The sequence below is a fragment of the Sander lucioperca genome, chromosome 11, assembly GCF_008315115.2.
Source record: "Sander lucioperca isolate FBNREF2018 chromosome 11, SLUC_FBN_1.2, whole genome shotgun sequence".
NCBI classification, from domain to species: Eukaryota; Metazoa; Chordata; class Actinopteri; order Perciformes; family Percidae; genus Sander; species Sander lucioperca.
The window spans coordinates 13,677,770-13,735,269 of record NC_050183.1 but is presented as its reverse complement, the minus strand read 5'-3'; the positions used below and the strand labels follow the sequence as shown (position 1 = coordinate 13,735,269).

The following is a 57,500-nucleotide window of genomic DNA, read 5'->3' as shown; positions in this document are numbered from 1 at the left end:
CTTACCAGAAGATGTCTTTGTCATGACAACTTGACATTACATTTCTTTGGAGTATCCTTATTAAGACAACTTGACATTAAACAGGATGACATTATGTTACGAAGACATCCCAAACAAATGTAATGTCAACTTGTCATGACCAAGACGACTTCTGGTAATGTCACTTTGATTAATGTCAAGTTGTCATAACCAAGACAACCCAAACAATGTCAACTTGTCATGACAAAAACCGAATGACACTAATGACAGAAGTCATTAAACGTTCATGACTTGTTTATAACATTAATGACACGTTCGTGACAGTTTCATGTCATAGTTATGACAGTGTCATGTCACGATTATGTCGATACCTTCAAGTAAAGTGTTACCAACAAACGAACGCTACGATCCTTTTAAAAGTAAAAAAAATATTTAGACTCAAATCCGAGGGAGGGAAAATACTGGCTTACAAAAAGCTCTAAAAAGCAGAAAGTAAAGAACCTTTAACACATTTGTTTTTCTCTCTCTGTCTGCGTCAGGTTGTTGGTTTCGGGGTGGAGGAGAACGATCCACCAGAGCCGAGCGCCGGCTGCGGCCCAGAAAGCCCCGACAACCCTCCCTCCTCATCCTACGGGGAAGTGAGCGAGCTGACCTTCCTGCCGTCCGCCTCGCAGGACGCCACGCTCATCACCGACATCAGAGCGTTCACCTCGTCCCTCCCGCTCCACCCGTACCACAAAATCCTCAGCTAGGCCGCTCTCGCTCGCTGCAGGCCGACAGGACGGAGCTGAAGACCGCCTCGTAGTTAAAATTATAATAAAGTAACCATGACAACAGCTAGCATTGACGTTTGATCGGAGAGGACACTGTCAGGGCGGGCGGACATTTCACGGTGTTTGGTGTTGTTAGCCCCCAACGCCGCCTTCCAGGCAGCGCGGCAATGGTTATTTTTAGGGTTAAGGTGAGGGTTAGCTGCCTGGAAGGCGACGTTGAGGGCTTAAAACACCATCGAGCACCTTTCACATTTTTTTTAGTTCTTTTGTTTAATGTGAGTTGGTTGTAAAAATGCTGCATTCACTTCCCGTGGGGAAAAAAAATCTAAATCTGGGCCTGTATCTTAGAAGCAGCTAAAACAAAATATAAAATAACCACTTTTTTATGTAGCATAAAAGCATGACAAGGACGGGCACATAAGTAACCGAGCTATCTACTGTACTTCAGCTAAAAGTATTCAATACAGCTCACATATTAACTTTATAACCCATTGCAATCAGCTGTAAGTAAACACAGAATACATAAAAAAACTTATAAACTTTTAGGCTTAATTTAATAAATATCTGTCCAATCACATCGCTTAACACTGCCTATCTCATCGCTGCTAAAACATTTAATTCATCTCCTCTTTCAAGTACACCTCATGTTAACTTGTGAGCTGCGAGCAATGATATATTTCTGTTTATTAATTGAATGCGTTATGTATAAAATATAGCTCCTTCAACAAGTTAAGCCAGTTGCATGAAAAAGCAGGTTTTCTTCCATAACTTCCTGTGAATTAATCTGCGTTTATTTGAGAAGCTGTAAACCCATAGTCTGCAGAGTCGCACAGCAGAAGCAGCCGTCCTGATGCGTTCAGGGACAGTACTGAGTGTAGGTTCGCAGATCCCAAGCACAGTATTTACTTGTGTAAAAACGGAAGAAAATAGAACGTGAGATCGAACGTAGATTGAAATTGATTGATTAAACCTCCTGTTGTCCTCGGGTCAAATTTGACCCGTTTACAACAACTTTCTATATCAGAACTATGACAAAAGATTTTTTTTTTTTTACGCTGAAAAAAAAAAACTTACCCAAAAAAACATCGCCAAAGGTGACAAAAAAAAGTGAAAAACAACATCGGAAAAAGCGACCAAAAACTTGTTTAAAAATTGACAAACACATAATTAAAAAAACGCCAAAAAAATGACAAATAAATTGGAATAAAATCGACAAAAACGTCGAGAAAAGTGTAGAAAAAGAACAACAAAATGTTGAAATTTCGACCCAGAAAAACACAAAGTTGCAGGTCGACGGGAAGACAACACAACAACACAAAGGGTTAAGATAAGAGCTGAAAAACACATCTTGTTAACCCATGAGAAGTCAGTCGAAGTTTGATTTATTACTGCAGACAGACGGTTGTAATTATCGTATCCAAGCTACATTTTACTTTTTGTTTTGTGAGGTTGCAAGAACGGCATGAAAACAGAAAAATTATTAAGATATTGCCAAAAAAAAGGTCTTTTGAAAACAGCATCTTTCTGCCTGAATGCCATCTGTAGCGCTCCTAAATATCAGCACAGATAGAAGTCATTTCACAAGTTTAGAAAAGTTGATTAAAATTATATAACTTAATTTTTCAGAGTCCTAAAATTAGGGCCATGTTTCCCTCAGTTTGTGGCTGATTTATTACCCTTAAATGCTCGATAAACGGCCCAGAGCTTCTTACTGATACAGCAGCGTGATTAGCTCAGATTTCAGGTGGAATATTATTCTCTGCAATCGTAGTTTGTCAGTCTGGAAATACAAAAAATCTGTTCATTATTTCTGTGGAAAAGCTAACTACCATCATTGCATTTTGATGGATTTAAATACTTGTTTACTAACTGTACTACTGTGAACTAATAAGTATGATTATTCCCGGGTGAAGTGAATGCAGCATGATGACTCAGGGCTCTGGTTTAAAATACAGTCAGACAAAAAAAGAAGGGCATCACTGATTAACAGCTGCGTATGTTAACATATACGTGTTCATACTGTAATAATAATAATGGATGATGTATTTAAAATGTAGTGACTGAATGTATCTGGTGGCCAGTGATAAAAAAAACAACTGATGTAAGAATGTACTGCAGTAGTTTGTGGAGGCCGGACAGTGCCACTGAAATAATTTTAAATTAATTGCAATTGAATTTCCATGACAATTAAAACTATCTTAATTAAGTGTTTCAGTTTCCAGCTTTGTTTCATGTTTGTCTATGAACTATTTTTAAGGAGTTGTGATGATTTCAATAATTAATCCAATTTTCTCCTGAAGAGGAAAGTTCCCTTTATAACCTCTAATCTAAAATAGTATGTCGGGGGGGGGGGGATGGACGGGACATAAAAAAGTCATAGTATAGTATGTTAAAACAAGAAAAAGTCATAGTATAGTATGTTAAAACAAGAAAAAAGTCTTAGTATAGTATGTTGAAAAAAAGTTTTAAAAAAAACTCATGTAAGTCGAAAAAAAAATCTGAAAAGTCATAGTATAGTATGTTAAAACAAGAAAAAGTCATAGTATAGTATGTTAAAACAAGAAAAAGTCATAGTATAGTATGTTAAAACAAGAAAAAGTCATAGTATAGTATGTTAAAACAAGAAAAAGTCATAGTATAGTATGTTAAAACAAGAAAAAAGTCATAGTATAGTATGTTAAAACAAGAAAAAGTCATAGTATAGTATGTTAAAACAAGAAAAAGTCATAGTATAGAATGTTAAAACAAGAAAAAGTCATAGTATAGTATGTCGAAAAAAGTCATTTGTCAAATACAAGCCCCAAATTTATGTCGAAAAAAAGTCATAGTAGAATACGTTCAAATTCACAAAGAAGTCAAAGTATAGTATGTCGAAAAAAGTTAAAATTTGCCTGACTGTACACTCTGTTTTATACTACACATGGGAGAGCAATAACAACTTGTAACTCATTTATATATATTATATTGGAACTGTGGCTGAATTTAGTATCATAAACGTTGGTCCAAAGTGCCTTTACTACGTTTGTTGGTGTTCTTAGGTTTTTATAGACACACCTTTATCTGACTTTAGTTTCATTTGTTGCAAAAATTGGCTACTGTTACATTCATGAGTGACGATTTAATTGGGGTTATCTCTTTCTAAATTAAAATAGTTTTAGGGGTTGACGACGTGATGTATTGTGTGTGGATGTAAATAATCAACAAGAAAAAGTTGTAAAGACTTGTAAAAACTTCTAAAAGTCTTTCTGTTTCTGTATGAGCAATTCTTTTATCACAGCTGAAGCTTGAATATCAAATCATTTTGCTGCATCACTGATGAAGTTCGGGTAAGGGGAGCCTGGCCTGAAGGTGAGCAATGTTTCCACTACTTCTTACTTTGTATTGAACTGTTGGCACGTTAGCTGAATAACCTGATGTTATTATTCTGGTTGTTTGTTAAAACGTACTGCAGTGTATCTTTCTACCAAGTTGCTTCACTCCTGGAAGAAAAAATTGGGATGATTCTCTGAAAAAGGAAGTGACTTGAACCTGAATATTTATTCTTCCGATTTAAGCTCGATTTTTTTTCCTGGATTCAAGTTCAAGTTACTTTATTTGTCCCCCAATGGGGCAGTTTGTTGTGCAGCAGATAGTATAGTACAAATCACACACAATCTCACACACACAATACAGAGATTGCCTACCTTGCAGGCATAGTTAAAAACAATAAAAAACAATCAACAATCAATAAATAGTAAGTAAATAAGTTATCTATGGTTATTTATAGAATTAAGAAGTAGAGTGGCTGCAGGTACAAAAGAGTGTTCGGTTGGTTCTGAGTTTTGAGAGTTTAAAGCGTGATCCAGATGGCAACATCTGAAATTCAGCCTGTAAGGGATGAGAACTGACAGGATAGATTCAACCCTTCTTAGCATCTGCTTCTGATAAAGTTCCTCCAGGCCTTTCTGCTTAGAACCTGTGATGCAGCTGCTCACCTTAATTAACCTGGAAAGGGAGTTTTTTGTTTTACAGTAATGGACCCATACCAGCAGATTAAGGAGAAGGTGACAACTGATTCAACAAAGGAGTCAGTTGATGTTTGTCAGTCTGTAAGAATGACAACTGCCTTAGCATTAGTGTCTTCAGCATCGGTTTAAAAGGCAGCAATAGCAGCAACCCTCTATCATCCTACTCAATCACAGCACTGCTGTCTTCACTGCATTGTTTGTTATCATTATCAGGGCTGTTCATTTCATCCAGCTGGTTTTATTTAATCTTCTCCCGCTGTTGTGTCATTAACATATTATTCAGTGACTCTAATTTGGACATATTTACACACAGTGTGACGTGATAGGTTAAAATTGCAGTGTGTTCCAACGAGGAGGATGATCAAAATATTTTATCATACATTTTCATCACCATCCATTCAGTGCATGGACTTTGCAGCAAATCTATGATTGGACTTTATGATTTGAAGATTTGACTTGATACGTTCAAGTCAAGTGAAGTCAACTTTATTGTCAATTTTGCAATACATGCCAGACATACTTTCTCTCTGACCCACGGTGCAATAAGGACACGTACAACAAGTATAATATAAAAAATACAACGTTGTATGACAATAAACTTGGCCCTAATGATTGGTGTGAAACGCATGCTGGAATACTAGTCTATCCCAAGTTCACACAAGTCAACTTCCAAAGCATCCATTATAAAATGGAAGGAGTAGGAACACATTTGGCTCGTTCTTGGCTTTTTTCTTACCAATGAAAATGACAGAATTGGTCACTTCAGCAAATGTACGTTTAAATGACCAAGCCCTGGCCCCTCCTTTGTTAGAAGCAATAGAGGAAATATTGTCAGTTAGGTTGTTATAAAGCCATAAAGTCCACAGATGGGGGGGTGGGCAGTTGAATTATGTCGACCCGTAAATGACGAAAAGAAAAAACAATGCAAAAGCAACAGGAGTGATTGTATTCTGAATGGGTTGTGGGTCCAAGATGACTATTTTGACGTTGGAAGTTAAAAACATCAGGGTTCAATGTTACGTTTTTTTTTCACTTTCCCGGTCGGGCCTGTGGATGAAAAAACACTGTACTTGCCCGAAGTCAATTTTTACTGAAAAATTTGAAAAGTTAAATTTACTGAAGTAATTGTTTTTATATTTTATCTGTATTTACAATGTATGAACACATCATGGAGAGTGGCATGGAGGAGTTAAAGTTTAGACTGAAAGTAGAGGCTATTATTTATAAAAAATAATATCATGGCCAACGGCACATTCAGATCATTCAATAAGCATTCTCCAACGTGGGCAAGAGAACGATAACGTCATTTATGATACGGTGATGCATCTTGGACACTACTTTGCACTATTACTTTTTGCACTTTACATCCCACTCCATGTGTACTTGTCTTGATATTATGTCTTATTTGTATATTTGTATTTTTGTATATTATGTTGATATGTGCCTATATGTATATTGTTTTCTCTATTGTACAGTATGTGTCAATATTATTATTTGTCTATGTATAGCGAGTTAACACCTACCGAAGTCAAATTCCTTGTGGATGTAAGTATACTTGGCCAATAAAACTGATTCTGATGATCGGGGAAAAATGAAAATTAATGAAAAAAAAAATTAACCACGTCCCCGAGCTTCCAATGTATTGAGCAGCAATGAATGGACATCACTGCCCACAACCAAAAGATTCAAGAAAATAGAGAATTTCCAGCTCCTCATCAAATGTGTGGCATTCCAGAGCAAGCAGGAGATGATTAATATTATTTTGCCATATTGCAGTATATGCGACTTCAGCCATGTTGTCCCATCAGCCCGTCTTTCATGCTTTTCTGTTTCTTTGTTTAATTTTTAGTTGATGCAAAATGAGCCAGTCAACAACTGAGCCACCAGCTGAGATCAAAACATGGACTAAAGAAGAAGTCGTCATTGAAACATCAACAAAAGACGAAGATGACATTGAAACACGCATCGAAGTGGACATCCACAACAGGCTGATGACAGAGGTCAAAGTTCCAAATTTATTCATAGAGCACATTTAAAAACAACAACAGTTGAACAAAGTGCTGTACAATCAGAAAAACAAAAACAGAACAAAATGAACACAAAAAAAAACAAAAAGACAACAGTTTAACAGCAAAATGATGATAATATTGAAAGGCAACTATTGATCATTAGAGTAGAGCAGAAAGGTTCATTAAAGTAAAGAGAGGAGAAGTTGTAATTTCCTGCAAAAAAGATATATTAGACTTAAGGCTGATTTATGCTTCTGCGTCGCATCAACGGCGTACCACCGCAGACCCCTCTGTGTCGCCGCGAACCCCTCTCCGAGCCCTCCGCCGTAGCTCGACATGCACCTCCAATAATTTGTAACTTCGTGTCGAGGTGGCGCAGACCGCAAGGACTGTAATTGGTCAACTGGTCCTGTGTATTGACAGTCGGTGTTTGAAGCAGCCTACTGTGGGGAGTAGCAACATGCTAGTTCACTGACATAAGCTTTGCAAATAAACTCAGACATATTTTGGTTACAATGACGGGGTTATCCGTTTGTAAAGTGTGTACGTATATGTCAGTAAGTTTTGAAATTAGCACTTCGCCAGCAAGCAGTACTTTGTGGGCAGTTGTGCTAAAGTTAGCTTGCTAACATAACACAAACTGGCTGGCAGACACCTCGCAAATAACCTCACACTTATTTTCTGGTAACAGCAACTAAGTCAATGGATTTTACTGTGCCTATTTCTTGATACTTTTTACAAAATCTAAGCAAGAAAAGGCCAAACAAATAAGATTAATATTTTAGCATGAAGGTCTATGGGGTTTACCATTCTGAGAACCGTTTCGGTGGTGAGTGACACAGACATAGGCGACACCCCTCTAGCGTTATGGCGGTGAAATGCACCGCGATGCAAAGCAACCCCGACGCAGAACTCCGAAAGGGTCACGACGCCGTAGGAGCGACACCGTAGCTACGGCGTGGAGTTGACGCAGAAGCATAAAACAGCCTTTAGGAATACAACATACTGCCTGCTGATGTGTCTTTTGAGTATAACAAAAGCACACATGAAGTCACGAAACCCTAAATATTGCTGTCATTGTATTTCTAGTTTAATTAAAAGCATGTAAACTAAGTAATATGTGCCAAGCAGAAGCAATTCAATAGCTAAAATGCATAAACAGATATGAAAGGAACCTGTCCAACTAATTTCTCCTGTTCTGTTTCTGCAGAACCCAACTGTGGTAATTAAAACCACCCTGGATAGACTTGGGGAAAAACAACTAAAATCTTTTAAATTCCGCCTCAATAATCACAAGGCGAAAGGCCTTGAACCCATTCCTCGGAGCAAACTGGAGGATAAGGACGCCAAGGACATCGCTACATTAATGGCCGAATACTATGGACGTGAAAATGCGTTATCAGTCACACGGGATATTCTCCAAAAGATTGATCAGCGTGATCTTGCTTCTCAGCTTGACAGTGACGATGGTAAGAAACGTGCAACTTATCCTTTAGCTGTTCAAAATCAAATATTCCTAAATACGGAACACTTCGGACACTTCGCTGCAACACAAATCTATAGACTATTTCCAATTTATATTATATTACACTGACTCACTTACCGTTTTAATGTTTCCAGATGTTTGACATCAGGACGATGAGCTGACAGAACTGACAAGTTGAACGTTGTCCAATTAGACTTGGAAGAAAGCGAACGTTTTGACAATAAACTCCATCAACACAACAGTATGTGGAGTTAAACTGGACGGGCCCAATAACCTCTGAATAGTTCTACTTGTTGTTAAATTGCAATGGGAGCGGTGCATTATGTCGGCAGGATCATTTAAAAGGCGACTGCGACTACATTGTGCGTCTGCCCTATTTCTGATACTGTGGCAGCAGAAATTTTGCCATGGCGGGCCGCCACTACAAAATCAACATAGATGAAATGTTATGATTATATTTTCAGAAACGTTTTTTGCCTGGCTATAACTATTGGTTTGCTTTCTTATCATTACAGTAACTTAAACATTAATGTATTCATTATTTTGTTTACACAGGAACGAAGCAGAGTGACACAAGTTCTGCTGAAAGTGAGGAGAACACGGAGAACTCAGGGTCACCGTCCAAAACAAAGCGTAAAAAAAAGAAACGATGCTGTCTTTGTTTCGTAAATGTCAAAATACATTTACCATCCTGCTTTGACTAGTTATCCTAATACTGCAGTGGCAGACAAACAGAATGAGACTCATTGATTGATTTTAACTGTACAAACTTTCACACTACAATCCATCTCATAGATATTTCGGCCTGGACCAAAATGTTGGACCAACAATACCCGTACAGACACGCAGCTGGCATGGCCAAAGTTCTTTCACAAAGCAATGCAATAACAACTGGCAGCTGACTGTGATGACTAATCAAATACATGCCAAGGCACATTCCTGGAAGATTACTTTATAACCTGTAGCTAATGTTTACCTTGTGATTGTCACGACGGAAAATAAAATGATTTCTGCAGTTATAACTTCCCAGAGTTGTAAAAGTCTGTCATTATAAACCGCTGTGCTGTATTTTGGTTTCTGATCAACATGCATCACGGATGTTTTTCTCAAACTGGACTTCCTAGATCATATTTCATCCTCTCACCTGGAGCAAATCCCCAACACAGCCACTAGTGCTATTTTCTAACAGGTAGCATTCATAAGGTGGTTCAAACTCTATTTCATACAGGTTCAGTTGTTTTTATAGCAACAGAAAACATATATAATTAATGACTTAATGGTAAGTTCAGTTCTATTGAAACAATATGCAGTATATACACTACCGGTCAAAAGTTTGGGGTCACTTAGAAATTTCCATTCCACTCCATTATAGACAGAATACCAGCTGAGATCAGTTGCATTGCTTTTTTAACCAGGGCAGCAGTTTTCAGATTACATTATGTGCTTTCATAATTGCAAAAGAGTTCTCCAATGTTTTATGTGCTTTTAAAATGATATCAGATTAGTAAACAGAATGTGCCTTTGGAACATTGGATGAATGGTTGCTGATAATGGGCAATGTAGATATTGCATTAAAGATCTGCCACTTCTTTCTTCAACAGGTGAGAACCCTTTTGCAAATATGTAAGCACATAATGTAATCTGAAAACTGCTGCCCTGATTAAAAAAACAATGCAACTGATCTCAGCTGGTATTCTGTCTGTAATGGAGTGGAATTAAAATTTCTAAGTGACCCCAAACTTTTGACCGGTAGTGCACATATATACAATGCCTTGACTGCTGCATTAACCAGATGGTCAAAACATTATTCTCCACTTGTGTTCAGCCACATTGATGTTTGCAGGCACCAAAAACTAAGTTTGTCCCATTGATGTCCACAGGGTGGCTGTCTTGTACCATTCAGTTGTTTGGTGAACCAAAGAGCAATAGAAAGATTAGATTCTGCCTTTATCCTGTTTGTTTAGTGTTATAAGAGAGGGTGGAAACATGTTGGTCTATTACATTCTTCCTTGTCATGGAAATGGTGCAACGGGGAAGTAGCTGAAGTTTCAGGGATAGCTGTTGACGATCACTCAGGTAAAGACAGCACGGGTATAACTTATAGTGCGTGGTGCAGTATTTATCTCAGCAAAGATTTTAGTAAATAGATGACTGGTCAGTTCGTGTTCAGAATAACATCACACCTCTCCAGGAGAACCAGCAGCCAAAATCAAGTCTGATAAGACATACAGGAACATCAAAAGGTGAGAAATTCACTGGCTGCTCATTCTTGAAATAAGCTTTTGCACTGCTATTGGTTATTAATTTTGAAGATTCTGGCAGGAAATGGCTCAATGTATCAGTCGGTGAAGTAAAGGTAGAGGTAGAGTAAAACACAGTATTCTGACACTATTCAGATGTAGACATGACTGTACATTACCACAAAAATGTAAGTGTAGTGTCCAAACCCCTCGCTATCTATCAGAATGGGTGGTGGCTGACAAGCACAGACTACAGGAAAAAGAAAAGCATGCAATTAAACTGTTTAAGTAATCCCCTTGTTTACACTTTTATAATACACTTTCTTGTTTTGTTTCTTTTCTTTTTAAGATTTCATCAGGTTTTGTGGCAGTCGTGTTCTTAGTTGTATTGTAATAAACTCATGTTATAAAGATGCCGGTTTGAATTTTTGTATTCAATAGAGTACAAGAACAAAGGACGGTGCAGGCATGTTGGTCTATTACATTCTCACTTGTCACGAAAGTGGTGTGACAGGGATGGGCCAAACTTTCAGGGATAGGTGTGTTGGCGATCACTGACGTAAAGACATCACAGGACTCAGGAGGTGTAACTCTTAGTGCGTAGTGCAGTATTCATCTCAGCAACATTTCAGTAAGTAGATGACTGGTCAGTTAAATTTCTGTTCACAATAATATCACACCTCTCATCTTCCAGGAGAGAAGACCAGCAGCCAAAATCAAGTCTGATGAGGTGTACAGGAACATCAAAAGGTGAGAAATTCACTGTCTGCTCATTCTTTGTATGTTTGAAAGAGAATTTTTGTATGTAAAAACTGAACAATGACTTCCTCGTAATCTCACATTTTGAATTTTAACCAGGATACTATGCCAGCTGCTGGGTAGGCATTTGTATAAACAAATAGGATATGTTGTTACCTGGATAGGTATCCTGGTAACAACCTGCAAACAAACAAGACATAATTTTACATTTTATTTTCCGCCTACGTACTGAATAAATTGTGAACATATTTACAAGAAAATAGCCAGTACTTATGAAGATTTTCTATCTTGACTACTAAGACATAAACTGTCCACCCAGTGGGTGTTACCAGGTAAGTAACTGATGTAATGTTTCATATTTTCTAAGGTAAATCAAATAAAGCTCATATAGCCATGAATGATAACTTTACAAAACTAAGTAATTAATTGGAAAGTACTTTCTAAATTCAAAGAAAGTACTCACCCAAACTTGGTCTGTTACAAAATAAACCCCAGATAACTAAATTCGTAATAAAGCTGGGTAATTGAGGGGGTATTAAGGAACTTAGAATTAGTTGCCTATTTTCAAAGGAAGTACACAATTTTATCTGAATTATTACCAAGCTAAACCTGTCAGAACTACATGGTACTTTGGTGAATTGACGAGTAATACTTGCGGTTTTACCTCGTACTTCAGCTGTAGTTTTTTCTATAATTACCTACTTATTACCAGTGGTAGTTACCTAATAATGTAATATTATTACCAGGTAATTACCAGGTTAATACTTGGTAATAAAGGGAGGGTTACCTGATCTGCTTAGTCAGCAACTTAGTTAGCCACTTAACATTGATACAGAAAATAGACAATCAAACAATTCAATTCAATTTCAATTCAATTCAATTTTATTTATAGTATCAAATCATAACAAGAGTTATCTCGAGACACTTTACAGATAGAGTAGGTCTAGACCAAACTCTGTAGTTTACGAAGCCCCAACTATTACAGTGGTTGCCTCAAGAGCAAGCATTAGCAGTAGCTATTGCGACAGTGGCAAGGAAAAACTCCCTTTGTTGTTAGGAAGAAACCTCGGACAGACCCAGACTCTTGGTAGGCGGTGTCTGATGGCACCAGTTGGGGGAGTGGTGAATGGTGGCAATAATAGTCATAATAAAGATAGTGGAACAGTGATCACAATGGTAGTCGTAGTAGTTCATGTCATAGTAGGGCACAGCAGGGCGTTACGGGGTGTAGTGTGGCACAGCAGCCTGGGTGGACGCGGCAGGACGCAGTTGGACACTGCGGGGAATCGCAGAGCGTAGCAGGGTGTAGTAAGTCCATAGCGTCAGCTGCACCCAGGACCCCGGTGTAGGTGCCACCCAATTCCAAGGCGATGTTCTGGGTGAAGAAGAAGCATAGGGACTCCGGGGAGAAAACTCCCCAGAGCTAGGTTAGTAACAGGCATTTCTGGGACTAAGATGCACACAAAAGGAGACAAGTGAAAAGAGAGAGGAGGGAGCAGCTCATTGTGTCCTTGGAAGGAGCTTCCGACAGCAGTCTAGAGTTATAATAGCATAACTAAGAGAGGCAGGCTAAAGAGAGGGGCCCTGGACCGGGCTCGTACTCTCCCCTGCCGGAACGGGCTTGTACTTCCTGCCTCCCTCTACTCTACTATGCTGCAACTCCTCACTCCCTAACTATAAGCTTTATCAAAGATGATGGTTTTCAGTTTATTCTTAAATGTGGCGACGGTGTCAGCCCCCCGAACCCAAGTTGGGAGCTGGTTCCACAGGAGAGGAGCCTGGTAGCTGAAGGCTCTGGCTCCCATTCTACTTTTAGAGACTCTAGGAACCACAAGTAGCTCTGAGTTCTGGGAGCGCAGTGCTCTAGTGGGACAATAAGGTACTAAGAGCTCTTCTATGTATGATGGTGCTTGACCATTTAGTGCTTTGTAGATCAGGAGAAGGATTTTAAATTCAATCCTGGATTTTACAGGAAGCCAATGCAGAGAAGCTAATACAGGAGAAATGTGATCTCTTTTGTTAGTTCTTGTCAGAACACGTGCTGCAGCATTCTGGATCAGCTGGAGGGTCTTGAGGGACTTATTTGAGCAGCCTGATAGTAAAGAATTACAGTAGTCCAGCCTGGAAGTAACGAATGCATGGACTAGTTTTTCAGCATCGTTTTGCGAGAGGATGTTCCTGATTTTGGCAATGTTGCGAAGATGGAAAAAGGCTGTTCTAGAGGTTTGTTTTAAGTGGGCGTTAAAGGATAGATCCTGGTCAAAAATGACTCCTAGATTTCTGACGGTAGTGCTGGAGGCCAGGGCAATACCATCTAGGGTAGCTATATCTTTAGATAATGAAGTTCGGTGGTGCTTGGGTCCCAGCACAATAACTTCCGTTTTGTTTGAGTTTAACATCAGAAAATTGTGGGTCATCCAGGATTTTATATCTTTAATGCACGCTTGAAATTTAGCTAATTGACCGCTTTCGTCTGGCTTAATTGACAGATATAATTGGGTGTCGTCTGCGTAACAGTGAAAGTTAATTGAGTGTTTCCTAACAATATTGCCTAGAGGAAGCATATATAAAGAGAATAGAATTGGTCCAAGCACTGAGCCTTGAGGAACGCCATGGCTAACTTTAGCGTATTTGGATGGTTTATCGTTAATATTAACAAATTGGGATCGCTCAGAAAAATAGGACTTAAACCAGCTTAGTGCGATTCCTTTAATGCCAACTAAATGTTCCAGTCTCTGTAAGAGGATGGTATGGTCAATAGTGTCGAATGCAGCACTAAGGTCCAATAAGACAAGTATGGAGACAAGTCCTTTGTCAGCAGCAGTTAGAAGGTCGTTAGTGATTTTCACCAGTGCCGTCTCTGTGCTATGATGCTTTCTAAATCCTGACTGAAAGTCTTCAAAAAGACTATTTCTATGCAGAAAGTCACACAATTGATTAGCGACTACCTTCTCAAGGATTTTGGAGAGAAAGGGGAGGTTAGATATAGGTCTATAGTTGGCTAAGACCTCAGGGTCGAGGGCGGGTTTTTTCAGAATAGGTTTCATAACAGCTACTTTAAAAGACTGCGGTACGTGACCCGTTAATAAGGACATATTGATCGTATCTAGTAATGTGGTATTGACCACGGGTAGTGCTTCTTTAAGTAGCCTCGTTGGAATGGGGTCTAAGAGACAGGTAGTTGGCTTAGCTGAAGAGACCCTTAACATTAATTGTTGGAGGTCTAAAGGATAAAAGCCGTCTAAATAAGTATTAGGTCTTATTGTTCTCTCTAGCCCTCCTGCGCCCAATGGTGAGCCGTTAAAAGCTGTGGGCAGAAGGTGATGAATTTTTTCTCTAATTGTTATAATTTTATCATTAAAAAAGGTCATGAAGTCATCACTGCTCAGAGCTATAGGAATAGATGGCTCAACAGAGCTATGACTCTTTGACAGCCTGGCTACAGTGCTGAAAAGAAACCTTGGGTTGTTCTGATTTTCTTCTATTAGTATTGAGTAGTAGTCTGATCTGGCATTTCTGAGGGCCCTCCTATAATTTTTTAATTTTAATTTTTTATCTTGCCAATCTACGCGAGATTCTTCCAGTTTGGTGGAACGCCATTTACTTTCAAGTTTTCGTGAGATTTGTTTTAATTTGCAAGTTTGGGAGTTATACCAAGGTGCTAGTTTCCTTTCCTTCATCATCTTCTTTTTGATAGGAGCAACCAAGTCTAAAGTAGTCCGTAGGCAGGCCGTAGCAGCGTCTACAAAGTTATCAAGTTGGGAGGGACTAAAGTTAACATAACGGTCCTCTGTTATATTAAGGCATGACATTGAGTTAAGTGCTGTTGGAATATCTTCCTTAAATTTAGCTACAGCACTGTCAGATAAGCATCTAGTGTAGAAACTTTTATTTAATTTCGTATAGTCTGGTAGTAGGAATTCGAAAGTTATTAAAAAATGGTCTGATAATAAAGGATTCTGCGGAAATACTATTAAATCGTCAATTTTGATGCCATATTCTAGCACAAGGTCGAGGGTGTGGTTAAAACAGTGCGTGGCCTTATGCACCCTCTGACTGAAACCAATAGAATCTAGCAGTGAATTGAAAGCAGTACTAAGGCTATTGCTGTCATCTTTGTCTGATTGAAGGACTACGCATGATAAAAACTCTGAGAATTCAGATAAAAACTCAGAATATGGACCTGGTGCTCGGTAAACAACAACGAATATAATTGGCTGTACTGTTTTCCATGTTGGGTGTTGAAGATTAAGAACAAGGCTTTCAAACGAGTTATAATTTAGTTTAGGTTTAGGATTAATTAACAGGCTCGAGTCAAATATGGCTGCAACTCCCCCTCCTCGGCCTGAGCCTCGTGGAATTTGGGTATTATTATGACTGGGAGGAGTGGCTTCGTTTAAACTAACATATTCGTCATGGCCCAGCCAGGTTTCGGTGAGGCAGAATAAATCAATGTGGTTATCTGATATCAATTTGTTTACCAATAATGCTTTCGATGACAGAGATCTAATATTTAATAGTCCACATTTGATTTTCCTATTCTGTTCTATCGTTGCAGTGGTTGTTTTAATTCCAATTAGGTTGTTTAGTATAGCACCTCTTTTGTTAGTGTTTTGTTTAATCGGTCTCAGTCGGGGGACAGACACGGTGGTTATGGGATTATGAATGGGTGATTGCTCTGAAGGGAGCACAGAGGGGCGTGTAGCGCTGTATCTCTGATTATTAACTTTGGGAGAGTGTGTCTGGTCAGTGTGCTTGTGGGAGTGTTTACGGGATGTAAACAGTCAATCAGAGGTCTGGGTATGCAGGGCGTGGTGCAAATTTCCACGTAGCATCTGGCTTCCGCGTGTATTGGGATGAATCCCATCTCTGCTGAACAGGGAGCCACGTTCCCAAAACAGATTGAAGTTGTCAATAAAACCTATCTTGTGAATGCTGCATGTGAGCTGGAGCCAGGTGTTAAGGGAGAGTAGTCTACTAAAGAGGCATGATCCGCGACCTAGAGATGGAAGTGGGCCCGAAATAAAAACCGACTTCCCAGTGCTTTTTAAAGCCTCAATGAGAGTGGTAAAGTCTCGCCTTGTGCGCTCACACTCCTGAATCCGAGTGGACATGTCGTTATGTCCACAATGGACCACGATGCGTTTGATAGAGGTCGGAAATGAGGGTATCAGGTCCATAACTTTAGCCAGGATGTCTGCAACTTTGGCTCCAGGAAAACAGTGTGTGACAGCATTATGAAACCGTAGGTCTCTAGTGATGGAGTCCCCAATAATTACTGTGGTTAGGGGGAAGAGCGGACGAGGAGTGGGGGGGTGTGGATAGCCGGTGACGGGAGCAAAACAGTCAGTGTCGGTTTCAGATGGGCAGGGAAAAGAAGAGGAAGATTGCTTACCGTTCGGTTGTGGGGATTGTTTTTGAGGAACGTTGTCATCTGGCCGATCCAGGCAGTGTAGGCCACTGAACCGTCTGACTACCGCATCCCTCAGAAGCTTTCGCCGCGCGGTAGCAATCGTCTTCCGTGACGACGGCTGGTCAGTCTGCTTTGAAGCGGGGCGAGCCCGGTGAGCCGCACTGGCCGCCACCGGCTCCGACTCCGACAAGACATTGAAGCGGTTGGAGAGGCTGAGGGCAGGAGGCGATGGACCCCTACCCGAGGCTCTCTTTCGGCCGCAAACCACCTCAGTCCAGGGTGGCTTGATAACCGGTGTCGAGCAGGACGATGGGCGTGGGCAGGCAGCTGGGTCCCATGGCGCGGTATCCTGGAAGGCCGCCGAGAGAGATGAGATCCGGAGCGACTGATTATGAGCCACGTCCAAGCAGGCGGTTAACAAAGCATCTTTGGTTTTTAAGTCCTCGGAAAGCCGACGAACATCTTCCCTGAGGTCAGCAATTTCTTTGTTTGTATTATTAAACAACGAGGAAATCCTGAGGGGGAGTGGGGACTCGCCAGGTGTAGAGGTTGCCATGAAGCTAGCGTTAGTTTAGCCGGTAGGCCTAGTCTTGATAAATTAGCGTGAGGCTAATACTTACTTACACGTAAAAATGTATCTTTGGTTTTTTTAAAAACACTTTATTAGTATAATAAAAACTAGGCTATAGAGCCGACTGTTAGGTAGGAGGTTGAAGGCAGCTGCCGGCTGCCTCGTCCCCGCCGACTGCTGTCGCTTGTGGATGACGTAGATTTTCCCCAAAGACAGTGTTGTAGGATTGTGTGCTCATCCCAATTTACCCTGCCTAATCAGTGTGGGGCTGGCTCTGTGGGCAAAGAATGAAGAGACAATGAAGAGACGCTGGCAAAAAAAAAAAACTCTGTGGATGATTCAGAGAGTAATTGTAAATCATACAATGTCAAAGAATTTATAAGAATAATTTACATTATAAAAGGATAGACAGAACCACTGAAGTTATATCAAAGTTAATTTTTACTTGTGAACACAAGGAGGCAGTTACAGTACTCGCAGCATGAGCACAGAAGTGACCTAACGAAAAGCTCTCTACAGCCGCTTTTTATAATAACAAGTGAAATGTAATACAATCATGATACAGAGTTTGATGTCGTCAGTTGTTATCTTGTCAGAGTCGATGACATCTCCCTTATCTAGTCAGGGAACGCCTGTTCTTTCCTCAGCATCACACCGTGCTCGGACAAGGACAAAACAGTGGCTCCCATGTGATCTTGTGAGTTCAAGCAGTGTTTTGTTTTTTTTAACAATATCCACACACATCCACAACTTAATTTAATTTAACAGAGAGAAAAAATAGTAATCAGTATAATATTATTCTATGCAATCAGTTTAATAAATAACAAGAGAAAAAGTATGTATCATAATTTTTCTAACAGAATTATACTCAATAACTCTAATACAGAATTTCTTTCTGCCACGTCATTTTTTCATAAATTACATGCTATTTTTCAATAGTAATACAGAAGAGACCTAATTATTTACATATTTTAATAGTGATCCAGCTTATGTGCAAGGTTGACAAGTGGCTCATGCTTGGTGGCTAAACCATACATGTTACAACAATATTCAACACGCTCATAAAGTTATTTTAAGTATGATTGATTTGACTATGGATAACAGCGCTTGGCTTACCCACAATTAAATTAGCCACTTAACGTATGTGTACGCTGTATGGGTAGTCGACTAATCTAATGTTATGTTGGCCAGCTAGCACACACCGCTACCCCCCCGGGGACACAGCCACAGCTATCCCCCAGCCAGCGACTACAGCAACCTGAACCCACCCAGCACAAATCATAGTGCGGGTGCGAACGGCGGTAGTATCAGACCCCGCCGCTGGCATCTGCACCTGGCTGTAATCGAGCAACCACAGCGACCAATCAATCCGAATAAATCAGAAAGAATCAGAATAAATCCCCCTGAAATGCAGTTTAATTGGAATAGTAAATCTGTGTTGACATAATTGTTTATGAACAATATTAATAAGAAATGAAATACATAAGTTATTATAAAGTAATATAACTTATTATAAAACATGATCTTCAGGTACCAGTAGAATTATAAATTACTTGCAAGTGCTCTTTGTTAATTTTCTACTGAAAGGCCAATGATTTGATATCACTGACATTTCTTTTAACATCTTTTTTAAGACTTTATACTTTATAACTGCCTTTCGTTATCTTAATGTTTTACTCGACTGTTTCATTTTTAGTTGATCCAAAATGACAACAACAAAGACACTCTCTCAGCCTTTTGAAAAATGGACCGAGAAAGATGTCCGCCTGTGGCTGATGACAGAGGTCAAAGTTCATGAGACTTGTGCAGACAGATTCTGTGAAGAAGAAGTGTCCGGAGAGAGTTTAGTAGAATTTAAAAAGACAGACATATTGGATATGGGTATAAAACACGGTCCTGCTGTAAAAATCACATCTTATCTAGAAAGTCTGAAAAAAGGATCACAACATGAGTCACAGTTCCCAGCATATGTGAAAAACTGGACAAAGGAGCAAGTGACCCAGTGGTTACTGCAGCATGTGAAGGTCTATAGCAAATATGCAGAACGTCTCGAAGAAGAAGATGTGTCCGGAGATTGCCTTGTTTGCTTCAAGAAGCAGGATTTTCTGGACCTGGAAGTGAAAAATGGTCCTGCTGTAAAGATTTTGGCAGAACTCCATCATTTGAACGAGAAGCCAGAACCGACACTGCAACCCATCGTTCACACCAGCACGGATCAAACAGAAGCTCCAAACCCCACTCAACCTGAACTGAGTCTGGCTCAGGCCATAGAAACCAAACAACCAGAATCAAAAACAGACCAAATGGTGGGAAAAGAATTTGAAAAGTCTCAGCTGCCATTTAAAGAAGCTTCAGAGAAGAAGGAAATGCAGCTGCCAAAGCCAAAGGACTTGGGGGCCAGGAGAAAAGAAACTGTTGTGGTTAAGTATATATGTTCTTCTATATGTCTAAGTATTTAAAATATTGCATCCAGCCTGGTAATAAAGCAATTTAATTAGTACACTCACAACAACAAACTAAGTTGTTGGTGCATTACATTTTTAACACAAAGGCATAACAAACCCTCATGATTTCAACAAATGTAGACAGTGATTACTGTTTGAACTTTACACTAAATTTACATCCGTTTCTTCCTGCAGACCACAGTTCTACCAGACATACCCAAGATCACTGTGGAGATCCAGAAAACCCTTGACAACCTTTTAAAAGACGACCTAAAAAGATTTCATTTCCATGAATACACTAAATCCACAAATACATCAATTCCGAAAGGTAAACTGGAGGGCAAGGACACTATGGACACCGCTAAATTAATGACTGAACACTATGGAGAGAAGGAGGCTTTACGAGTCACACTAGACATTTTACGAAATATCGATCGTGAACTTGCTCTTCAGCTGGAAAACAGGATGGGTAAGTCAACGTAAAAATATATTCAAATAGTCTAGTTGCAACAACATGGCCTAAACATTATATTTTTTAGTTAGTATTTTGCTTATAATCTGCATTATTTTAAGTTTTCTGTCACATGCTGACTCACATTTTATTAAATGTTTGAAATTACTGTCAACTAATCCCAAAACCAGTGAATGAATTGATTCAACAAACAAGAATTACCTAAGTAATCAAAGCCTATAACTTCTACCTGTGTAAATTACCATGAACACTGTAGTATATTTTGAGTCAATCCCACACACACCTTCCTGCTGCCCAAATACTCACAAGAGCACCAAGATGGTAGATTAAACGGCCGCTGAAAACAGTCCCAAACAAATTTCTCCTGTTTGTTTAATAAAAACTACAGCGACCAGCTGTTCTACGATATTACTAAACATAAAAAAAAATACCAACTTTTTAATAGGATTTGCCACCAGCCTTAACCTAAAATGTGTTTTGTGTGTTTTCTTTTAATAAAGCATTTATTTTACTGTTCATACAGGTCAACTGAACCAGCCGTGTCTCTCAAAAGACATTTTGAAGAAAGAAGCAAACCAGGGAGACAAACTAAATAATTTGTTAACTTGTGGTGGGAACTCACTGGACAACTATGGCAGATTTGTTGTTGTTGTGAACAAGAGCAGTCCAGAACAATTGCAGTATCTCCAGTTTCTGAATAAGCTGAAACTGTTCTGTGTGTTAGACTTTGACCCCAGCTCTGTTGCGCCAGGTGGACTGTGTCATTCCTACAGTGAATCAAGGGTGGCCAATAAGCACATCCCATCACAATATCAAGGACAGACTGACTCAGTGATTAAGAACCTTAACCTCTACAAACAGACCAGCTGGGTTTTCTGCAATGGCAGAAATGACCTTGACAGTGACTCAAACAAGGAGTTAGATTACAAGAACTGGTTGAGGAAAACTTGCAGAGATGTAGAGCAGTTGGTTTCCTTCATTTGCAACCCTGAAGTTCTTCTCCATGGAAAATGTCTAATCATATTCCTTCTACTTTCACCTGTGGACACTGAGAAAGACCCAATCTTTGACATCTACAAGGCCTTCATAAAACACACTGAAGAGGAAAGCATCATCACTATTTGTGGATCTCGGAGCACGTATGAAAAATGGAGGGAGCTGATACAAGAAAAGTGTGAGTCTGACATCGACCCACGATCTATATATGAGCTGACCCTCAGCGAGGTCAATGGAACAGTAATGGCACTGGGACCATTCAATCAGTCATCTGGAAGGCTGCTCCCCTCTTCTGACTCCAGTTTTGTTGTTCTAAAGCAGAAGGACGAAGACTTATTGACAGCTCTAGATATATTATGTCTGAATCAGTGTGAAAACATTTACGATGAAAACAGTCCAGAGTTTCATGACTTCAGAATCAAAGTTGAGGAAGAATTCTACAGAGGAGGCAAAGTCAAATGGTGGAACTTCTACTTCTGTGACAAAGACAAAGACAAGCCATTTGTCAAGCGGGATAAATATAAAACTGTCAAGAGGATGATTAGGTCTCAGTTAAGAGATTCAAAAGACATGTGTGTTCTGCTCAATCTGTTTCACCACCCAGGCTGTGGTGGTAGCACCTTAGCAATGCATCTGATGTGGGATCTACGTCATGAGTTTAGGTGTGCTGTGCTGAAAGACAACACACTGCCAAAAACAGAAGTTGCCATGCAAGTCAGAAAGCTCATGAAACTTGAAAGTGAGAAACCATCTCGAGTTTTGCTGTTAGTCGATGATTTAAAAGAAACCGAGAATCCTCAAGATCTTGTGAGCTGCATACATAAAGCTGCAATAGAAGATAGCTTAAAAATAAATGTGGATAATGAACCAAACTGCAAAGTCATCATCCTTAACTGTGTTCGTGTCCATAGCCCAAAGAAGCAATACAGACAGCATGACCCAACACAGAGTCAATACATAACTTCTTCATTGACACCAGAAGAACGGAAAGAGTTTGAAAAGAAACTCAAAGAGCTCAAAGAAACTCATGAAAAACCTGAAAACTTTTACAGCTTCATGATCATGAAGAGCAACTTTGACAAAAAGTACATTGATGATCTTGCCCGTTACACATTGGAGAACTTTGATGTAAGCTCAAAGAAGGCCCAACTCTTTGCCTTTCTAGCGTTACTGAACACCTATGTGGCAGCATCTGAAATCTCTCTCTCACTCTGTGAAGATTTTTTTGGGATTAAAAGGATTCAATGGCTAGGTGACAGTGTTATGGACAGAATGGAGCCATATTCAAACTTTCTTGTTGAAGAAAGAGTTGAAGAATGGGGAGGATACAAAGGAATCCGAATCCTTCATCACCGCATAGCATCGGCATGCCTGGAAGAGTTGGAGAGAAGGTACAGCTGGAAAGTAAGTGATATAACAATGGATATTCTTCACTGTGATCTGTTCTTCAGTGTTGGATTTCTAAAAGAAAGGCTCTCAATTAAGCAAATGTTGATTGAAAGGCAGCGCATAAAAAATGGAGGTGATAGAGAGCCATTTTCTCCTCTCATAGACAAAATCCACAAACAGCGAGGGAGACAAACTGTCAAAGACATCTTTGAGAAAGCATCATCAAGGTTTGAGACAAGTGCATCTATTCCTCAGGCACTGGCAAGATATTTGTACATCAATGAGCGTGACTTTTCAGAGGCTGTGAAATGGGCTGAAAAAGCCAAGATGATAAACGAAAATCCATTCACATTGGACACAATTGGGCAGATTCACAGAAGCAATTTAACATCTAACAACAAAAGAGAAAAGCAGGAGACATCACGCAATCCAGAAGACTTAAACACAAACATTAAAACAGCAGATAACGCTATCAGAGCGTTTAAAAGGGCTCAAGAGCTGGCAAATACAGAGGATGAACCAGAGAAGGAAACTGCTGATAATCAATCAGAAGACTACCAAAGAAAGTCATATAATGTGTCTGGCTATGTGGGTGTGCTGGAAATTGCTTTCCTGGTCTTTGAGATATTGAGCAGATTGCCGTTCTTTGAGAAAAGTGATCCGATGAGGAAGAAGTACTTCCAGAGTTTCCTGCAAAACGCAATCCCAATCACCAGCGTGCATAAAGAAGAGAATGAGATCAACAACAGATATGTTGAGATCATCAAAGAGCATGAACCGTTCCTCCTCAGTCTGAAAACTGAAGTAAAAGAGACATTTGAACTTCTTGACTGTTACTTCACATACATAAAAGCGAACAAATCAGAATATGATTCAAAGGATCGTTGGACCGTCTGTGGTCTTTTTAAACAGTATGTAACTCATTTTTGCACGGCACCTGCAGAAATAAAAAAAGAACGGCAAAACAATCCTAATCTTAATTTGAAAATCGATATTGAAGACCGAAGATTGTTTCTTGAAGAGAAGCAAGCAGATACATTTGCAGGGATTCTTCAGCATTTGGACAGACCTGCCGAAGAGATTGAGAGGATCACAGAATGCTATGCATTCTTACAACAACAACAACAATTTATCAACCAAAAACAAAAGACAAAGGAAACAATCAATCACATTGTGTCAAACATAGTTCTTTACCTTTTAAAACCAAAATCTAAACATGTACAGAGCCAAAGCCACCTGTCTGCCCTACTTTTGAAAACTCTGCAAGATGTAGGACTTAGGTATCCCTTCCCAGACCCATACTACCTGGCTCTGCTGTTATTCTGGCCAAGTCCTAGGCAGGAAAACACAGAAATTGTGTCATATGTGAGAGCAATCCGAAACTCATGTAGCAAGCGCTTGACTTCATTGTTTCGAAATAGGAGCACTGTTGCCCACCTCTTCTTGGGAAAAGAAGAGGGACTCAAGAGGCTTGTCTCTAAACTCAAGCTAGATGTGAGTTTTAAAGATATTCGCCGTGATACCTTGGCACAACGTTGGCGGAATGGAGATATATTTAAAGACAAGGCAATTATCAACAGTCTTCATCGAGTCAGCGGAACCATTGAGCAAGGAGAGGTGTTTGCCAATTATGGAAAACTGAAAATCCCTGTGCGTCCAGCTCTCATTGCTGGCATTAGAAGTGGTTTCAGCACAGAAAAGGTTTCTTTCTACCTTGGTTTTGCTATCAATGGACCCCTTGCTTATGACATCCAGTATGAAAACTAGTTACCTTGCAAGGTAAGCTAGATTCTCACGATATCACCATAGCACGCAAAATCGCAGGATCACATATCATGTGAAAATCCATCTTGTCAGACTTTAAGTAAGGCGTTTGTGTCAGAACAACCAGCTGTTCAAACAATCAGCGTCACGTGAGGGGCCACTGGCAGCTACGGGCATGGTTTAGGTAGACATGACCTTTTCCAGACAGTTTCCAAGGATGGCTTCAGAGATGGTTCTGTGTTAATAAAACGTCTGGCGTGTCAGGTTAAAAACCTAGGGTAGTTGATTGCACACAAGAGAATCACAAGAGCTAAGACATGAACTGTACAGTGTGAAAAAATAGGTGTGGTATCTAGTGATTCACTATGATGGAATTTCAAAACACACCTCCTAAAAGCACATTGCGCAAATAATAAGACTGATTGCAGGGTTAAATTCCAATCCTGTAGGTCTAGCTGCATTGGTATGTTATTATATGTTATATTCTTTTTATGCCATTACATTTTTAATTTAAAAAAGTCATCACTTTTTCAGTTTTTGTTTTTGTTGTCTGATGCAGATACGGCACATTCGCCAAACAGACTTCTATTCATTTATCTCCAAGTGCATATATAATATAGTAGGGCTGGATCTGAATATTCGTTCTTCAGTTTTCAATTTTGGTGTTATGGTGTTTTGTCAGGATTAAGCTGCTAGCTAAATGTCCACTAACCGCTGGAGAATTTATGCAGCGCTATGTCGCCCATCTCAGCCAAGAACTGAGAAATTTTGAGTTACAAGCAAGCAGTCTGATGTTTGTAGAGTTCTGTATGGTTATACTGTGGAAGCCTAGTGTCATTTCCAGGCAATTTGATAAAGGTAAAGATAGTATAGCTGTGCACAACACCAATATAGTGAGGCACTGGCTGGCTGAGCATTCATTCACAAACACAGACAGACCGGCAAAACACTGCAAGATGTAGGACTGGGGTATCCCTTCCTAGACCCGTACTACCTGGCTCTGCTGTTATTCTGGCCAAGTCCAATTGAGAACAACACTGATATTGGGACCTATGTGACTGCAATTCGAAACTCATCCCGCAAACATCTGTCATTTTTTTTTAGAAAGCGAAGCACTATTGCCCACTTCTACTTAGGAAAAGGAGAAGGACTTGATAGGGTTATTTCTAAACGTAAATTGGATGGGACATTTAAAATTCCTTGTGATATCTTGGCACAACTTTGGTGGAATGGCGACAACAGCAAATCACAAGCCGCCTTCATCGAGTCAGTGGATTTATCGAGGAAGGACAGGTGTTTGCCAATTGTGGCACTCTGAAAATCCCTGTTCATCCTGTACTTATTGGTGGAATACGACATGGTTTCAGTAGAGAAAAGGTTTCTTTCTAACTTGGTTTTGCGATTAATGGACTCCTGGCATATAACGTCCAATATGAAAACTACGGTAGTTGATTAGACACAAAAGTACAACACAAGCACTGAGACATGAAATGTACAGCGTGAAAATAGGTGTGGTATCCAGTGACTCACTGTGATGGAATTTCAAACACACCTCATAAAAACATGATCAAACGATAAGTGAGACAGACTGCAGTGTCAAATTCCAATGCTGTAGGTCTAGCTGTATTTGTTTTTATATTATTTTATGCCATTTAATCTTTTGTAAACATTTGTCATCCACTTTAAGGAGTTTTTGTTTTTTGATTTTGTTGTTGGATGTGGTAACTTGCCAAACCTTCTCCTATTCATTTATCTGCAAGTGCAAATATAATATATTAGTTAAGTGTATAAACAAGCAGTGACTCATGAAGTGTACAAAGTGAAAAAATAGGGTGGCAGCCACTGTGATGGAAAAAACACACCTCATAAAAACAAATGACATGTAAGACAGACTGCAGGGTCAAAGTCCAATGCTGTAGGTCTAGCTGTATGTTTGTTTTTATATTCTTTTTATGCAATATAATCTTTTTTAACATTTGTTATCCACTTTTGTTGGTTTGTTTTTGTTAACCTAACTGTCTGCTATAAATGTATCTACAAGTACAAATCACAGTGAAACTATTGCTCATTTAAATTAAGAAAAAGAAATCAAGGAGGCCTGGATCTCCCAGATCCCAGTTAAGAACCGTTAATCTAGCATTCAACTATTATTTTTTGTTATTACTTCACATTAACATTATTAAACACACATTGTTAAATATTATTGACTAGATAAGGGTAATGTTGAAAAATGGAATTTATATCTTCTGTTCTCGTGTGAGAAATGTGATTGATTGTGGACACAAGTTCTCCATAAGGACATGGTTTTGCCGTAGTAAATTGTTTGCCAGCTTAAAATGTATCAGGGAGTGGTCATCTGAATTGTTGTATCATGTGTAGATTTTAAGTATTGTACCTTTTTGTCATTATGGTATTTTGTCTTCACAGGCTTATTTATTTTCATTTTGTTTGTACTTTATATTGTGATTGTATTTTGAATGTGCATTGTTTTATTGTGCAAGAAGCCTACCTTTAGAGCAACAATTTTTTTTAAAGACTTAACCTGTTGATAACCAATAATGTAGCACTCAATAATTTTGATTTTTTCTTTTTTTGACTTTACATTAACATTATTAAACATGTCTTGTGATTGGTAGGTCTATTTATCTTCCCTGTCAGAAGTGGGACTTTAGTTCATATTTTTTTTGTATTGAAGATTTTAATTTTGGCACAATGTTTTTCCACACGATTTTGTTCACACAGACTTATTTTACTTGTGTTAATACTTAATACTGTGTTTGTGTTTTGGAATGTGCATTGTTTTCTTTTGTATGTGGCTGACTTTTGGAGCTACACTTTCTTTTTGACGACTTAATTGGTTGAAGACCATTAATCTAGCACTTTTTATATTTTTTGTTTAACTTGACAAAACATACTTTAACATTTGTTGATTTGTATTTGTTGATTGGTAGGTCTGTTAACCCATCTGCCTGGTCAGCGCCAGAACCTTACTTTATATTTTGTTGTTTTATTGTATGTAGATTGATTGGTAGTTCTATTTAACAATCTGCCTGGTCAGAGCCAGAACCTTACTTTATATTATGTTGTATTGTATGTAGATTTTAAGTTTGGCATAATATTTTGTCCACACAGGTTTTGTTATTTTTATTTTGTTGGTAATTCATACTGTGATTGTTTTTTGAACATGCATTGTTTTATTATGTATGTGGCCTACTGTTGGAGCTACACTTTCTTTGTTAAGGAAGCTTTATATTATTTGTGTGTTCCCACTGTGTTGTGATTGGTAGGTCTATTATCTGTTAATTGTTTGTGTGTGCCCAATCATACTTGGGCCACCCCAGTAATAAAAAGTCTGGACATGCCACTGAAATGTATGTATTCATAAAGAACATAACTACGCAATAAACAAAAATCCCATCATGGGATCTGTCTTAATTGTTGTATTTTATCAATGTAACTTTGACTCTGTAGAAATTTGAGGCTTTTATACTACTGGTTTAGTGTGATATGACATTTTGACTTCATTATAGTAGGAAAAGCCTGTTACTTATACCACTAATGAAGGTGCTGTTGTGTTCAAGTGTTCCAGTGAGAGTGACAGTAAGCCAGCATGCACAATACCAGGACCCTGAAATCAAAGCAGAGGAATGCAATGCAGCCATCATTAATTACATTATTTAGACCTGTTCTTTCCTACGGTGACAAGTCAAAATGTCTTCGGTGAAAAAGGTCTTTTACAAGTATAAAGGGCTAATTTGCTGTGGTTGCATGTTTAAACCAGGGTGCTGCTTAATGTGGGTGTTTTCCTGCAAATAGCTCTCAGGTAGAGGGGAATACTTGAAATTATTTTTTAGGGATGTAAACATGTTGTCTTGCCCGAACCTCATTGATTTTAATTTCTTGTATACTGGGTTTATGGGGATAGCCACGACTAAATAATATTCACAATCTTATAAAGCTAAACATAAGAGATATTCCTACTTAAAGCAAGGGGGGGGGGGGGGTTGTAGAGTTTTACTAATTTTTGTTTATATGAATTACATCAGAACATCTGAGCTCATTTTGTACAGCATGTACTGCTGCTACGCTTGTCTATAGTCACTGCTTTTTTGACTTATTTTAAAGACAAATTACATTTCAAAATTTCAGCTTCAAAAAGGTGTTGCATGTATACACGTCTGTATTAGAATTCAGTGTGCCAATGTGCTGCAATAGCAGCAATCGGCACAATGACTATTATCCCCATATTTATTATTCTTCATCTTCCTCCACATTTCCGTCCCTCTACTATTCACGGCGCGTTGTCACTACATGCACATGAAATACATCAAAACGTGTGTAATGATCAGGAATGGCGTGCTATGACTTTTCTAAGAGATTTGCAGCGAGGTTTTCACAAAATCAACAAAAAACTGCGCAAAATTTCACATTGACTTTAATGGGAAATCTTTGGGAAATCGCTTAACATAGCTCAAAACCACCCCTCTTTGGGGCCATACCGATTCGTCATACTTTAATGTAGAAATATAATTAAAAGTTTAAACCGAAGACAAGACTTTGGCCTTTAATGGGCTGAATGGGCATTCTGATATCAAGCACGGTTTCTACCAAATCAAAGTTTATGTATCGTCCAATTTTCAGACCGTTTCAGATTTTCCAATGTGCGTGTATGGGGACGGAATATTAAGAGCCAGAGGGGAGGACAGAGGGTGAAGCTGCAGTACAATTCTCCAAAACATTTCCAAACAAATTGCTCTCTCCCCTATAGTTTTCACTCTTCATACATCATGGTTGGTTAAAATGTGGGAAAATTTGTGCCGGCCGCAGACACGTACCTATGGAATCCACCGGACTTAAACTTTTCGCTCTGGTTCCCTTTTTGTTACCTGCTCTGTGTCGCATATATTTGACACCACAAACATACAAACCACATCAATGCGTTCGCCAGTCTTTTATCTCTCTGGTGATGATATTATTTTGCCGTGTGGACTCACTAACCAAACAAACTCCTCCTCCTATCATGGAGACTCTTTACTGTAGGCCGTGTCAAACAGCAGATTTACTGTTAGCCAGTGTTATTCGGATGTGCACTGAGTAGTAGGCACACTGTCAACATTTCTTCTGGAATTTTCTAGTTTATTATTTTCTTTTAACTTTACTTTTGAAATTTAATTTGTCATGTTGTTTATTTTTGTTTTCAGAAACGGTCAAGATTATTACATGTCTTTCTGCAATACACCTGACCTACGATGATGACAAATATATTATTCACTCCTTCACACAGTTACAGTCCAGCTCACCTGCAGAGCAGCTGCCCCACATAATACATTCTTATAGCCTAACAGATTACATACCTTACTGATTACTGTTCATATGTTCATGTTCTTGCACTCTACAGTATGTTGGCACTCTTCTCCTTTGTACTGCAACTGCTGCAAAACAATTTTCTTCGGGATGAATACATTTTTCTCTTACTAAGTATGTTTTACTGTGTATTGTCTTTGTTCATCTTCTGTAATGTTAAAACATCACATTTCCATCACATGAAGAACGGAAAAGTTGAAATAAGTATATAATAAAATATGACCCTGTTATTGGTGGCTTGTATTCGTCTGACAAAATGACATCAACTCGGGGGCTTCTTGACTGAAGATTTGAATCTTAAAAAATATATATATATAATATATACTGACCTTTGACCTCCTTACCTTTGGATTTAGGAACCCACTTCATTCTGTCTTTGCCGAATTATGGATAAGAGCATCAGCATAATGTATCTGCATTTAAAAAATAAATAAATTCTTTGATTAGCCTACTAATATCTGCAAAAAATCTAAATAATGACAGTGTAAGATCTGGAACAGATTCAAACTTGGACATCCCATTTGATTTGGCCCAAACTGGAAACCAGCGAAAGGCAAAGGTACAAGACTGTGTACAGAAACAAGCATAGACTTCAGTGGTTTCAGCTCACTATAGCCGTTCGTGGGTTTGGTAAACATTTCCATGGTGACAGCGAGTTTCATCAGAGACATCGCTGTTGCGTTTGGATTGTGGATAGTGTAGTACTTCTCCATGACATTGTGAATAAAACCTGTTTTTCTTAAATTCATGTTGATTTCATACAGACCTCTGGCTTCTACAGGAGCAGAAACATTTGTTTCACAATCTCACCGCTTGCTTAAACTTCCAGGTTTACTTCCATGACTACTTTGTGTTGTTTTTCCTACTTGCTCCACCCGTGAAATCCCGCTCTGCCCGTAGACTTTACATTGTGGTTACGTCACAGGTTTGGAATCAGCTAGAAGGACATTTTTCAAATATAAAGTCCATGGATGTATAAATAATCAGAATAAAAAGAGTTATAACCGACTTTGCTTGCAGTTTGAGGTGTCCTGGCAGCAGTTTTACAGGCGTCTCTTTTACATTGGTGGCCATTCGCCAAACAGACCTCTATTCATTTATCTCCTAGTGCAAATACAATGTAGTAGGGCTGGCTCCGAATATTCAAATATTCATTCTTCAATTTTCAGTTTTGGGATTCGAATATTCATTTGTTTTTTGAAACAAATTCACTGTGGTGTTTTGTCAGTATTAAGCTGCTATCTAAATGTCCACTAAAGGCTGGATAATTTATGCAGTGCTATGTCACCCATCTCAGCCAAGAACTGAGAAATTTTGAGTTACAAGCAAGCAGTCTGATGTTTGTAGAGGCCTGTATGGTTATACTGTAGCAGCCTAGTGTCATTTCCAGGCGATTTGATAAAGTTAAAGATAGTACAGCTGTGCATAATGCCAATATAGTGAGTCACTGGCTGGCTGAGCATTCATTCACAAACACTGCAGCGGTTGTCACTTGCCAGACAGTCAAAAAGCCTTATTTCAAAAGCCTGCGGCAAAAAGTTTATTCTGATTCCGACTTTAGCTTCGAAGTGCAAAAAAATGGTATTCTATACAGCCCTATGGTATAGAAGTTAAGCATGAGACTTTTCTTTTTACAAACAAGTGCAGGAAATTACTGACACATGAACTGTACGAAGTGAAAAATAGGTGTGACAGCCATTGTGATGAAATTTAAAACACAAGAAAAATTATGACAGAGAAAGTTTGTTAAATAAATAAAAATGTTTTGTTGAGAAAGTGTGGGATTAAATAAGTGTATAATTTTTCCCACTCCTTTTCGGACATGTCAAAAAATAAAAATAAATCATGTGTTTTGTTAAGATGTATAGGTTATCATTGTTAGAGACATTTTGATTTACATACTTTCTCTTCTTGTTATTAACTGTTTGCATAGAATAATATTATACTGAATACTCTAAACAAGATAACTGGAGTCATTGCGTATCCTTGTCTGAGCACGGTGTGTTCCTGAGGGCATACATGCCCTCTCAGACCATTATTGTTTTCTGAATGACCTGATTTTCTGCTTTCTTTCACATATAAATTCACAATAAATTTCAAAGAAAGAAAAAAACACACCTAATGAAAACACATGGCCAAATGACATGTAAAACAGATTGGAGGGTTGAATGCCAATCCTGTAGCATTAGCTGTATATGTTTACACATTTTTTTATATTCTTTTTTATGTCATTTAATCTTTTATAAACATTTGTTATCCACTTATGTTTGTTTTCATTATCTGTTGCAGATTCACCAAACTTACAAATAAGATACAGTTCTTAGCAGTGAAAATATTGCCCATTTTCATAAAGACAAAAAGATCCAGACTTTACATTAACATTATTAAACATGTTAGGTTGTGATTGGTAGGTCTATTTATTAACCTGCCCAGTCAGAGGTGGGACCTTAGTTCATATGTTGTTGTGGTATTGTATAAAGATTTGAAGTTTGGCACTATTTTGTCACTACAATATTTTGTCCACACATGCTTATTTATTTAAATTTTGTTGAAACTTTATACTGTGACTATTCTTGAATGTACTTTGTTTTATTCTAGCTGACTTTTGGAACTATTACTTGTTTTGAGGACTTAACCTGTTGAGATCCATTAACACAGCACTAAATAATTCCGTTTTGTTGTTTTTACTTTACATTAACATTATTAAACGTGTTGTGATTGGTAGGTCTATTCTGCCCATCAGATTTGAAGTTTGGCAGAATATTTTGTCCATACAGATTGTTATTTTGTTGGTATTTCATACCGTGATTGTTTTTTTTTTCCGAATGTGCATTGTTTAGTTCTGTATGTAGCCAACTTTTGGAGCTGAAGTTTGTTTTTTGGTGATTTAAAAAATACAGTTTGGAAACATTATATTACATTTGTGTGGTGCCACTCTGTTGTGCTGGGATTGGTCTAGGTCTATCATGTGTTAAGATAACATCTTAAATACCTGACGTGTGTGTGTGTGTGTGTGTGTGTGTGTGTGTGTGTGTGAGTAATCTCTTACCCACACTATTGTTGCTGCTGCTATCAGATGAGATCAGGTTTGTCCAGTTTTAAACGGTTAAGGCAACTTTGTAGTTGTTATGGCAACTACAAGTTAATAGCTGAGATCTGGTTTCACAGTGACATCAGAAAAAAAAAAGGTCACATAGGGCAAGAAACACAAGTAATCCCAGCTATAGCCTACTCTTAGCTTTGTGTAGTTACAATCTTTTGTTGTAGCAAAAAAAAAATAAATCTTATGTGCTTTAATCAAATTTGAGAGCCAGAGGGGAGGACAGATTGGGAAGCTCCAGTACGTGTTTCTGCCTCAGCTAACCCTTGCTATTTTACCTAGCTTGCTAACTCAGATACTTGTATTAGTTAATTATTAACTCAATTCAGTTCATCCACAGGAGAACAGTGTGTATTAAACCTACATATCTGAATGAATTGCAAAACTTCCAAATAATGCTTCAACCAGTGTTTAAAAAGTTGATAAAACCAAATATTGTTTATATTGTAAAGAGTTAATCATTGTATTTTGGTAGTCACATAAAGTAGTGTTTGTTTTGTGTTGTATTTTTGTCTTGTTGTCTGGCTGTCTTATGTGGTGTTTTTCTGTCTGTTAAAAAGTAAAATATTAATAAAATGTTGATTAAAAAAAAAGGTTTCCTGGAAGATTACTTTGTAACCTGTATCTAATACAGTTACCTTGTGATTGTCATGACAGAAAATAAAATGATTTCTGCAGTTATAACTTCCCAGAGTTGTAAAAGTCTGTCATTATAAACCGCTGTGCTGTATTTTGGTTTCTGATCAACATGCATCACGAATGTTTTTCTCAAACTGGACTTCCTAGATCATATTTCATCCTCTCCCCTGGAGCAAATCCCCAACACAGCCACTAGTGTTATTTTCTAACAGGTAGCATTTATAAGGTGGTTCAAACTCTATTTCATACAGGTTCAGTTGTTTTAAAGCAACAGAACAAAATATATAATTAATGACTTAATGGTAAGTTCAGTTCTGTTGAAACACTATATGCAGAATGCTTTGACTGCTGCATTATCGTCTTCTCCACTGGTGACATTGTGGTTTTATTGCAAAACATTATTCTCCACTTGTGTTCAGCCACATTGATGTTTGCAGGCACCAAAAACTAAGTCTGTCCCATTGATGTCCACAGGGTGGCTGTCTTGTACCATTCAGTTGTTTGGTGAACCAAAGAGCAATAGAAAGATTAGATTCTGCCTTTATCCTGTTTGTTTAGTGTTCTCTTTCTGAAATGACCTGAAAATGCTAGTATGATTTAAATTAAATTATCAGAAATAGATGCTCTGAGGATAGAAGAGAGTTCAAACAGAAGACAGCAAATTATTATTTAGTTATGGCACAAAGCTAAAACAAAGTTGCAGAAGTTACTGTTTAGGATAGATATAGCCTGTGTGATGGTTGGGGTCGGCTGGTTGTGAGTTTCTGTTTTGTTTTCTAGTTTTCTAGTTCCTATTTTGTTTTCCACTGTCAGTTTCTCTGTTGGCCCTGCCTTTCTCTTTGTCTCCTGTCTTTTCCCCCCTTCCCCTCCTGCCTCCTACTGCCAGCTGACTACGCACACCTGCTGTCATTCCACCATCACCTCTCCCGCCGTGCACACCTGCCAGTCATCTACAATCAAGCCCAGTATTTGAACCCCGGATCTACTCACCATCTTTGCTTGATTGTTGTCTCAGCCACCCTTGTGACACTCGCTACAAGCTCTCTGAGAAAATCTTGTACTTACCTCTCCTTGTGTTTGTTCCCTGCAGCCATCATCTCCATCCCTCTCTGTTGACTCCAGTCAGCTGGCCTCACAGTTCGGTCCCCTCCTCACGGCTCCCTGCTCCATCCTGCTTCCGCTCCCGCTTCCAGCCTTCCCCTCTTCGATTCCTCTGCTCCCCGGACTCCAGTGCCTCCTCCTCGGTCCCCTTGGCCCCGGTTTCCCCGCACTCCCTCCTTCCCCAGTATCAGCCCACGTGCCCTCGCTCCTGTCCTTGGCGTCTGCCTCCCCACATTTCCTTCCCTCTGATTATTATTTAAATGAACCTGTTTTGTTGAGCTTTGCATTTGAGTCCGTTTTGTCTCCCTTGTAACAGACTGCCCTTTCTTCATTGTGTATTTCTTAAATGTGTTTGCCTTTTATAAATGTGCATAAAAAGAAATAAATGGGTTTGCAAAAAGGACAGAATTCAAAAGATGGGTGTGAAATACGTAAATATTTTAAGTTTTAAAATTGATTCCCCATAAAACACAATTGTAGTGGGGTCCCAAATTGTCCCACTATATCATATACACAGGACAACATTTTGGAGAAATGTGTATACAACAATGCATATTACATATTGATGGTTTGATACAGCCATAAGAAATGGCACTTTAAAGCTAAAATGGTTAGTCATTTATTGTATATTGTTCAAAACCCCTCTGCAATCTTTAGTAAATGTTGTGGTATTGAGTTTCTGTGAAAATGTGATTTTGATAATTAAATATATGATAAATAAATTACCTATGAAACTCAAATATATTCCACAAACAACTTTAGTCCTCATAATGTTCCTTTTTAATCAACAGATTTATTAATGAAATTAAATTCTATCTTTGTTTTTGAAGCATTTAAACATTACGGGACTGTTCTAAGCAGTACTCTCTCACTCTCAGGTTTGTTTATTTTAGATTAGATTTGATCAGTATTTGTGGCGTTCTCAGCTGTATTGTAACGAACTAATGTTATACAACTGCCTGTATGAATCTTTGTATTCAATAAAGTTAAAAAAAAAAAAAAGAGGGTGGAGACATGTTGGTCTATTACATTCTTGCTTGTCACGGAAGTGTTGCAACAGGGAAGTAGCTTCAGGGATAGCTGTTGACGATCACTCAGATAAAGACAGCACTGGTATAACTTCCAGTGCGTGGTGCAGTATTTATCTCAGCAAATGTTTTAGTAAATAGATGACTGGTCAGTTTCTGTTCAGAATAACATCACACCTCTCCAGGAGAGATGACCAGCAGCTAAAATCCAGTCTGATAAGACATACAGGAACATCAAAAGGTGAGAACTTCACTGTCTGCTTACTCTTTGTATGCTTTGACATAAGCTTTTGTGTATGTAAAAACTGAACAATGACTTCCATTAAATCTCACATTGTGAATGTTACCTATGTCAGCTGCTGTGGTAGCATTTGTATAAAATATCAGCACTGCTCATGGTTATTATTTCTGTGTCAAAAGCTTCTGGCAGGAAATAGCTCAATGTATCAGTCGGTGAAGTAAAGGTAGAGGTAGAGTAAAACACAGTCTGTACATGACCACAGAGATTTAAGTGTAGTATCTCAGTGGTTCTCAACCGGTGGGGCCCGCCCCCCTGGGGGGGCGCGGACACTCTCCTGGGGGGGCGCGAGTAGGCTACAGGATGGGAGAAAAAAAATAAATAAATCACGTAATGTAATGTAACTACACGTCGCTCGGTCGTGGCTGGGTAGCGTTGCATTTCCTCCCCGACTCATTTCCTGGTTATCCTTCTCCATAGACAACATGAACTCAAGGAGATAATTAACTTCTCCTGCTCCAGATCTCCCACCGTGGTCAGAAAGAACAGAGGAGACACTTTGTTTCTCTCACTATGACTCTAAAGCTAAACGCCGTCACTCTCTCACTTCCCTCTCTACCACACACACACACACACACACACACACACACACACACACACACACACACACACACACACACACACACACACACACACACACACATGCTGGCTCACGCACACACCAGTGCACAAGTATAAACATCAGGCCACTTACGTAGGCTATGGAGAAAGCTCTGTGTGGAGCCTCCGCACAACTGTAAAACAAGTCATCCTCCTGGCGACTTTTTTTGTCAAAAGTGACTAGCGATAAATCTAGCGACTTTTACTGGTGTTATTGGAGACTTTTGTGGTGTTTGGAGATTCGAAAACACGTATCACTCTGCAGTTATGTGCTCAACGAGCAGCGGGTGCTGCCGTGAGCCCCTCCCCCGTCCAAAAGCCCTCACAGGCGGTGTTGCCAACTTAGCGACTTTGTCGCTAGATTTAGCGACTTTTCAGACCCCCTTTGCAACTTTTTTTCAAAAGCGACTAGCGACAAATCTGGCGACTTTCTGTAGAAAAGTCGCCAGTATTGTCCAGCGAGCACGCGAGGTATTTCTCTCCTGTAGCCGCCTTCTGTTCTGTGACAGAGGAGCAGCGGAGCAGCCTCTCCCCTCTCTCCTCATGTGTAGCAGCTCTGCGCACAGTGTGCAGGTAGTTAGAAGGGGAGGGGGGACAGGGTGTGCGGGTGCTGGTGTAGGTAGGAGAGACAGCGGGACGTGACGGGAGAAAGACTCCGCTGAGCTGGCCTGGACCTGGGCAAGCCAGCCTTCTTTGAGAATTCTTTATCGATCTTTTTCCCTCCCTTTGTAGAATAACATTTTTTTACTTCAAAGATAGGCTACCTAAGTAATAATTATAAGGTAAAATAAATTCATGTATTGAAATTTGATTATTTGGCTAAAGAGTTCTATTTCTTTTTATCTACCTTGCTGACAAAACCACTAAGCTTTATACAAACGATTGCGTAATGACGTCAACAATATGCAAATGAGCGTATGACGTCATCAAACGACTTCTAGCGACTTTTGGAGCTGGTGCTAGCGACTTTCATTGGAAAAGAGTTGGCAACACTGCTCACAGGCGGTCAGTCTCTTAGTAGCCTCGCGCAGCAGTCCCAGCCTGCAGAGAGGAGACACACACCACTCCGCGTCCAGGCTGCACACACGCACACATCGTTACATTATAGCCTCAATTTATTGAAAACACAATTAATCCACATCCAAATTATTTCAAAACCAAACAAAAATAGAGAGATTTCTAGTGAGGACCAACAAGGCAACCGACGCACCACCAGCTGCAAAAAGCTTTGAAGGTACATTGAAGCATACCTGGCTCAGGTCTCACATTAACATCACCTACCTGCAAGCTTCTGTCAAAAATGCAGATGATATGCCTACTGTTAGGCCTAGTAATAATAACAGTAATAAAGCATGAATTCATATCAGAGGTCTGGTGCCAATTCCCAATTATAGCAATAGCCTAGTAATGATAATAGGCCTACTACTACTCATGATAATAATAATAATAATAATAATAATAATAATAATAATAATGCCTGCAAGCTCACATTAGAAGTCTGGTGCTACTGCCAATTATAACAATAGCCTAGTAATGATAATAGGCCTATCTACCGCTACTGATGACAATAATAACAACAATAATAATAATAATAATAATAATAATAATAATAATAATAATAATAATAATAATAATAATAATGATAATGTGGGCCTAAAAATAATAGCCTAGCCTAGGGCTATCTATCTATCTATCTATCTATCTATCTATCTATCTATCTATCTATCTATCTATGCAAGGTGGTGTAGTGGGGGTGGCGCCGGGAAGGGGGGGCCCAACTGCAATGAACCAGCTTTGGGGGGGCCCAGCTTGCAAAAGGTTGAGAACCCAGGTAGTATCTGACCCCCCCCCCCCCACTATATATCTATCAGAATGGGTGGTGGCTGACATGCACAGACGGCAGGGAAAAGAAAAGCATGCAATTAACCATTTAAATACTAAATTTTAAATCTTTTTTAAAATTCTGTTGACACATTGATGAGACAAATTACCTAAAATTTTAAGTAATCCCCTTGCTTACACTTTTATAATACACTTTCTTGTTTTGTTTCTTTTCTTTTTAAGATTTCATCAGGATTTGTGGCAGTCATGTTCTCAGTTGTATTGTAATAAACTCATGTTATAAAGATGCCTGTTTAAATCTTTGTATTCAATAAAGTACAAGAAAAAAAAGAGGGTGCATGTTGGTCTATTACATTCTCGCTTGTCACGAAAGTTGTGCGACAGGGATGGGCTGAACTTTCAGGGATAGGTGTGTTGGCGATCACTAAAGTAAAGACAGCACAGGACTCTTAGTGCATAGTGCAGTGTTCATCTCAGCAAAAGTTTCAGTAAATAAATGACAGTTAAATTTCTGTTCAAAATAACATCACACCCCTCATCTTCCAGGAGAGAAGACCAGCAGCTAAAATCCAGTCTGATGAGGCGTACAGGAACATCAAAAGGTGAGAAATTCACTGGCTGCTCATTCCCTGTGTGGTTTGAAGTAAGCTTTTGTGTATGTAAAAACTGAACAATGACTTCCATTAAATCTCACATTGTGAATTTTAACTGTCAGCTGCTGTGGTAAGCATTTGTATTATTATGTGGTATCATCTTGGTTATTATTTCTGTGTCAAAAGCTTTTGGCAGGAAATGGCTCAATGTATCAGTCGGTGAAGTAAAGGTAGAGGTAGAGTAAAACACAGTATTCTGACACTATTCAGATGTAGACATGACTGGACATTACCACAGAAATGTAAGCGTAGTATCCAAACCACACACTATCTATCAGAATGGGTGGTGGCTGACAAGCACGGACTGCAGGAAAAAGAAAAGCTAGCAAATAATTAAATGATGTATCTGGTTCTGAGACTAAATGTACCAATACTATTAAAATACCACTGTACAGAATGTTATTTACATAGAAGCTGTATACACCAGTAAAGCAATCTAACATATGTTCAATGATTAGGAGAAATAGAAATAAATTAAAGAAAAGCATGCAAAGAAGTTGGCCTTTTTCATTAGGAGATTCTACCAGGCTTACTTACAGATATTTTATATTTATTAGATACTTTAAGAGTTTAACAAACACACGCAATGGTGTACATGAGAGTGAATTTCAAATAATTTGACTACAAATTGTGAAAGTCTTTGCCATTCAAACCATCAACCTTCCTTTTACAGTCCCCTTAATTACCAAGTATTTACCTGGTAATTATATGGTAATAATATTACATTATTAAGTAACTACCACTGGTAATAGGTAGGTAATTATAGAGAAACTACAATGGGTAGTCATAATAGAAAGTATTCATAAGTACTGGATATGTTCTTGTAGATGTGTTCACAATTTACTCAGTACGTAGGCGGAAACTGGACCGTAAAAGGAAGTCCTGTTTGTTCAAGGTTGTTACCAAGATATTACCATACCAATTGTAATAAATTATTCATTAAATAAATTGAAACTGGACTGTAAAAGGATGACTGTTTGTTCCCAGGATATAACAGGATATTACCATCAAACTTTTAATAGATTACCAGTAGCCCTTAACATTACACTTATGTTAGTTTTTGTGTAATAAACATGATTATGTGCTAACTTCTCAGAATGTATGCTAGCTACAGTAGATATCAAACAAAAGCCACAGACAATATTGCATTAAGTTGCTGTCAGCTGTAAACTCACCACTTAAAAATATCAACAATTATAATACCTTTTATTTACAAAGCACTTATTTTTCATTACAATCAAGTAAAAAGACAATAAGCAAACAATTAAAGACTACTTTATGAATATATAAAAAAGATGAACAGTAAATGCAATAAAAAAGCAAGTAGGAATGAACAACAAAGTTAGGGCATCTCAGGTGGCTAGGGTGTGTAGCATCCCCGGCTAGCAATGGCAAACTCTCAAACTGAAGGTCTATGAAGATTTTATTTACAATAGACTACTTACACTTACACACAGTAACAGTTATCATATTCACAAACACACACAGAGCTGAGTGAGAAACAAAAAAGCTTTCATAATGCTGCACATTCTCAAAGATAAACATCAGCCATAAATATTTATTATACAATGAAAGCAAATTAGACAATAAGGCTTGTAGTGTTCCCATGCAGTACATCTAAGCTCTGATTAAACACCAAGTTAAACCGCAGCCAATGAAGACCGAGTCGCAGTACGGTTGCCCATTTACTGTTACACTTCCTCATTAACATGGTGGTGAAAACTAAATAGACATTACAAAAAATATTCAGTCTGTTCTAACATAATTTACTTTCTTGCACAGTAGTTCGCTGTTACCATTACTACTTACGTTGCTGTCAGCTTGTATACAGTTGTAAGTAAACACATTTTTGAAATAACTTATTAAACATACTTTTTAACAAAATTGTTGCTCATATATGATCTTTAACATGTTCACTGTCAATTAGATAAACTTATGGCATTTCCACTATGAGGTTTTCTGGTGAAAATAGAAAAAGGTAGTTTTGCATTCATCAGCACATATTCATGTTTATTACACAGAAACTATGAGAAGCGTAATGTAAAGTACTACCGAATAATCTATTACAAGTTATATGGTAATATCCTGGTAATTACCTGGGAACAAACAATACTTCCTTTTACAGTCCAGTTTTAACTTAATTAAAGGGTATATATTATGTTTTTCATAGTTATGTTTTGGAACCTATATGGTACAAGTTGGTGTTGACTGAACAAATAAAGTGAGTAATCTATTATAATTTGTATGTTAATATCCTGGCAACAACCTTGAAACAAACAAGTCATCCTTTTACAGTCCAGTTTCCGCCTACGTACTGAGTAAATTGTGAACACATTTACAAGAACATACCCAGCAGTTATGAAGATTTTCTTTCATGGCTTACCAAGAGATAAACTGTCCACCCAGTGGGTGTTACCAGGTAAGTGCTGATGTAATGTTTTATATTTTCTAAGGTAAATCAAATAAAGCTCATATAGCCATGAACAATAACTTTTTAAAACTTAGTAATTATTTGGAAAGTACTTTCTAAATTCATAGAAAGCACACACTAAAACTTGGGCTGTTACAAAATAAACCCTGGATAACTTAATTGGTACATTTTATTGCTGGGTAATTGAGGGGTTATTTCTTAGGATTAGTTTTCGAAGAACAATTTTATCTGAGTTCATACCATCCTAAACCGGTCAGAACCACATGGTACTTTGGTGAATTGATGAGTATTACTTGAGATTTTACCTCGTACTTTAACTGTGGTTTATCTATAATTACTTACTTATTACCAGTGATGGTTACCTAATAATGTAATAGTATTACCATGTAATTACCAGATGAATACTAAATTAAGTGGACTGTAAAATGAAGGGTTACCAAAAAATGGCATATTTTTATTTAACCTTTATTTATCCAGTTAAGTCGATTGAGAACATATTCTAATTTGCAGCGCAGACCTGTCACATTCACACAGTTCCACATTCATACCTGGAAGCTGCCAAGTACAACCACAGTCTGATCTGCTGGCCACAGAGTTTTTTTTGGGGGGGTATAAGGGCCCTTGCTCAAGGGCACCTCAGAATAAAACACCCTGAAATGCAGTTTAATTTGAAAAAAGTTATTATAAAGTAAAATACAAAATAAAATACATACGTTGTTATAAAGTTATATAACTTATAAAGCACGATCTTCAGGTACCAGTAGAATTATGAATTACATATTATTATGCATGCATCATTATGTTGGGAGATCATTTTTACCTGTGAGAACACATCTTTACTTACTATGTACTTACTGTCCTTTCATTATTTTAATCTTTTACTTAACTGTTTAATTTTTAGTGGATCCAACATGACCACAACAAAGCCACCATCTCAGCCCATTGAAAAATGGACCGAGAAAGACGTCCACTTGTGGCTGATGACAGAGGTCAAAGTTCATGAGACTTGTGCAGACAAATTCTATGAAGAGGAAGTGTCCGGAGACATTTTAGTTGAGCTTGAAAAGAAAGATATATTGGGATTGGGAATAAAGCATGGTCCTGCTGTAAAAATCATATCTTATCTAGAAAGGCTTAAGGAAGGATCACAGCATGTGTCGCAGTTCCCACCATATGTGGAAAATTGGACAAAGGAGCAAGTGACCCAGTGGTTACTGGAGCATGTCAACATATATAGCAAATATGCAGAACGGCTTCATGAAGAAGATGTGTCTGGAGATTGCCTTGTTTGCTTCAACAACCAGGATTTTCTGGACTTGGAAGTCAAAGGCGGTCCTGCTGTGAAGATCCTGAAAAAACTTGGTCAGTTGAAAAACAATTCAGAACCGACACTGAAACCCATCCCTCACACCAGCACAGATCAAACAGAAGCTGCAAAACCCACTCAACCTGAACTGAGTCTGGCTCAGGCCGTAGCAACTAAACAACCAGAATCACAAAACAAAATTGAATCAAAAACAGACGAACTGGTGGAAAAAGACTTTGAAAAGTTTCAGGTCCAATTCAAGAAAGCTTCAGAGAAGGAGGAAATTCATCAGCCAAAGCCAAAGGACTTGGGGGCCAGGAGAAAAGAAACCACCAGGGTAAAGTTTATATTATCTTTTCTATTAACTTTATACTTATTAAAGTAAAAATAAAGGGACTTATCAGCACAATGTACTTAAATCTACTTAACATCTGTTCAAGGTGGAGATTTAAACTCTAATATGATGCTGGATAGCTTAATGAATAATAATGCATCATATTTTAATTGTAGAATCTGTATCAACAACTTTGTCAGGTAAATGTACTACTACAATGTTATGAAGTAGAAGTACAAAGTACATCAGTAGTATACAGTTAAGGTGTATATTAAGTGCTTTGAGGGCCTTCTATTATTATTATTATTATTATTATTATTATTATTATTATTAATAATCATTATTATCGTTATTTTGGGGCACAATGGTTCTGGAGAAAGCTGCAAGCAGAAATACCACAGACCAAGCAGTCAGCCCATTCCAAACAGGCGCATTTTAAACTGGCACTAGTTTGAAATAACATCACAAGACAAAAACTAAGTTTTTGTGCATTTTTAAAACACATAAAGGTATAAACCCTCAGGATTTTAACAGATGTAGACAGCAATTACTGTGTATACGTTACACTAAACAATTTACATCTGTTTCCTCCTGCAGACCACTGTTCTACCAGAGATACCCAAGATCACTGTGGCAATCCAGAAAACCCTTGACAACCTTTTAAAAGACGACCTAAAAAGATTTCATTTCCATGAATACACTAAATCCACAAATACGTCGATTCCGAAAGGTAAACTGGAAGGCAAGGACACCATGGACACCGCTAAATTAATGACTGAACACTATGGAGAGAAGGAGGCTTTACGAGTCACAATAGACATTCTACGAAATATTGATCAGCGTGAACTTGCTCTTCAGCTGGAGAACAGGATGGGTAAGACAACGTAAAAATATATTCAAATAGTCTAGTTGCATCAGCATGGCCTAAACATAATTTTTTTGCAGTTAATATTTTTCTAATAATCTGCATTATTTTGTTAAGTGTTCTGTAGTAATTTTGCTGATATATACTGACTCACATTTTATTAAATGCTGGAAATTACTATCAACGAATCCCAAAACCAGTAAATGAATTGATCCTAGAAACAAGAATTACCTAATTAATCAAAGCCTATATCTTCTACCTGTATTTATTACCATGGACGCTAGTTTATTTTGACTCAATCCCACACACACCCTTCTCCTGCCCAAATACTCACAAAAGCATCAAATGTGGATTCTCTACCACTGAAAATAGTCCCCAGCAAATGCACAATTTTATCCTGTTTTTTTTTTATTTTTTTTATAAAAACTACAGCGATCAGCTGTTTTAAGATATTACTAAACCTAAAAAAAAAACTATTATATATTTGTACGGGTGTTTTTTTCTTCAGTAGGAACCAGTAGGGTTGAAATTGAGAGACATATACAGGGTGGGAAAGTCAGAAGCAATGACATATTGGTTTTCCTTTTCATAGGGTTTGCTGACAATACCAACATTTAGGACAACAAATGCCTTAACATAAAATGTGTTTTATGTTTTCTTTTACTCAATAATGCATTTATTTTACTGTTCATACAGGTCAACTGGAGCAGTGGTGTCTCTCAAAAGAAGTGATAAAGAAAGAAGCAAACCAGGGAGACAAACTAAAGAATTTGTTAACTTGTGGTGGGAACTCACTGGACCACTATGGCAGATTTGTTGTTGTTGTGAACAAGAGCAGTCCAGAACAAGTGCAGTATCTCCAGTTTTTGAGTAAGCTGAAACTGTTCTGTGTGCTAGACTTTGACCCCAGCTCTGTTGCTCCAGGTGGACTGTGTCATTCCTACAGAGAGTCAAGGGTGGCCAATCTGCATACCCCATCACAATATCAAGGACAGACTGACTCAGTGATTCAGAGCCTTAACCTCTACAAACAGACCAGTTGGGTCTTCTGCAATGGCAGAAATGACCTTGACAGTGACTCAGACAAGGAATTAGACTATACCAACTGGCTGAAGAAATCTTGCAAAGGTGTAGAGAACTTGGTTTCATTTGTTTGCAACCCTGAGGTGCTTCCCGCTGGAAGATGCCTCATCCTATTCCTCCTACTTTCACCTGTGGACACTGAGAAAGACCCAATCTTTGAGATCTACAAGGCCTTTATAAAAGAGACTGAAGAGGAAAGCATCATCACTATTTGTGGACTTCAGAGCATGTATGAAAAATGGAAGGAGATGATACAAGAAATGTCTGGCTCCGACATCGACCCACGATCTATATATGAGCTGACCCTCAGCGAGGTCAATGGAACAGTAATGGCACTGGGACCATTCAATCAGTCATCTGGAAGGTTGCTCCCCTCTTCTGACTCCAGTTTTGTTGTTCTAAAGCAGAAGGACGAAGACTTATTAACAGCTCTAGATATTCTTTGTCTGAATCAGTGTGAAAACATTTATGATGAAAACAGTCCAGAGTTTCATGACTTCAGAATCAAAGTTGAGGAAGAATTCTACAGAGGAGGCAAAGTCAAATGGTGGAACTTCTACTTCTGTGACAAAGACAAAGACAAGCCATTTGTCAAGCGGGACAAGTATGAAAATGTGAAGAAGATGATTACGTTTCACTTGAGAGATTCAAAAGACATGTGCGTTCTGTTCAATCTGTTTCACCATCCAGGCTGTGGTGGTAGCACCTTAGCAATGCATTTGATGTGGGATCTTCGTCAAGAGTCCAGATGTGCCGTTTTGAAAGACAATACACATCCAAAAGCAGACGTTGCCATCCAAGTCATTAAACTGATGAATCTTGAAAGCGAGAGACCTTCTCCAGTTTTGCTGTTAGTTGATGACTCAAAGGAAACAGAGAATCCTTATGAACTTGTAACCAGCATCCGTCAAGCTGTAGAGGATTACTGTAGCATAAATGTGGATGATGAAAAAAATTGCAAAGTCATAATCCTCAACTGTGTTCGTTCCAATAGCCCAAAGGAGCAATACAAACGACACAATCCAAGTCAATTCATTACTGCTTCCTTGACTAAAGAAGAACAAAATAATTTTGAGAAAAAACTCAAAGAGCTCAAAGAAATTCATGAAAAACCTGAAAACTTTTACAGCTTCATGATTATGAAGAGCAATTTTGACAAGAAGTACATTGATGATCTTGCCCGTAACACATTGGAGAACTTTGATTTCAGCTCAAAGGAGGCCCGACTGTTTGCTTTTCTGGCGTTACTGAACACCTATGTGGCAGAATCTGAAATCTCTCTCTCACTCTGTGAAGATTTTTTAGGGATGAAAGTAATTCACTGGAAAGAGGATAGTGTAATGGACAGGATGAAGCAATATTCAAACACTCTCATCATAGACAAAGTTGAAGAATGGGGAGGATACAAAGGAATCCGAATCCTTCATCACTCCATAGCATCTGCATGCCTGGAAGAGTTGGAGAGAAGCTGCTTTTTAAAAGTAAGTAATATCACTATGGAGATTCTTCACTGTGATCTGTTCTTCAATGTTGGAGTTGCCAAACACAGAGACTCAATTCAACAAATGTTGATTAAAAGGCAGAGAAAGAAAGATGGAGTAGAGAAAGAACAATTTTCTCCTCTCATAGATAAAATCCACAACCAGGAAGGGAAACAAACTGTCCAAAAAATCTTTGTGAAAGCATCATCCAGGTTTGTGACAAGTGCATCTATTCCTCAGGCACTGGCGAGATATTTGTACATCAAAGAAAGTGACTTTCCAGAAGCTGGAAAATGGGCCGAAACTGCCAAGAACATTAAAGAAAACAAATGCACATTGGACACAATTGGGCAGGTTCACAAAAGCAATTTAACATCCAACAACAACAGAGAAAAACAGGCGACATCACACAATCCAGAAGACTTAAACACAAACATTAAAATAGCGGATAATGCTATCAGAGCGTTTAAAAGGGCTCAAGAGCTGGCAAATACAGAGGATGAACCTGAGGAGGAAGTTTCTGATGATGCATCAGATGACTATCAAGGACAGTCATTAGTCTATGGCTATGTGGGTGTGCTGGAAATAGCTTTTCTGGTATTTGAGATATTGAGCAGATTGCCATTCTTTGAGGGAAATGATCCGATGAGGAAGAAGTACTTCCAGAGTTTCCTTCAACAAAAAATCCCAATCACCAGTGTGCATAAAGAAGAGAATGAGATCAACAACAGATACGTGGAGATCATCAAAGGGCATGAACCGTTTCTCCTCAGTTTGAAAACTGAAGTAAAAGAAACATTTGACCTTGTTAACCGTTACTTCACGTATACAAAAGGGAACAATGAACAATATGATTTAAAGAATCGTTGGATCGTCTGTGGTCTTTTTAAAAAGTATGTAGCTCTTTTTTGCAGTGCACCAGAAGACATGAAAAAAGAACGACAACACAATCCTAATCTCAATTTGGAAATCGACATTCATGAAAAAAGATTGTTTCTTGAAGGTAAACAAGCAGATACATTTGCAGGGATTCTTCAGCATTTGGACAAACCTGCCGAAGAGATTGAGAGGATCACAGAATGCTATGCATTCTTACAACAACAACAATTCATCAACAAAAAACAAAAGACGAAGGAAACAATCAATTACATTTTGTCAAACATAGTTCTTTACCTTTTGAAACCAAAATCTAAACATGTCAAGAGTTACAGCCAACTCTCTGATCTACTTTTGAAAACACTGCAAGATGTAGGACTTGGGTATCCCTTCCCAGACCCGTACTACCTGGCTCTGCTGTTACTCTGGCCAAGTCCAACTGAGAAAAACTCTGATATTGGGACCTATGTGACTGCAATTCGAAACTCATCCCGCAAACATCTGGCAAAACATTGTGGAAAGAAGGGCACAATTGCCCACTTCTACTTAGGAAAAGGAGAAGGACTTGATAGGTTTGTTTCTAAACGTAAATTGGATTGGACCTTTAAAATTCCTCGTGATATCTTGGCACAACTGTGGTGGAACGGCGACATATTTAAGGAACAGCAAATCACTAGCCGCCTTCATAGAGTCAGTGGAATCACTGAGGAAGGACAGGTGTTCGCCAATTATGGCACACTGAAAATCCCTGTTCGTCCTGCTCTTATTGGTGGAATACGACATGGTTTCAGTAGAGAAAAGGTTTCTTTCTACCTTGGTTTTGCGATTAATGGACTCCTGGCATATGACATCCAGTATGAAAACTAGGGTAGTTGATCGGATACAAAAGTGCAACACAAGCACAGAGACATGAACTGTACAGTGTGAAAATAGGTGTGGTATCCAGTGACTCACTGTGATGGAATTTCAAACACACCTCATAAAAACATGATCAAACGAAAAGTAAGACAGACTGCAAGGTCAAATTCCAATGCTGTAGGTCTAGCTGCATATGTATGTTTTATATTATTTTTATGCCATTTAATGTTTTATAAACATTTGTCATCCACTTTAAGGAGTTTTTGTTTTTTGATTTTGTTGTCGGATGTGGCAAACTTGCCAAACGTTCTCCTATTCATTTATCTGCAAGTGCAAATATAATATAGTGTTTAAGTGTATGTACACAAGCACTGACTCATGAACTGTACAAAGTGAAAAAACAGGTGTGGCAGGCAATGTGATGGAAAAACACACCTCATAAAAACATATGACATGTAGGACAGATTGTAGGGTTGAATGTTAATCCTGTAGCACTAGCTGTATATGTTTTTATACTCTTTTTATGCAATATAATCTTTTTTTTTAACATTTGTTATCCACTTTTGTTGGTTTGTTTTTGTTATCTGTTGCAGATTTATCTAAATGCTATAAATGTATATACAAGTACAACTCACAGTGAAACTATTGCTCATTTAAATTAAGAAAAAGATGGAGGCCTGGATCTCCCAAATCCCAGTTAAGAACCATTAATCTAGCATTCAACTCTTAATTTTTGTTATTACTTCGCATTAACATTATGAAACACACATTGTTAAACATTATTGAACAGATAAGGGTAATGGTGAAAATGGAATTAATATCTTCTGTTCTCATGTGAGAAATGTGATTGATTGTGGACACCAAGTTCTCCATAAGGACATGGTTTTGCCGTAGTAAATTGTTTTCCAGCTTGAAATGTATCAGGGAGTGGTCATCTGAATTGTTGTATCATATGTAGATTTGAAGAATTGTACCATTTTGTCATTATGGTATTTTGTCTTCACAGGCTTATTTATTTTCATTTTGTTTGTACTTTATATTGTGATTGTATTTTTGAATGTGCATTGTTTTATTTGGCATATAACCTACCTTTGGAGCTACAGTTTTTTTAAGACAACCTGTTGATAACCAATAATCTAGCACTCAATAATTTAGATTTTTTTTTGTGACTTTACATTAACATTATTAAACATGTTGCATTGTGATTGGTAGGTCTATTTATTAGATGTATGTCTGTCAGATGTGGGACTTTAGTTCATATTTCTTTTGCATTGTAGATTTTAATTTTGGCACAATTCTTTTCCACACAATTTTGTTCACAGACTTATTTTAATTTTGTTAATACTTTATACTGTGATTGTGTTTTGGAATGTGCATTGTTTTCTTTTGAATGTGGCTGACTTTTGGAGCTACACTTTATTTTTGATGACTTAATTGGTTGAAGACCATTAGTCTAGCATTTTTTATATTTTTTGTTTGACTTGACAATAACATACTGTAACATTTGTTGATTTGTAGGTCTATTAACCCATCTGCCTGGTCAGAGCCAGAACCTTACTTTATTTTATGTTGTATTGTATGTAGATTTTAAGTTTGGCATAATATTTTGTCCACACAGGTTTTGTTATTTTGTTGGTAAGTCATACTGTGATTGTTTTTTGAATGTGCATTGTTTTATTATGTACAGGATGTGGCCTACTGTTGGAGCTACACTTTCTTTGTTAAGACTTTAAGAATAAAGTTTGGAAGCTTTATATTACATTTGTGTGTTGCCACTGTATTGTGATTGGTTGGTCTATTATCGGTTAGCTGTTTGTGTGTGCCCACTCATACTTCATGACATTAATTGGTGCCCAACTTGGACCACCCCAGTAATAAAAAAAGGTCTGGACATGCCACTGAAATGTATGTATTCATAAAGAACATAACTATGCAATAAACAAAAATCAAAAATCCCATCATGGGTTCTGTCTTAATTGTTGTTATTGTATTTTATCATTGTAACATTGACTCCGTACAAATTTGTAGTAAAAAATATGTCTTTAAATCAATTTTACAAATTGCAGGCCTTAAAATGATCTTAAATTGAGTTGTTAAAGGCTCTAACAAACATTGTATCTGCTGCCTGTAGCACCAATAGCCAACAGAATGCTTCACCTTAATTGTTTTATCTAGATGTGTATCATGATGCTTTCATGCTACTGGTTTAGTGTGATATGACATATGACATTTCGACTTCATTATAGTAGGAAAAGCCTGTTACTTATACCACTAATGAAGATGCTGTTGTGTTCAAGTGTTCCAGTGAGAGTGACAGTGAGCCAGCATGCACAATACCAGGACCTTGAAATCAAAGCAGAGGAATGCAATGCAGCCATCATTAATGACATTATTTAGACCTGTTCTTTCCTACTGTGACAAGTCAAAATGTCTTCGGTAAAAAAAGGCCTTTTACAAGTATAAAGAGCTAAGTTGCTGTGGTGGCATGTTTAAACCAGGGTGCTGCTTTATTTGGGTGTTTTCCTGCAAATAGCTCTCAGGTAGAGGGGAATACTGGAAATTATTTTTTAGGGATGTAAACATGTTGTCTTGCCCGAACCTCATTGATTTTAACTTCTTGTATACTGGGTTTATGGGGATAGCCACGGCTAAATAATATCCACAATCTTATAAAGCTAAACATAAGAGATATTCCTACTTAAAGCAAGGGGAGTTTTGTGGAGTTTTACTCATTTTTTTTTATATGAATTACATCAGAACATTTGAGCTCATTTTGTACAACATGTACTGCTGCTACACTTGTCTACATTCACTGCTTATTTGACTTATTTTAAAGACAAATTACATGGATTGATTTCAACTTCAAAAAGGTGTGCAATAACAGCAATCGGCACAATGACGATTATCGCCATACTTATTATTCTTCATCTTCTGCTACATTTCCGTTCCTCTACTAGTCACGGAGCGTTGCCAACACATGCACATGAAATATATCAAAATGTGTGTAATGATCAGGAATGGCGTGCTATGACTTTTCTAAGAGATTTGCAGCGCGGTTTTCACGGAATCAAACAAAAACTGCGCAAAATTTGCTGTAGACTTCAATGGGAAATCTTTGGGAAATTGCTTAACACAGCTTAAAACCAGCCCTCTTTGGGGCCATACCGATTCGCCATACTTTAATGTAGAAATATAATTAAAAGTTTAAACCGAAGACAAGACTTTGGCCTTTAATGGGCTGAATAGCCATATATATATATATATATATATATATATATATATATATATATATATATATACATACTGACCTTTGACCTCCTTACCTTTGGATTTAGGAACCCGCTTAATTCTGTCTTTGCCGAGTTATGGATAAGAGCATCAGCATAATGTATCTGCATTTAAAAAATAAATAAATTCTTCAATAAGCCTACTAATATCTGCAAAAAAATCTAAATAATGACAGTGTAAGATCTGGAACAAATTCAAACTAAGACATCCTACCAATGTGATATTTCACATGTTTTTGATATAAAAACCTAAAATAATTTAAAAACATCAAACACTAAACACATGGTGACTTCCTGGTGTCTTTCTTATTTGTTACAAGAAATAAATATACAAGATTCTTTATCTTCAATAAAATGAAATATTTGGTCATATTGATGGTTAAAAGTGGGATATGTCAAGAATAGGCTAACTATCCTAGTACTTGTAAAGTGAAACTAAAATAATACTACTAATGACATGCGACCGCCACAACCATAGAAATGAAACTGAAAAATTCCCTTTTAGGATTTAGAAAGCTAGCTAATTAGCTAGCTACCTAGCTATTAGACAAGATGATGAGTTATAAATTATAATGTTATTGATGACTTACCAATAGAAATATGAAGCAATTCAATTCAGCATCTTCAATTCCTCTTTAACAGCAAGGCAACAGAGAAAGCAAACAAAAGTTTTTGTGCAAATTACAGCTGGAAAACCTCTCCACAGTGAGCCTGTGACTTGCCACAAATCAAAATATAGAAGTCTCCAATGACATTTCATTAAATGCCAATATAAATAGTTTTAGGCATGGAACCAAGCCAACCAGCTACGTGATGAATAGTGACCATAAAGCAATAGGTTCGGCCTAAAAGAAAAATACAGTTCATCCACAGGAAAACAGTGCGTATAAAACCTGCATATCTGAATGAATTGCAAAACTTACAAATAATGCTTCAACCAGTGTTTAAAAAGTTGATAAAATCAAATCTTGTTTATATTGTGAAGAGTTAATCATTTGATTTTGGTAGTCACATAAAGTAGAGTAATTCACTTCCTGCAGTGAGAAGAAGTTGTGGGGTTTTACTGCCCTCTGCTGATTGTTCAACACAATTTAGGCTGGTTTTTATAAAAGAGAGAACATTCAGCTCATGGTGACATTCATCATTTCAAGACAAAAACTTTGTAGTTGTATTCAGATCTTGTACTAACAGTGTAGAAATACTCTGTTACAGTATAAGTCCTACATTGAAAGTGCCCCTTCAGTAAAAATATGTAAGTATAATCAGTAAAAAGTTAGAAAACCAAAAGCTAAGTATGTCCCATTGCTGTTCACTAGGTGGCTGTCTTGAACCATTCAGTTGTTTGGTGACCAAAAAAGGAATAAGAAGATAAGATTTAGCCTTTCTCCTGTTAGGTGATACTCTATTGATCCCACAAAGGGGTCTCCAGCTACAAATCAACACTCCATACTTGGTCAAGCACAGGGACTTGAACCAGCACCCTTCGGTACCCAAGCAAAATCCCAACAGGCTGAGCTACTGCCATCCCTAGTATCCCCACTGTTGTTTAGTGTTTTGTGTTTCTAAAAAAAGACCTGAACATGCTAGTATAATGTGAATATAACAGTAATAATAACAGTTTTTCACACCTTGAACCTACTATGGGGAAAATATAAGGTTGAAATACTGTTCAACCAATTATTCAATAACAATTCAACACCAGTTCTATGTTGACAATATGTATGTCTGGTATGTCGCTGCCCATTATGACTGTAAAGACACTGTAGTGCAGAAACGTTGGTCTGTGATTAAGTGGCCTAACCGTAACTTGGAACATCTTTGGAATGATGTATTGTTTTATTATTAGCATTATTTTCATGTATGATAGTAGACCCAGGATTTTGATGTTGATGCGCTTTCCTGCTTTGGCATAATTGTTGTTCCTTTTTTCAGGTGAGTGGCATGTTGCAAGTGAACATGTTTTAAATTTAAGAATTTCTTCAGCTTTTCAGTTTTGATCTTGAGTAATCTCATTTGTCAAAGCATTGTCTCTGGCCTAGCCTGTAAAGCCCAGTTCAGACCAATGATTTGGCAACCTGTAGGGGGACAGAGGCTGGAAAAGTTGCATAGTATGCCTTTAAAAAACTAAAAACGTTCAAAATACTAAATTTAAAATTGAAATACATGGCATTTTTTTTTCCTTTTCATGGTGAAAAGGGGACAAGAAACATTTAAAATATGCTTTGATTTTCATTTTCATTTAATATAACGAAAAATAAAATCACTTCAAAACAGATATGAAAAAAGGCCTGTATCTTTCACATTTTGAGACCGGATGTTTTCATTTCCAAAGTAAAAGCGCCGGTATACCAGTGTTGCTTTAAGCCCAGACTAAAATGACTTTGGAACATAACATAGACTGTTAATATTAACAACATTTGGGGACTGTGGCCATAAGCTAAGCTAATTAAATAAATAACTGGCCTTGAACACAGCATACCTTAGTAAGCTTCATCTCCGAGTTGCTGTCTGTGGCTGCTACATCCTCCAGCGCTGTGCCAGATGATCCCGCCGCGGGGGAGAGAACCCAGCCAGTCACGGTCATCAACGCTACACCAAGGCGTTCAAAGCAGGATTGGCTGGAAAGAGGTCACATGAGAAGAAATGCAGTAGTTAACACAGACATAGGATCCATAGTTTGCTATCCTGATCATGTCAGGAAATTAATTAAAATGAGACGGTGCAGACTAAAACCCAACTACTACTTGTAAGCCTCACAAAATGGTAAAAATATGGTACATTATGGCTACGTTCAGACTGCTGGCAAAAGTGGCCCAAATCAGATTTAGACCACTTCCATATGTGGTCCTGAATCTGACCCAGGTCTGATGTTTTTCAATTCGGCCGCAGTGTGAACAACCAAGGCGGATTTGATGCAACTTTTACGTCAATCTACATCGACATCTGTCACAATTATGCGCCGGCGGGAGTTAGCCCTAGACACAGACAGTAACATTAAAAACTTGCCTTGGCCTATAAAATGGAGAACAGTGATGGAGCCAGTCAATGGAGGGAGAGTGAGGTGTTAGACCTAATTTGTGTATGCTCATTAATGTTATGGCTGCCATTACACAAACATTTTGCAATAAAAGCGAGAATGCTTACTTCCTCCATAACCACCCTGACTTTAGTGCAACAGCGTGCTGCGTTTCATGTCATTGTTATTGTTCTTTTGCGCACGCGGGTTGCTGTTGAAATCAGTCACGACCAGTCGAACCCACGAATGTCGTGCTTGAGCCATGTTACTGGTTGCACGGCGTTCGGTGAGCGGGCAGGTGGGGTGCGGGCAGTTTGACAGTTTGTGACGTGACAAGCAGGCGCAATCCCGTGAAACTTGGGTTCGTGCTTGTCACACGCCCGTCCGCTGCGAGAGTTGAATCGGGGTTGAACTTTTCCCTACGCGAGCAACACGCCGTGCAAATCAATGAACAAGAGACTGATTATTGCTGTTTGTGATTTCACTAAAATATATATATGTTTTCTAAACAGTTATCAGGACAAAGACAGCGGGACTTCTGCTTGTCAGAGCATTGGCACAAGACTGGATTCATCAGGTAACGTCCGTAATTATGACTGTGCTAATTTAGCTAACTTCAGCTATCAACAATAAGAGATCGTGGTTAGAAAAACACTAGGATTACCACTTTTTGTTATAAATGGACCTGTGATTAGGGATATATGATACCACAGTCAGCTAATCTCATTCAGGTGTAGCCTACGGTAGGGATACAGTAGTGCACAGAATCCCCATGGTTACCACACATTGATCGCCGGGCGTTTAATTACGGAGCATTGTCCTTCACATGAGGAGCGAGACCCAGCAGATCCCGGCGTGTCTGTAGTGTTGCTCCCCGTGTGAAAAGCCCTTTATACCCACAATGGGGAAATTCTCACTGTTGCAGCAGCGAGGGTTAGGGGTAGCTCAACCCGGTCTCACGTCTCACAGTTCGTAAATAGTCACATTATTTTTATTTATTGATTTGTGTACAGGTCACGATTTTCTCGTTTATTTCGTGTACAGGTCACGATTTTCTCGTTTATTTTGTGTACAGGTCACGATTTTCGAACGTTACCATTTCACGAACTGCCATGACACTGGGCTGCTCTGGGGGACGCAACAACTGGGAAATTAAACGCCACACGCCGGCGACAACAACGGGACGGACCGCCACACGGGGACGCGATCCCCAGTCTCTGTGGCACGCAACAACGGGGACATGAAACGCCACAACAACGGGGCGGTTGAGGTTAGGAAGAGAATAACGCGGAAAGGAACTGCAACACACCGGACACGATCCCCCAGTCTCCTGGGTGAAAGTCCTGTGTTTGCCCCATCCTCCACCCCGACCAACCTCCCTATGCGGATTTTCTGCTTTTCATACCACTCCCTACGTAATCGTTCTGTGATCACGAAATATGCTTCCCATTAAAATACATTAAATTAAAATTCGTAATCACCACACGAAAAAAAACGACATAATCGTGTCATGTTCATGAATCAATAGATTCAATAACGTGACCATTTCACGAACTGCCGTGAGACTGGGCTGGGATAGGTTCAGATTTTGCTTCCTTTACGACACACGTGTCAAACTCAAGGCCCGCGGGCCAAATCCGGCCCCTTGCAGATTATGATCCAGCCCGCATATCAATTTAGGTTCTAGTTGTGCGTCAAAACCAAAAACACGGGAAAGTGTTTTTTTTAACTGCAGTTACGCAACACTCCAAGCAGAATTTGGCAGATTTGCTGACTTTGAGACTCAGAAATCCCTTCATATTTGGGCAGAAACATTGATGTAAAAAAAAAAAGAGAATTGTTTTGCTTGATTTGCTAAATTCTATGATGTCTAAGGAACATTTTTGCTGACTTTTGTAGGGCTTTATGTCAGCAAAAATGCAACAGAAAGCATTAAAAAATGTCGGAAAATGCGACAATTTAAATAAAAAGGTGACAAAAACGTCTGAGAGAGCCATAAAGAAGTCGGAAAAAAAGCATACAAAAATGACTACAGAGCTACAGCGATGTCAAAAAAGCGACATGCAGTAATACAGTCAAAGATATTTTATTTTTTCAATGAAACAAAAGCAAGTCAATAACCTTTACATGTCTGGCCCTTGATTTGATTCTCTTTTTCCAGTGTGGCCCTTAGTGAAAATGAGTTTGACACTCCTGGTTTACGACAACTTTTAACATGTACAAGATAAACATGAGAAACAGCTTTTCTGTTGCAATCAGCAGGGGAAAAAGGACCCAAACGCGGAGAGAGACAGGTAGGCAGGAGCAGTGTTGAAACTCAAAGATTTATTTCCTCCAAAAAACAAAAACAAATCAAAGGAGTCCTGTGAGCTGCAGGCAAAAACCAATACCGGGGAGAAAAAAGGAGAGACGGAAAACTGACCGACGCGGACACACACAAACTGACACAAGGGGATACAAAACAATCTGACAAGAGACAAAGGGAATACATGAGGTAATGAACAAATGAGGGACAGGTGACACGACAGGTGAAACACATCAGGGCGGGGCAGGACAATCAACAAAGGCGGGAACACAAAAAGTAAAACTAGACATGACAGGACAGAAAACAGACTATCAAAATAAAACAGGAAACAGGAACCACTGACAAAAACCTGAAATCAACTAAACACAATAACTTGACAACACAGAACACAGAACACAGGAATTAACCAAAAAATACACTATAAACCAGGAGATACAGAAATATACAGAATATACAAACACGGGGAACATGCACAAATAAACAATAAAGACAACAGACATGAACAAACTGGAAACAGAATATTCCTAAACCGTAACATTTTCAAATCCAACGTAAAAAGTATTGGATAGTTTGAATAAAAGAAATGTATTGTGGTAAATGCACATCTTAAATAATATGTAGTAGCTGAGAGCACATGGTTATTGGAGTTAGAGAAAATGGCGTCCCAACTGGCGCATACTTGTGTGTACTGCTCTTGTGCAAAGACATCCATCTTTTTCCTTTCCATATTT

The 57,500-nt window shown here is 38.3% G+C and overlaps 3 protein-coding genes and 1 long non-coding RNA gene across 6 annotated transcripts in view; all 4 read left to right on the top strand.

The window, feature by feature from the left end:
• The window catches only part of LOC116059138 (nardilysin-like), a 62,472-nt gene extending 60,667 nt beyond the window's left edge, over positions 1 to 1,805 (top strand). Inside the window, exons 31-32 of one of the 2 annotated variants that reach the window (XR_004898708.1) lie at positions 519 to 871; positions 993 to 1,173. Coding sequence is in view for 1 of the 2 variants with exons in the window: in XM_031312097.2 (XP_031167957.1) it covers positions 519 to 731 (213 nt within the window). In the remaining variant the exon portion in view is untranslated. Of the gene's footprint in view, positions 1 to 518 lie in introns of both variants that reach the window. The other variant, XM_031312097.2, reaches the window with a different exon arrangement.
• Positions 1,806 to 1,971: 166 nt separating this feature from the next.
• Positions 1,972 to 2,961, top strand: LOC116059148. Its single transcript, XR_004107230.2, has 2 exons — positions 1,972 to 2,153; positions 2,201 to 2,961. It is a non-coding gene; the product is annotated as an uncharacterized LOC116059148 (long non-coding RNA).
• A 7,297-nt stretch (positions 2,962 to 10,258) lies between these two features.
• Positions 10,259 to 24,389, top strand: LOC116059140 (sterile alpha motif domain-containing protein 9-like). Of its 2 annotated transcripts, XM_031312099.2 has the most exons (6): positions 10,259 to 10,497; positions 10,938 to 11,078; positions 11,189 to 11,244; positions 18,934 to 19,657; positions 19,877 to 20,150; positions 20,677 to 24,389. In XM_031312099.2, exons 4-6 carry the CDS (start codon positions 18,944 to 18,946, stop codon positions 24,303 to 24,305), a joined length of 4,617 nt encoding a protein of 1,538 aa, XP_031167959.1. In that variant the 5' UTR covers positions 10,259 to 10,497; positions 10,938 to 11,078; positions 11,189 to 11,244; positions 18,934 to 18,943; the 3' UTR covers positions 24,306 to 24,389. The 2 variants fall into 2 exon arrangements, with proteins under 2 accessions (XP_031167959.1, XP_035863251.1); XM_036007358.1 differs by lacking the exon at positions 10,938 to 11,078.
• An 11,222-nt stretch (positions 24,390 to 35,611) lies between these two features.
• LOC116059139 (sterile alpha motif domain-containing protein 9-like) lies at positions 35,612 to 49,922 on the top strand. Its single transcript, XM_031312098.2, has 6 exons — positions 35,612 to 35,775; positions 38,591 to 38,703; positions 38,821 to 38,876; positions 42,260 to 43,001; positions 43,596 to 43,872; positions 44,560 to 49,922. Exons 1-6 carry the CDS (start codon positions 35,676 to 35,678, stop codon positions 48,168 to 48,170), a joined length of 4,899 nt encoding a protein of 1,632 aa, XP_031167958.2. The 5' UTR covers positions 35,612 to 35,675; the 3' UTR covers positions 48,171 to 49,922.
• The last annotated feature ends 7,578 nt before the right edge of the window (positions 49,923 to 57,500 follow it).

Bases quoted from the DNA above. Each gene is read 5' to 3' on its own strand.
- LOC116059140 (XM_036007358.1), top strand. From the start codon at position 18,944: ATGACAACAACAAAGACACTCTCTCAGCCTTTTGAAAAATGGACCGAG. The intron at 19,658-19,876 runs GTTAAGTATATA...TTCTTCCTGCAG, and splicing joins GGAGAAAAGAAACTGTTGTG to ACCACAGTTCTACCAGACAT. The intron at 20,151-20,676 runs GTAAGTCAACGT...CTGTTCATACAG, and splicing joins TCAGCTGGAAAACAGGATGG to GTCAACTGAACCAGCCGTGT.
- LOC116059139 (XM_031312098.2), top strand. From the start codon at position 35,676: ATGACTGGTCAGTTTCTGTTCAGAATAACATCACACCTCTCCAGGAGA. The intron at 35,776-38,590 runs GTGAGAACTTCA...TATTCAATAAAG, and splicing joins ACATACAGGAACATCAAAAG to TACAAGAAAAAAAAGAGGGT. The intron at 43,002-43,595 runs GTAAAGTTTATA...TTCCTCCTGCAG, and splicing joins GGAGAAAAGAAACCACCAGG to ACCACTGTTCTACCAGAGAT.